Consider the following 57066-nt stretch of genomic DNA (forward strand, 5'->3'; position numbering starts at 1 on the left):
AATTCGGAAGGAGAAAAATCGCTTTTGGCCAGCCGGGCGAAGGCCGCCCGACCGGGCGCGCGGAGAATGAAGGGAAAAGTTGCTCTCCGCCCGTCGGGCAGACCTTCACCCGACGGGCGGCCGGATACGAGAGAGGATTCGTCAAATTTTCCGTAGGCCCGACGGGCGGGAGCTGCCCGACCGGGCGCGTGCGGAAAGAAGCAAAGACGTCGCTCTTCGCCCGACGGGCGGCCCTGTGCCCGTCGGGCGGCTCACGAGCCACAGGCCCGTCGGGCGGGCGTCGGCCCAGGCGGGAGAAGGGAGATTTGGCCGATTTTAACCACGTGATTCCTCCCTTTTCTCTTCACTTCATCCTCCACTCATCTTCTTCATTCTCTCACAAACCCCATTAACCTTCAAACCCTAACAACTTCAAAATTCCATATCTCCCTCATCTCTCACTCAAATTCATCAATCCACATATCAAAATCATCCTCATCACATCCTCTTCAACCTCCACCAAAAAAATTTCACCCTTTCTCACTCCCCACAAAAACCCCAATTCTCACCAAAATCTCAAAAACTCATAACTCTTCAACAATGGGTTCAAGGCTAAAAAGGACTTGCACGGGAGAAACAAGGAGACAAGAGGAGGCTTCCACAAGCCGTCCACAACCACCACCTTAGTTTGCACCGGATTCGGCTTTCCCGACCATGATTCTTACTAGTGAGGAGCAACAAACTCGCCTTGCACACCTCAAGCTACGGAAGGTAGTCCCTACTCGATTTATTTGTCAGAAAACTTTGCATGATATGGGTATCGAGAAGGATGTTAGGAGATTATTTCATGGGGTGGGCATGAAACATATGTTTTCCATGGTTAGGTTGACATTTAGGGATCTTACTCTTGAATTTCTTAGCTCGTTTAATGTTAGAAAGAATGGATACAAGGATGTCACTAGAGTTTCTTTTAGATTGTTGAATAATGATTATGATATGCCTATAAAGGATTTTGGTGCTATTTTTGGTTTGAATGTGGAGTATAATATGTTCCTCGGGGAGGGGCATAACAATAATGAGGTATGGGGGAAATTGACTGGAGATTTCAATCCTGGTAGCATGCAACATTTGCATGCCTCTAGAGTGCAACACCCCGTCCCTTTTGTTTGGTTCAGGTTTATGGCTTTTACGATTTTCGGGAGGGACCAAAAGGAGAATGTGAGGAGCACAGAGTTGGAGGTGCTCGGGGGGTATTTGCTGGATAATAATGAAGGTTACAGGATGAATTTGGCCCATCACTTGGCCATGCAATTGCTTACTACTGCCACCCACCGCTATTCGACCGATATTGCCTTAGGGGGTTTGGTCACCCACATTGCCATAGCGGTGGCAAACTTTGCTGAGAGGGACCATGCCGCGGTCCGGGGTAACAACCTGTTAGATTTAGAGTATTTTGGGAGCCTTTACAGGGTGCACTATGAGTACGGGGAACTTCTTCCCGGTCAGATGTCTTGGATGTTCCAGAGGAACGCTCTTTTTACTCTACCGGACACTGCCGGGCTCACCAGTTTTACGAGGGGTCAATCCCATTACATATATGTAGGTGAGCAGGCACCACTCTTAGCCCAGCCCCAGCCCCAGCCACAGCCCGAGGCCTCGCCTCGCACATATTTCCGGAGGGGAGGGCGTAGAGAGAGGGGGTCGAGACAGAGAGGTAGTCCGGCTCCACAGGAGGAGCAAGGGTCTTCAGAGGAGTTAGGGGCCATTCATGAGAGGCTGGGCAGACTTGAGCTCGGTTTCCATGAGTTCGCCGCGGATCACCAGAGGACTATGTTCCCTTTCTACGATCAGTACGCCAGGCAGGGCTACATTGCCCCAGATCATCAGCACCCTTCCTGGTTTACTTACCCTGCAGAGGGGTACGGAGCCCCCGGTTCCATGGGCACCTTCACGCCTACCCACTACGGGGGGTTTGGAGCGGGCAGTAGCGGCTATGGTGGCCAAGGTGGCGATGGTGATGATGGTGATGATGGCCAAGGCCATCAGTGATGCTGTTGATGATGATGATGGTTCGGTACCCCTTGAGCCAATGAGGACATTGTCTGATTTGGTTTGGGGGGGGGGGGGGTTTCACTTTACCTGTACATATCAGGTATGTTTTCCTTTTATTTCAGCATTTACTTATTGTTGTGTGATTATTTTGGTGTGTTTATTGCTTTCTAGGGTAGTTTATTGCTTTGAAAAAAATAAAAAATATACAAAAATACATTCCGATGAATACAATATCATGCTTCCCTGTGCCCCTTGAGCGGAAATTGTTTTGATTCTTGGTATTTGATGATGGGCAATGTAGATGTGTTAGCCATGATTTGATATTCGATTGCTTTGATGCCTTAACATGAGTCAACTCCGACTAACTACTTGTGGACTTGGTGCTTGACTAGTTGACTTGGTTAGGATGTGTGATAGCTTCCTGGTGTGACATTGATTTTGAGTATTGGTTTGCAACTATTAGTAGTGTTTTATGACTCATATACATGCACATTGTGGAGGACGAAGGCATTTTTCTATTTAGGTAGCCTTCAGATGAATTTAGATATATTTGTTCCCTCTTTTTCTACCCATGTTGTGCTTGTGCCCTTTATTCGGTGACTAACTATATTACAAGCCCATGAAAGCCCCATTGGTTACTAGTCCCAAGCCTAGCTTGGGGGAGCTAATAGTAGTGAGGTGAGGGAGTTGTAGTGTGGTACATTTTGAGCATATTGAGTATTGAAAAGGGAAGTTCTTCTTATCATGATTGTTGTTGAAAAAAAAATGAGTTGAAAAATGAATGAGATGAGGAGAATAAAAATAAAATGTGAAGGTTCCAAAAGAAAAAAAAAGGGAAAAAAAAGAGATTGAGCAAAAAAAAAAAGAAAAAAATCGTTATTCTCAAAATAATTCAAGCTTTTGTCACTCCGGTATTACAATTTCTTATCTTCATGAGTGATTGGTTATAATTGTGAAATCAAGGCAAGAAAGTATAGTGTGGTTTGTTTGTTGTTTTATTCATGTGTTGAGTGGGAGAGTTGTGGTCATCATTTGTGATTGATCATGGATTTGCTAGGATTTATGCTCCCCAAAGCCAAGGCTTTAAGCTCACATTTTACCCAAATTTACCACACCCTTACCTAAGCCTATCATTACAAGCTTGAAAGACCTTCCGACCTTTGTGCATAGAGTCGTATTAATGTGAAAGTAGTTGTTTATCAATGCAAGTTATGATATGACACATTCCGAGTCGACTACTAGGTTGAGTGTATGTTTTTCTAGACACACGAGTGCTGTGAGTTTGGGAGGGCATTGTTCGCTTATATGTTGGGAGGGGAGCGAACGGGTACATCTTTTATCCGCCACATAAATGAGTGACGAGTGTGTGAGCACTAGTCTTGAATTCCATTGTGCATTTGTGGTTCGCTTTGCGTGACGATTGTTAAGGTGGATTAGCGATTGAATGGATTTGATTGGTTGACATTGATGCATACTTATTAGACTTTACCTTGGATTATGTTTTCATTTTTGAAATATGTTGGGGGTGAAGTTGGTCTTGTGTTCATCGATGATTTCCTTGCTTAGGGACAAGCAAGGATCTAGCTTGGGGAGGTTTGATATGTGCGTTTTATATAATGTTTTCACCCCCGTCCCTTAGTACTTTTATGCGTCAAATGAGCTCTTAGGAGCCGTTTTTAGTACTAATCTGCGTATTTGAGTGTGCCTTGAGTTTCAGGACTACTTAGTGAGGAATTGGTCTTTTTAGACCCGTTTCATGATGATTTAGGCCACTACACGATCCCGAGGGGATTCGGGACGACTATTGTCGACTTACGGGAGCCCTAGATGTTCATGATCGAGCCCCGGAAGTTAGACTCGGTGTTGCGGACGAAGGGCAGATCACTTAGCCCTCCGCCCGGTGGATTGCCCCTCGCCCACCGGGCGAGCAAGCATAAAGGAGCAAGCAGCAGGCGCCCGACGGGCGGATCTTCGCCCGGTGCCCATCGGGCGCCCATCAAAGACAGCAGCAGCAAGTTCTCCCTCCGCCCGACGGGCGAGTGGCGCCCAACCGGGCGCGTGCAGATGTTTTCAGAAGTTTCTCCCTCCGCCCGTCTGGCAGCCTTGCGCCCGTCGGGCGGATTTCGAGCTGGTCGCCCGACGGGCGGTTGGCCGCCCGACGGGCGGTTGGCCGCCCGACGGGCGACGACAACCCTGGAGCCTTTAGCGCGCGGTTTACTTTAGTTTTATTCCGGTTTTCTCTTGTGTTTTTGGGCTAAACTATAAATATAGCCCTTAGTTAATTTAGTTGGATATCTTATTATCTCATATTCTAGTATTAAACACTTAGTTTTTCTCTCTAATTTGTTCTAAACACTTAGTTTATTTTCAATCCAAAATTCAAGCTTTCCTTTACCATTGTTCTTCAATTAGGTATTGCTCTTTATTTCAATCTTTTGTTTTGCCTTAATTATGTTTTCAATCATGCTAATTGTTTTGTTTATGGTTAATATGCTTGAGTAGTCTAATTTCTAGGGTTTGGGGATCCATGATTAATATGAAGGGATATTGAATAATTGTGATTGTTGGCATTGTAATTAATTCCTATTGATTGGTTTATTTCACTATACAATTAGATTTGCGCAGGTTTAATTGTGGTAGTTATGCAATATCAAATTAAGATTCGAGAGATGCAATTTGATCTTTAGGCTTGTGTCAATAGGTGGAATTAGAGTTAATACGTAGCGAGAGCCCGTTAATTCTAAGTCTATGATTAGTATCGATTCGAGAAAGCATGCTAGTCTAATTAATTACTTTGTTGATTATCGTGATTGTTCATTGTCCTGAATTGTTATTTGTTGGTGAACCTATGCCCTAGATTCCTTAATATATTGATTCATACTCGTTTAATTATCGTTCATAGTCTTAGTATACAAATCACCAACCAACTCTTGTTCCCAATAGTCTAGATTAATTAATTGATAGTAGAAAGAACGCCTGTTTCCCTGTGGATTCGATCCTGACTTCCCTTGCTACCTAGCTAGTGGACTTAGGTTATTTTTGATTAGGTGATACGACTTTAGCCTGTCACGGGCCTAGATTCATGCTGGGCCTTGCGTCTAGCAAGCTCGTCCGATGTTTATTTCGTACGACGCGCTACCGATTAATTTTCCGATTCCGGAATTCATTTCCGATTCGAACAATATTTAATATTTCCGATTCCAGAATTAATTTCCGTTTCGAATAAATATTTAATATTTCCGATTTCGGAAATATTTTCCGATTTCCGATAATATTTCCGATTCCAACAATATTTCCGTTTCCGGCAATATTTCCGATTCCGACAATATTTTCATTTCCGATAATATTTTCCGATACGTACCATGTTTCCATTTCCGGCAACATCTACGACTTGGATAATATTTATATTTCCGATACGATCCATATTTCCGTTTTCGGCAATATCATCGTTTGTGGAGTATTCATAATTTTCCTTTAGACGATTTCAGCTCCGACTGGAACCGAGATCCGTCGATTCCGAATATCCATAAATGGAGTATTTAATTCACTTAAATACTTGATCCGTTCACGTACTATTTGTGTGACCCTACGGGTTCAGTCAAGAGTAAGCTGTGGATTAATATTATTAATTCCACTTGAACTGAAGCGGCCTCTAGCTAGGCATACAATTCACTTGATCTCGCTGAATTATTAACTTGTATAATTAATACTGAACCGCATTTATTAGACTTATCATTGAATGCATACTTGGATCAAGGGCATTATTTCCTTCAGTCTCCCACTTGTCCTTAGGGACAAGTGTGCATTTCCTAATTCCTTTGTCGCTTGATGCTTTCTCATGCATCCTTATTATGTCCAAAGGTATTTCTCGGTTTCAGATTTCAACTGATCAAATAAACAGATAATCATAGCCTATGATTCATCTGAGCACGGCCATGCATTTTACAGTTTCTAGCTCTCCGAGTGGCCTTGTACAACTTTCAGCATCTCATCCCGATTTATGGGAGGACAATCCCAATCTTGCGATCTTGAGATTAGACTTCGTTTGATAGGTGATTACCCGAGCGTTGCCTTTATAGCCTCCTTTTACGGTGCGACGGTTGACAACGTCAAAGTAACCAGTTCTCAAACAAGTAATCTCAAATCCCTCAAGTATTGAGGATTAGTGTGTAATAATTTTAATGAAATTTACTTATGACAGATTTTCATCTCTTACAGTAAAGTTTCATAGGTCTGTCCGATACTAGTCTTCCCAAAGTAAGTATCTATGCAAATGATTGCGACATTGCCATGTCCACATAGTTCAAGAAACAGAACTACTAGTCATCTTGCATTCTAGTCGTCTAGCGTTTTCTATGCGTCCATCTTTATAGAAAACTCCGACCAGGGACCTTTTGTAACACCCCGACAATTCCCTTTTTCTAAAATAACCCTTTTTATAAACATAACTATAGAGAATTATCAAAGTATTATCGCCCGTGTGAAAACGTAACGGCTTATTTAGAATTTTGCAGCGGAAAACATAAAACTAACTTTTAGGTTTATAAATAATCGATTACATATTAAATCCAAAAACCAATCAACGAAAATAAGGAAATATAAATACTACGACACGTTTCAAGTCCAAATTAACAAACCAAGTCACTTAGCAAAACAAAAATAAATACAAGCTCTCTAATCCCGATCCCAATGATGCATCATTTTCAAACCTGTAGATGGGCAACGCTTATTGATCCTTAGAGACTGCTCACCAAAGATGGGTCATCACAGGATCAATAAGGCATATCCATGATCAACACACACAAACAAAGCACGTAATCAGCAAAGCTGAGTACTACATACTAAAACAATAATAATCCTAACATGATACTATTAAGAACACAATCCTAACATGATACTAATGAACATAAATAAGGGCAGACCAAACATGTTAGTTTGTCCGTCACTTCAGACATGCACAGTCTAAAGCTATTGCTACTCAGTTTCACTTTAAAGGATTTACACATTGAAATTATGTTATGACTCAACAATCACATAAGGCATACAATCCACATTTATTCACAGCTGTTTTTATCTTGGAATTAAGTAAGTGATCACAAAGGTATCAAACAAGACCCATTTCAATTAAATCCAACCTTTCCTTTAATACTGATCAACCCCTCTATATGGGTATAAGGTTTCAACTTACTAAACAAGGTCCTCGGCCCTCATAAAGTAGTGAAAAGCTAAAAGGGAACAACGATCAATCGATCTGAATCAATATATATAAAATAATCTAGTGTTCCCCATCAAACATGTCTGCATCAATCATCTACTAACATGTTATAATCCTCATAACGAAATATATATGTTCAACATGTCCATCCAACAATATTAAACATGAAATTCCAACATAATCAAGTTCATCAACAAATTTCAACTTGGTTTCAACAGATAATACACATTCCAAGCACACAAGTATGTACGTACCTTGTGTAAGCAAAATGCGAGACCACTTTAATAATTCAAAAGTCGCTTAAAGAGAATTCTCCGCCTAAAACAACCAACAAATAATCCCAATCAATTTCTAATCATTGGCAACCATAATAAAGCATTCTAAATGCATCCTAAACATATTTAGAACCTTCCCAATATCAAAACTTAAACCTTTGATTTCCTAGCATCATAATTATTGAATTAGTGATTGAAATTCGTTGAAAACTTTTTGCAAACATCGTACTTTAAATTTTCAGCAATATAAATTCATTTAAAAACTTCACTATGGCCAATCTATGTCCCTAGTACATCGAAACAATAAATTTAATAATCCATACTCGTCCTACCATGATTTACAATCATAAAAACCTTGAATTTCATACTTTAAACAATCAAAAATCAATATTTCAATGTAATTAGATAATCTGAAAATTAATAACTTTATTATATAATTCGTATAATCTGGAATCTATAATTTAAATCATAGAAACTATAATTTTCATTCAAGAAAACATAATTCCAATTAATAAAACATGATTAAACCCTAACTTATATTTTAATCAACCAAAACTGAAAATAATTCGTTTATAATACCAACATCAAATCTGAAAATCATATTCAAACCATAAAGATTATAAATTTAATTCAAGAACATGATTTAAATTAACAAACTATAATTAAAATAATTAGTTACTTAGAATTTAAGAAATAACCAATGAAAGTAAGGGATGAGTGCAAGCCGGCGGACAAGGGCGGCGGCAGCAGACACGGAGGCGCGACCACGGAGGATGGACACCGCAGATGGTGGTACAGGTGGGTCGCGGCAGCGTTGGTTTCTTGCGAAAGAAGGGCACCCAGCAGCGAGCAAAAGGCGAAAAGAGGAGATACAAACGAGAGGGAGACGGAAGGGCGAGGCTCGCCTGTAGACACCTACTTTTGTCCCCATTCCCGAAAGGGAAAGGTTCGATGATGAAAGCATAAATCTCCACTTGACAACGCATCTCCTATAAAATAAACGAATCTCAATTCCCCTTTTCATTTCGCCCGAAACCTGATATTTATAGAAAACTGCTATTTATGGAAACCTGCTAAAAATAGTAACTGTCGTAAAAGGTAGCTTCTAAAAGTGGCAAATTATAAAGGATAGAAACCTGTCAGAATTAGGTGTTGCATTCCAACATAAATCCTAAATGAGATAGAAAACTGCGAGAATCCTATTCCTAATATGATTCGGAAATAAGAGTTACGTATTAATTAAAATCCTAACGAGCCTAGAGTTCGTAACGGGCCCAGACGCATCCCGTCGCAAGGTTAATACGCACTAAAAGACTCGATTAAGTCTCAAACTCTACGGATTTCAGGAATCCGAATCTGACTAAAGAAAACAGCCCAGACCCTATTTTCAACGCCTGGCTCTGGGCGCCGAAATCTTCGGCGCCCAGGCCTGGGCGCTGAAAATACCTGGGTACGTGTTTTTTCCTAATTCTTTATGGATTAGAACTCTGCAATTCTATCTTTCCACGAACTCTTCCCTATAAATACAGCCCTAAATTCGACGTAACACAACACACAATTATATTTTGAGTATTAACTCCAACCCTTAGCCTAAGCCTTACGCTGCGAAACTGTTCACGAGTTCTGTCGCAATCGATCCATAAATCGAACAGAACGTATCCTGTCCCATAATTCAGATTCGTTAAATAAAAAGAAGAAATAGCAAAGTCAAAGTGGTTAGTTTTCTGAGAACCGTGACGCACCTCTCAAGGGTGCGTCGTAATGTGTCCCTTTTCGATGATTTAACTGCTTTCCTCGCCCTTTTTATGAACAGTTAAACTAACTAAATCTGATTGTTCTATCACGCCTAACAAATATAATATTTTCGGGAAATTGGATTATCATGCTAGGTCCCTTAATACTATTTAAATAAGATAATCACGATTGATCTAGTATTATATGTTGCATATTGCTAAAATCAACTCAGATTAGTTTAATAGTTAACACATGTCCCTTCAATTATTTATGCTGAGCTAGTAAGGATATCCTGCCTCTGGAGTTATCGACGAGCGAAGTACTCCTCTCGGTAGTTACAGTCCCCCGAACCCTCAATCTCTACCTTGCGGGTGTATGTTGAGAGATCCCCACACCAGGGATAACAAGGGAACCTACGGCCGTCGTGGTCAAACATAATTGCACTCCCTTTATGTCACGATAACCGGGTTTCGTCAGTTTTTCTCATTTTCGTTAAAAAATGAATGGCGACTCCTATATTACTAGTCAATTGGGTGTAAACTCACAGGAAATCCAATTACACTTGATTGAATAAAAAAGAATCGTCACACCCTCGAGGGACGAGGTCACGCATTAGCCTCGTGCTTTTTCGACCCCCTCACAGTGGCGACTCCACTGGGGATAGTGAAGGAAATACTCGTGCTTGTAGGTAATCAAAATAGCCGAAGGGTGAAACGATCCTACCCCGCGTTTAGTTCCCCATCAAGTTGGGACGACCTGAAAAGCAGCATATTAATGTGAACGGGCAGAACCGCATAACGAATCTCGGCTCCCGCGGGAGTTGGGACTAAAGACACCTTTTTCCGCCAATAGGGGGGTGCATACGTCGCGCATCTTGCCCCCTCGGTACTTGTGCAGGTAGTACACCTATCCCGAACCCAATCGCTCGCTCATTAGGTCCCTCTCGCCTGCATGCCCCCTTGGCTTGCACTTGCGGGTTGGCGTCTTGGGCGAAATTCGTCTGTTGAAGACACTACCTCGACCGGGGCATGTGTTGGATCTACGATAGAAGCGTACCAAGCCAGGCGCAAATAAACTACCCATAGAAGCCTATCATAAACTACGTGGCATATTTAATTTTCAAATCCATGTTTGTAATGTAGTTATGTGCAGCGAAATATGTGATTGTGTGTGACAAACTATCCCGGAAAACCAACGACCTTAAAAATTGCCCAAATATTCATAGACTAATTTGCCAAAGAGTTATACCGAAACACGTGTTCTGCAAACCCGAATGATCGCCACAAAAATAAGCGACGCTCGGGATGGCCTGTAACGAATCCCACAAACGCTGCTACGCGTAAAGGACGTTATTAGGCAAGCACGCAAATCGAAGTCGCATAAACAGAAGACAGAAAACGAGAACCAGCCAGGGACGCATTTTCAACGCCCCTGGCTGGGCGCCAGAATTTCTCACGCCCCTCGCTGGGCGCTGAAGTTGCTGCTTGGCCTTCTGGTCAAGCGCAGCAGCCTCGGTACCCGCGCGAAAGGAAAATGCATAGCACAAAAAATGTTTGTAAAAAGAATTGCTACGAGGGCGTAAGAAAAGCACTCGATTTTAAAAGCGACTCGTGAAAAAAATTAATAACTCTTTGTGTCGTTGTTAGGCCTCCTACGACGACAATGCTCGGCACCAAAACTGAACGTGCTAATAACTATGAATGTCACACGGGCAAGTGTTTCGAAAATCCAAAGAATGACCAAAATAAATATATAAAAAAAAAAAAACCAAAAAGTGTACCGACAAAAGAAAGAGTGAAAAACCAATTTAGAGAGTCGAAGTCTAGACTAAGTAATGCTTGAAACTTTGGGAACCTAAACTTTAGCTTATCTTATGCCTAGGACTGGTCCTGCCACTTGGTGCCGATCAGGGAATCAACGGTTAGTGCGTCTCGAAGATACATCGCCAACATCAGGTTTAGTGACTCCAAGCTCCGTCCGTCATCCCTCATTTCAAGGATCTCTGCTTCCCCAACCTCGATTCGCACCTTCAAACATGTCCGTCGAAGATTTGCAAGAGCAGATGGCTCAAATGACCCGACTCATGGGCCAACTAAAAATGGAAAATGAAGCTTTAGCGGTTGCGCAAGCCAAAAATGACCTCGATAACGAGAAGAGGATTGAAAAAATGGTCCTACAGCAAACCATGGGGAGCAAATACTTCTCCCTCGATCCTGAACCTTTTCCTGGCAAACTACCAGAAAAGTTCAGTTCATCTGACTTACCAAAGTTCAAGGCCACGGTCAACCCCCGTGATCATCTACTGAGCTTTGTGAATGCCATGAACTTGAAAGGCATGGACAAGTCCATGTACTTACCTGCCTTTCCTTTGTCCTTGGAACCTGTGCCGCTCAAATGGTACTATCACCAGGACCCTAAGCTCTTCCCCACTTGGGAAGACTTTGTCAATGTCTTCATCAAGCAATACTCGTCGAACATGGATTTCCAAGTCACCATGCGCGAGCTGGAAGTTCTCTTCCAAAAGAAAAATGAGGGTTTCACGACCTACTTTGCTAGATGGAGGGACCAGGCGGCCCAGCTAATCAATAGGCCTCCCGAAACAGAATTGGTCCAAAAATTCATTGACAACCTGGACCCGGCTTACAGACAACACCTTAGGTACCTGGGACTTGACACTTTCAAAAGAGTTTATGATGTGGGAATAAAGATCGAGGACGACCTCGCCAAAACCATACAAAGCAAACCCACATATAAGAACAACACCCATAATCGGGGTAACACATCCCAAGCCCAAGAAGTCCATGTTGTAGAAGAGACTCCCGCCCGAAGAAGCCCTGGAAGATGGGTCCGAGACCGAAAGTTTGCCCCACTCGGGTCGACTTTGGTACAAGCCTTTGAAAGACTAACCAATCAAGGAAAGTTGAGACCTATAGGCCCCACCCGTGACCCTCCTGTCAAAAGAAAATATTGGGTCGAATGTACTTACTGCAAATTCCATCAAGGAAATGGGCATGACACTGAAAACTGCTGGAATCTAAAACATACGATCCAGGACATGATAGAGGATGAAGTGATACCTCTCCCTAACGTTGGCAAACCCAACAATAACAAGAGCCCACTCGGCTCCTGTCACATCTCTCTCGACCAACCAGAGAATTTCGGCCCCACGGTGTATATTACACCTCAAGGTGCACCACTCGCTGTGGTCCCTATGGATCGAATCGAGAGGGAAGTGTGCGGTGTGTGGAATGATGATGCTGAAGATATTTACCTATCTCAAGTGTCGGGCCAGGACCTCTTCACTGAAACTTGGCCCGGGTATGCTCTCATTGACACCACCCCTCAGGAGCCCGAGGTCGACAACCTCACCCGATCCGGAAGAATATACCAACCGGATATTCACCCACCTCCTATGGACGACATCCCGGTTAGGCAAACTCCTGAGAATGGACGGCACGCCACCGTCGCAGAAGTCATTGAAAATCCTCTCCTGAAACAACTAAAAAGAACCAAGGCCGAGATTACCATCTGGGATCTTATGTGTACTTCAAAGGAACATCGCGAAAAGCTTATTCGCTCACTTGACCTCATCTCAGTACCTACAGATATCACACCTGACTCATTGGTTAGCCATGTCACGAGAGATGCCGGAGGAAAGGCCATAGTTTTCACTGATAAAGACTTACCCAAAGATGGGGGTGCTCACAATAAAGTCCTTTACCTAGTGGTTGGATGCAAAGGACAAAACATCCCCCTAGCGCTCGTAGATAATGGTTCGGCGGTTAATGTCTGCCCATTGCGAACCGCCCATTGCTTGGGGCTAGGAAACTATGACTTCCAAACCTCCACGCAAGGGGTACGAGCTTATGATAACTCCCGAAGGCCTGTATTGGGAAAAATCAACCTTACCATACAAACCGGGCCTGTTGCACGCACCACGGAGTTTCAAATAATCGACATCAAGCCCACTTTCAACCTCCTCTTGGGGCGACCTTGGCTCCATGACTTAGGAGGTGTGGCTTCTACCTTGCACCAAATGGTTAAACTTAACCATAACGGGGTAATACTAGAAATCTGTGCCCCTCCTCTCGACGTCAGTTGCACTATGGTTGGAACGGCCGAAACTACAGACGACCTTTACGGGTTTCAAATGGAAGAAACAATCCAGTTCATCGAAGATTATGACCCAGCATTCCTAGACCCGCATGCATCCCGAGTCATCCCTAGAATGCTGTTAGCTCAAGGTTATTTCCCAGGAACCCCATTGGGCATAAGGAAGAAGGAATACACATTCCATCATTTTCCTGACAAATCTACTCCCTTTGGCTTAGGTTATGAACCAACGAAGGAAGATATTGCTGACCGCCTGTCTAGGCTACGCCTTAACAAAGCCAAACAAACCACCCTCCTTCCCCCATATCAAAGGACCCTTAACGGGATGTTCGTTCGGGAAGGAGAAGAACACCCATGCTGTGATTTCCCTGAACCCTTCGTTCAGGATGGCTTGCTAAAACCCGGATTTGAAACTTTCCATGACTGCCACACCTTGGATGAGGCACCCCACCTCACCAAGACTAAAGCAGCTGAAATATTAGACAACCAGGCTCTATGGACATTGTTTAACGAATCGAGGCCTATGGAGAACGAGACTGTGATGACTACCCTAGCTTTACAAGATGAAGGTTTCGATCCAACCCGGTTAATATCTCCTGCATCAACACTAGAAGAGGTCGAGAACGGATGGGTGAAGACATATCAGTGGGTCAATGTAAAAGGAATGGAATTCAAGATGAGTACCGGTGAAGGACCGAAGTTTTATGAGACTAAACCCCAGGTTTGAGCTACATAGAGCACCATTAGTAAAAAGCGCCTAGTAGTTCTTTAGATTGATAGAAAAAAAAAATTTAATAGAGACTTTAGATGTTCCTAAGGCCCCTTAGAATATGGGTCAGTTTTATTTCAGTGTGTTTTCCTTACTTTCCGAATCAATAAAGTCGTAATATTTCTCCTAAAAATTTTATTCTAACACTAAATAAACACCAAATGTACTTGCAAAATACAAAAATAAAGAGGCGGCCCACTCCAGGCCCAACAAACAAAGCCCACTCGGTTTTGAAATAGTGCCATGGGAACCAATTCCCGAAACCCACAAAATAAACCACACTATCCCATTCATACCCCCAAAACCTAAAAAGCCAAACCAGTGTCATCATAAGAGTCAATCCATGCAACCCAGAATCAAAGGAAATCAAAATCCAAAACAATGCAAATGTTACCAAAAAAACAGATTCATAAAACATAGATTCCATCATACCCTTCACTAACAACACCTCAAAAACCTACACAAAGATCTTCATAACTTCCGCACCCTAACCCCATTTTCAAAACTGTTTCGAGTCACGAATAGAAAAAATTGATTCGGACAAAAACGCATTTCACGCTAACAGTCAAAAAAGCCTCCAAAGTAGCCTCAAAATTGGCCTTTAAATACGAGCAAAATATCAAGGCACAAAAGAAGGAAATGCAAGAACATGTGAAGCAAAGCGTCAAAAATCGACCGCCCAAGTCATTTTCAGCGCCCAGGGCTGGGCGCCGAAATTTCTGACACCCCAGCCTGGGCGTTGAAACTCTCTGCCTGACAAAAATTTTCTTTTCAGAAAGTGCTCGTCATTTTATCCGCACACAACGGAAAAATAATGAACACTTGGGGGGTACAGTACGTATCCAAGTATCCAAATAGGCTTACCAACCAAGAATATAGCCGTACAAATTAGTCGGATTTCGAGTTTCATATTTTACGCGACTTATGGCAAAAAAAAACGGCAGATGAAAATAATGATAATACTTCACTCATTTGACCGATTAAGTAATATGTTTCCACCTCAGGGCATATCTACCGAAATCCGGCATACTAGAACTTATTCTAAAGCGAGAACTACGCGCGACCTGATTCTGACAAGATACGTAGGCAATCCTTACCAAGGATTCGGTCCAATAAAAAAATGAATATTCTTTACAAAAAGTGTTAGACATATAAAATACATTAAAAAAGGAGAAACAAAAATAAATGAAAAATAAAAATACGCCTTTATTAAAAAATAATAAGAAGGAAAACAAAGTGCTAAGAATAAAAACAAACACAACTGAAATAAATAGAGGGCACCTACACCCTAGCAAGAACTACACTACTCTAGTTCTTCCGGATCATCAAATAAAGTCTTGTAGAGGGCAATGTTCGCAGGATCCACCCCCACAGTCTTCTGCGCTGCCCCAATATCAATCTCCATAAGAACCGGCTCCTGGACACTAACTTCCAAAGATGCCAAGACTTCAGAAACATTCTCAGTTATAGCCCGCTCAGCCTCAAGGGCACAGACAATGGTGGGAGAAGGATTATTATCATCAACTAGACTAGCCACTGTTTCTACAGGCGGCTGAGCCTTCCTAACCCATACATTGTTCCGGCGACGATCTCCGCGAGAGCTTGCATTTCTTTTAACAACAGCAGGCCCCTTCATGTTAGGCATCTTTTTAGGCCTGAAACTGGAACGGGGAGGAACTTCCTTTCGCTTTCGATCAGGACGAGCTTTCACAGTCTTAATACTATAGGTACGAGGTCTGGCAGAATCAGGACCCTCATACTTAACACGAATACGAGGTATCAAAAGCTCAGCCGGCTCCCCATTACGAGCCTCGGCCCTCACATCTTTATCATCGGAGCTCATCCACAACTTGTAGTTTTCAGAAAGACCCACAAAGCCATTTGTAGCTACGGTCCAACGCGGGAGACCATCATAATACTTAGCCCACGCTAGGACCCGTGTTTGTGAAAAGGCCGCTACCTTAGGTGGTACCGTATCAGAAAAGGGGATAGTCTGCCTTAAACCATATTGACGCATGACTCGGTAAGGGAAAATATAAATGGGACGAGATAGCCCCAACAAAGAAACATAAACCGATACATCAGAACCCCCTGTCATAGTAGTCAAACCCCACCATGGTACCACCCACTTAATAGAACAAACGCCATAAGTAAAAAAGGAGGTCCATTCGGCCTCGTCCTGGCCTTGGTGCAAGTATTTTCGGTTACCCAAGGCTATAGGGCGATAATGTTTAGGATCGGCAGGAGCTTCCAAAAGTCTAAGCCGTTCCGCAAGCCAAATCTGCAAAAACAGGTACGATCGAATCAAAAGAATGAAAAGAAAGAGAAAAAAAAAAACGGCTCCTGGGGCGCAGTTTCAATGCCCAGGACCAGGCGCCGAAAATTCCAGCGCCCAGCCCTGGGCGCTGAAACTCAGCCCCAGGCAAAAAGAAATATATGCAAAAGGGACGTATACGTGCGCAACGAAAAATCGATTACCTGCAGTAATAGGGGGCTTCCCTTAAAATGTTCAGATTTGGCATCCTTCTTCAGCTCATCCGCACTCAGCAAAGTCTCGGCAACAACCAACGGCATAATAGAATAGCAATTCCATCTGGCTAATCAAGGGGATCAACCTTATGTCACCGAACTCACCATTGTTATTCGATAGCAAATAGTGATTCAACAAGCAAAATATAAGGGCTCGAATATTCAATTTCTGTTCGGTCATATTCTTACTAGGCCTAAAGTGATGTTTTACAAGTTTTGCCAAGTTAACCTTATCATCTACGATAATTTCAGCAAACATGTTATCATCTAGTCCTAGGAAAGCCCTTATGGTTGTTTTACCCTCTTCAATAGTGCCAGGGGTAACAGGAGTAGCATTAGTAGGATAACCAAGGATCGCAGCAAATTCATCGGGCAAAGGACATATTTCGTTGCCCCGAAAGGCAAAAACATGATGATCGGAGTCCCAAAAGCTTAGGGCAGCATGCAGAAAGTTATAATCAATATTAATTTGTTGTAAGCCTAAAAGTGCCTCTAAGTGGTATTCTTTTAACAAAGCTTTTTCTGTGGGAGTAAGGGCCCGTAGCCAACGCCTAACAGTCCGTTGGAGTGAGAAAGTAGGGATCGACATGGTAAAAGCAATGAGTAATTAAAGCACAGCAAAAAGGAGAGAAAGAATAGGGACGTATCTAGCCCCTATATATAGCTGAACGCACCCAATGACATCCTGATCCCATTCGGAAACGTGTTAGGAAATCCGAAAGTCAAATATCACCAGGAAAAGACTTTCAGCGCCCACGGCTGGGCGCCGAAATGTTTAACGCCTGGCCTTGGGCGCTGAAAATGCAGCCCAAGGCCCAGATTTCACAAAACACGGAACAGGAAAGGACTTAAGATCGTGTTGCTAAACACGAGGCCCTATTGCAAGTAGGATCAAGCCCAAAGAACCTTTAGCTCCCAAATAAGCAAAAAAAAATAAACATTAAAAACTTGGTCGAAACCTAGACTCGTCTCAGAAAATGCTTATGTACACTTTTCAAAAAACAAGTTAAATATCATGGTCATTCTTCGAAACACCAAAAATGTGTATCGTTAAGTCGTTGGTTTTCCAAATAAAAAATGTTTGTCAGTCAAAGGATTAATCCGGGCCAAGCTAAAACCGGATGTCGCCTGAAAACTAAAGTCGCACTCCACGGCTTCGCTAAAGTAGCACACTACTATAAAAGGTCGCTCGCACATACGAGCATGACCCCAAACATGATTACAAGATGCGAAAAACGACCGACGAGCCGCAGTGCTTGGGGGCTCGCGGAAAATAGACTCCAACAAGGAGCGCACAATCGAAATCACATTCTCGGACTACGCCATACACCATATCATGTTTGGATATCTCAAAAAAAAACAACAGGTTCGACCTCATCGAAAGGTCGTCATTGACACTTGTGCACGGTCCTCTGATCGAAGACCAAGTCGAGCCGTAAAGACTAGCTCAAAAACACGAAAGCAGACGGTCGCAAGACAAAGGTCCGTCTGAACACGTTGTCAGCCCACGTTCAGGTTACAACTAAATTCGAGCATCCCTCGAAAGAATTCGCTCTTGCAAGAATGAATAAAAAGAAGTTCTCAAAAGAAATCACAAAGAACCAAAGAAATAGGAACTTGCCCATCTTCAGTCGGCAAGATCGCGTCACAAACCGCGCGAGTTCCCAAATCGAAAAAAAAACGAATTCAGGGACGTCCACCCTCAGCGGACAGGGCTCGCCCACCCTCAGCGGGCGGGGTCTGCGTCACTAGCCGCGCAGGTCCTCAGTTTTCGAAAAAATAAAGTCTTCAAATTTAAAATAGGCTCGCCATCTTCAGCCGGCGGGGTCTACGTCACAAACCACGTAGGTCCTTATTTTCAAAAAAAAAGCAAACAAACTTCAAAACAGATTAGTCCACTTCTATCGGACGGGGTGTCCACCCTTAGCGGACAGGTTCGCCATCTTTAGCCAGCGGGGTCTACGTCACAAACCGCGTAGGTCCTTATTTTCAAATTTCAAAAACAGATTCGTCCACTTCTATCGGACGGGGTGTCCACCCTTAGCGGACAGGCTCGCCATCTTTAGCCGGCGGGGTCTGCATCACTAACCGTGCAGGTCCTTAGTCGCTACAGCGATAACTTTTTCTGGTTTTCCCTTTTCCAAAAATTAAAAGGATTGGTTTTCCGTTTTTTCCAAAAAAGAGCGATGTGCTGGATTTTCCTTCGTTTTACGTCCGATAAAAACAAGGGGATTTTCTCGTTTAGCTAGCCCTGAAAATGAGAATCTTTAAAAACATTTTTACCTCGTGGTTGGGCTTGGCCAGGCCCAATTACACTTTATAGCTTTGATTTCGAAAATATCTATAGCTACTCCCAATGACAAAGTGAGGGAGTTTCTACGCCTCTATAGATACTTCCAATGACAAAGTGAGGGAGTATTTTATACTATCCGTTGACTAATCCCAATGACACGTGAGGGATATGTCGACATTTCAAGTGATGACCCTTAAGTCAAATGTTATCACTCGGGGGCTCGTGAGACCCTCGCAAAATAGGTCACATACACCATGGCTTGTGTGACGCACTCCGTCTAGTACTTTGACCATCGTCTTACTCCAAGACTCAGTCAAAGTGGGGGCTAACTGTAGACACCTACTTTTGTCCCCATTCCCGAAAGGGAAAGGTTCGTTGATGAAAGCATAAATCTCCACTTGACAACGCATCTCCTATAAAATAAACGAATCTCAATTCCCCTTTTCATTTCGCCCGAAACCTGATATTTATAGAAAACTGCTATTTATGGAAACCTGCTAAAAATAGTAACTGTCGTAAAAGGTAGCTTCTAAAAGTGGCAAATCATAAAGGATAGAAACCTGTCAGAATTAGGTGTTGCATTCCAACATAAATCCTAAATGAGATAGAAAACTGCGAGAATCCTATTTCTAATATGATTCGGAAATAAGAGTTACGTATTAATTAAAATCCTAACGAGCCTAGAGTTCGTAACGGGCCCAGACGCATCCCGTCGCAAGGTTAATACGCATAAAAGACTCGATTAAGTCTCAAACTCTACGGATTTCAGGAATCCGAATCTGACTAAAGAAAACAGCCCAGACCCTATTTTCAACGCCTGGCTCTGGGCGCCGAAATCTTCGGCGCCCAGGCCTGGGCGCTGAAAATACCTGGGTACGTGTTTTTTCCTAATTCTTTATGGATTAGAACTCTCCAATTCTATCTTTCCACGAACTCTTCCCTATAAATACAGCCCTAAATTCGACGTAACACAACACACAATTATATTCTGAGTATTGACTCCAACCCTTAGCCTAAGCCTCACGCTGCGAAACTGTTCACGCGTTCTGTCGCAATCGATCCATAAATCGAACAGAACGTATCTTGTCCCATAATTGAGATTCGTTAAATAAAAAGGAGAAATAGAAAAGTCAAAGTGGTTAGTTTTTTGAGAACCGTGACGCACCTCTCAAGGGTGCGTCGTAATGTGTCCCTTTTCGATGATTTAACTGCTTTCCTCGCCCTTTTTATGAACTGTTAAACTAACTAAATCTGATTGTTCTATCACGCCTAACAAATATAATATTTTCGGGAAATTGGATTATGACGCTAGGTCCCTTAATACTATTTAAATCACATAATCACGATCGATCTAGTATTATATGTTGCATATTGCTAAAATCAACTCAGATTAGTTTAATAGTTAACGCATGTCCCTTCAATTATTTATGCTGAGCTAGTAAGGATATCCTGCCTCTAGAGTTATCGACGAGCGAAGTACTCCTCTCGGTAGTTACAGTCCCCTGAACCCTCAATCTCTACCTTGCGGGTGTATGTTGAGAGATCCCCACACCAGGGATCACAAGGGAACCTACGGCCGTCGTGGTCAAACATAATTGCACTCCCTTTATGTCACGATAACCGGGTTTCGTCAGTTTTTCTCATTGTCGTTAAAAACTGAATGGCGACTCCTATATTACTAGTCAATTGGGTGTAAACTCACAGGAAATCCAATTACACTTGATTGAATAAAAAAGAATCGTCACACCCACGAGGGACAAGATCACGCATTAGCCTCGTGCTTTTTCGACCCCCTCACATCGCCGGCGGCAGTGCAGCGCGACGGGGGAGCTGGGTGGTGGTGCCGCGGCTTTGGTGGCTGTGCAAGAAAACATGACATTAAGGAGGAGAGAAATACGCAAGGAAGAAGTAAGAAACAGAGAAGGAAGAGGACGACGATGAAGACGGTCGAGGGAGAGGGGTAACTTACCGGCGGCGGCAGAGATGGAGGTCCGGTGGCTAACAGAAGTAGCGAACGTGAAGGAAGGAGAGAGAAACGGCAGTGTGAGGGAGGAGGAAAATTTTGAGGGTTCTTGTTTCTTTACGTGAATAGTGAAGGGGTTTGATTTTTATGATTCGAATCCAAAACTGAATAGGATCGTTTTCTTAATTAAATCGGTTTTCGTAATTCGATTTATTTTCAACTTAAAATTTTAAAATTATTTTGATTTCGTAACTCATTGAAAATATTAAAAGAAAGTAATAAAATAAATATACGTTAATAATATATATATTTCTAAAATTCGTAAATTCTTATTTAAATATAATTATTTATACGTTAAAATATATAAATAATGTTTCTAAATTTACGGGGGATTACAATCTATCCCTCTTAAAAGAATTTTCGTCCCGAAACTTGACACGAAAATTCACACATTTTCCAACAGTTTTCAACTTATTCTTACTGGAGAAGTACTTGTGCCACTCATGTGCACTCTTTTGCCACTTAAAGTTGCTTGTAATTTTCATGAACACCTTTTCCTTTTGCGGAGAATCTATTTATTTTGCATCAACATGTATAATTTGCTAAAATAAGCATAAAAATGCATAAAAACACCATAAAATTAGGTAAAAAGCGCGAATTTATATCGCATTCTACCCATCTTAAAGAAAACGAGTTACGCCCTCGTAACTCATCTCAGGGAATAACTTTGGGTATTTCTTCCTCAACGAATTATGTCCTCAATACAATATTCTCACTAAACTCATTCCAACCAGTAAGACTTCTACAATTATTTCTATACAATGCCTCAACATGTGACATCGTAATGCTTGCATGGTAACTATTGATGCACGAAAATTCAACCGAACCTAGGTGGCCTTCCCAATTACCCTTAAAATCCATAACACAGGTTCTCAACATATATTCCGTTAGTAATCTTAGTCTATTTATCGTTTCCAGGGTGGAAAGAAATACTCATTTTCAATGTTGTCCCCAAGATTCAACTAGACCTTATTGCCAAAATTTCAGACTTTTGTTCTCGGTAAGGATCTTACATGTTGCCCTATAAAGGTAATGTCTCCAAATATTCGTAGATAACACCATAACATCTAACTAGGTCATGGGTTTGGTAATTAGCCTTATAAGGTTTCAATTGACGCGACAACAGCTAAATCTAGAAAGCTTCCTCACATTTCTCACTTCCCTTGAATTTCGATTCCTTTTTCAACAAGTTGGTCATTGGTTTTTCTTTCTTCCAAAAGTCTTTCACAACCTCCTATCATGGTCATCTAGGCCTAGAAAACTTTAGATATCAGACACGTTCTTGGAATAGGTCACTCACTCACAGCTTGAATCTTAGCAGGATCTACAGAGACTCTTTCTCGTCAACTTTTCCTTTTTACCAAACCTCCTTATGTCTTTCATAGATGTATAACTTTTGGGAACAACTCCTAGCTCTTTCACCAATTCATATATTTCCTTTCATCTTTTCAAGACGCCAAATTAATTCTAACGATCCTGGACCACTCGAATCTTCTCTTAAATTTATTCCCTCACGTAACATAGTTTTCAATCAATTTAGTCATTCACTTTTCCGTTGGTGTCACCTATACACACATGACTTCAAAATTTGTATACTTCATTTAATAAAACTAGATTCTTTCTAAGCGTCTCCAAAATAATCCTCAAGTGTTTTTCATGCTCTTTCTCATTCCTTGAATAAATCAGGATATCATCAATAACATAATAAAGAACTTAATTCGGAATTCGTGGAAAATCTTATTCATCAAATCCATAATTATGGAAGGTGCATTGGTTAACCCAAAAGACATTACTCTAAACCCATAATGACAATAACGAGTCCTAATGAGGTCTTAGGCTCTTATCAGTTATTCTCAATTGGTGGTACTTCAAACCCAAATCAGTCTTCGAGAACACACTAGCCCAATTCAATTGATCCAATATGTCATCTATCCTAGGCAAATGATAGTTGTTCTTGATGGTGTTTAGTTCCCTAAAATCGATGCATAATTCCATACTCTTATCTTTCTCTTACCAAACAACACAGAAGCTCCCCACGGTGATGTACTAGGCCTAATATACCCCTTAACGAAAAACTCTTGCAATTGCGTCTTAATTTGCTCATTTCAGGAGGTGTCATTCAATATGGTGCTTTAGATATAGGTGTCGTTCCAAGAATTAAGTGTATAGTGAACTCAAAGGCTCCAACAGGTAACATACTTGCAATTTCACTCGGAAACACATCAATGAATCCACTCACAATGGCAACATCCTTTAATTTCACTCCAACTTCTTTACTCACCTCTAACACACTACAGAAAAAATAGTTCACGCTCCCTATTCATCAATTTCCTCACTTGCATTATAGAAATAACTAAAGGTTCTTGGACTTCTCAAAACGTCTGCATGAGGTCAACCTTCCAAAATGGTTCCTTAAACTTACTCTCTGAATTTCACAGTCTATCTTAGCCTTGTACAAACTTAGCCAATCCATCCCCAGACTTACATCTAGGTCCCTCAGATTAAACTTTTATCAAATCAGAATGAAAACGCAATATTTTATCTTCAAAGGCAAGTTCTTAAATAATCTTATACACCTTCTGGTTACACCGGTAGGTATACTAACAGGTAAATCAATCATTCAAAATATACTAACTTCAGACTCTTAATAACAGATGACAAAACGGAAGAATAAGTTGCTACCGAATCAAATAATGTTTTAACTAGCACCAATTAAATAGAAAAAGTACCATGAACTACGTCTGCAGAATGTTCGATTTCATTTCTACTCATCACGAACGGTTTGCCCAGAGACTTATTCTGGTTGTTGTTCTCATTGGCAGACTTATTGTGGTTTCCCTGGGTATTTTGCGACCCTATAGGCTTCGATCTCTGATTTCCGGATTGGTTAAACCCTGGTTTCCCTTGGTTACCACTCTCACTACCATTCTGCTCCCTCCTCTGCTTAGTGAAGCACTCAAACTCTCTATGCCCTCTTTTCTGGCAGTAGTGGCAATTCACCAATTCTCCCTTACAGTCCTTCCCACGGTGGTTATTGTTGCACCTCTTGCAGTGGTACACTCTCTTAGATTGGTATCTACTGTTGTAGCTATTCCCCTGGTTATTTCTCCCCTGAAAATTCCCATGTCCATTCTTATTTCCATTCCTATTCCTTTTGAAGTTCCCTTGGCTTCCCCCAGCATTAAACTCTTTTCTTTTCTCCCACTAGGGGGAAAAAACATCAAAAGTGGCTAGTTAAAAGTTGCATGGCCTTATTTAACAAGGGCATCCTTTGAGTGACAAAAATTAAAACAAAAATAAATAAATAAAACTCTCCCCTCCTAATTCCTGGGAAGCGCATGTTTTGTGTTTTCTCGCTGCTTCCCCTTTAATTTGTTGCTGGTGCTCGTGGTCCCCTTTGTTCTTGCTGCTCCAGCGCAGTCGCGTACTACTCTTCTTCTGCACCGTTTTTCTTCAAATCAGTGATGAATTCGGCGAGTACTTTGTCGCCGACTCCGATTATGCGTTTCAAGTTCGGAGCATACCTTTGAAACGAGGGAGATATATTCCAATTTCTTCAGTCTGTCGCCTTTGCTTTCCTCAACTGCCGCCATTGCTGCTGCTGCTTCAAGAATCTATTTTCATCGACGGTCTCACACTTTGTTTGTGGGATTTCGAAAGTGAAAATTGAAAACCCTTGTCAATTTTTAAGGTTTATGTAACTCGTAGAATACCTAAGAAGATTCGCTCATTTAATTGCTAAATTTTTGGTGATTTATTGTTCTTCGTTTTAGTTGTTAATTTGATGAAAATTTAGTCGGTTCTGTTAATTTACAAAATGCAATTTAAAATAAAAATCTACAACTGAGGAAATCCTTCTTCATGAAATGGGGAAAAACCTATGTTAAACTAATTCGGGTCATTTTACGGTTTGAATTTTTGTTTTGGATGTTATTTAGATAGATTTTTTTGAGTTTTGCTTAATTTGCTGATGTTATTCAGTTTTGTTACAATGTGGTGCTTGTATGAGTTTTCCCCATATGAATCATTTACCCAAGAAATACCATAGTCTGAAACGTTTTTTTATTTGCGTTGATGCAGCTCTTGTGGCTCTGTCATATTTGAACCTTAGCAGATGTGGCCTGTCTGATCATGGTTTTGATAAGCTCTTCGGTTAGTGCTATTGAGCTCTCTGAATTGAAAATGAAACTGCTCTCTAATTTTCTCTATATGTTGTTGCATTTTTATGTTACCCCTTAAGCTTGAAATCTTGATTACTACTTTACAGGACTTAAGAATTTGAAGGTGTTCAATCTGGCCTTTAACAACATAACAAATACATATATGTTTGGTTTATCTCAAAGGTTCTGTTGCTTTTTCACCCCCCCCCCCCCCACCCTTTTCTTTCGTGCCATTCTTTATGTGTGTATTCTTTCTGTGCCACTCTTTATGTGTATTCTTCATGGGTTTTTTGTTAATTTTTGCTATATACATTGTTTGACCTTGTTCTTTAATTAATAAAAGACATTACTGATGTGGAGTAGCATTTTTGACATTAATGCGTTTATGGTGAAGGGTAAGGCGGTAGTATTTTTGACGGGTCCGTCACCGGGACTAATGTGGAGTAGCAGGAAGGGAAGTTGATTGTCCAGAAATGGAGGTTTTGGGAATTGGCCTGATGGCGTTTTCTCTACGGTAATTCAATCTTAATCTGCAACTTTTCCAGGATAATTTATTAATGCTTAAATTTGAATTGTTTGATTTATTGTGGTTGCTACTTGATGTTTGATTTTCACGGCATTTGGAACTGATGGGTTTTATGAAATTTCGTAAATTTCAAGATGCATTGGCTACCCTTGGCCGTATTTTGAATAGTCGAATGCCACGAAGAAATTACAGGTGAAGGATAGCATGAGGTAACCTGTTTCTTAAGCTGAATAGCTGTTAGTCTTATATCCTTAAGTTGAAATAAGTTTTGTAGCAAATTCTTTATTGCTTAAGTGATCTTTTTGTTACTGAGGTTAATCCTTAGCGTTGCCATTTGGTTCATTTGTTAGATTAGATTTAGCTCATGAAAAATGACATGCAGCTGGAATGAAGGAAATCCTGAGGCTTTGCTGGTGAAATGTAAATTTATTGTTCAAGAGTCAACCTTTATTCATTTTAGTTCTTTGAAAATGGTTTGTTTCTCACACATGATGTTGGAATATGGACATTTTCTGCATTTTTTCTTCTGTTTGCAATGCCGGCATTGAACTCCTGGAAATTATCTTTGATTATACTCCAGATGATCTTTGTGTTCATTATACACAGGGAAACACATGGTTTACAGTAATAGAAAAACAAGTGTTTAATGCACATCTTCTCCTGCCAATTATGCATATGTTGCTCTTCATGGCTCCCCTTTGATATTGAGCGTACGGTAAGTGAAGAGACCGAATACCTAGCCTGAACTTCTGTCAGAGGTGTGTTCTGTTCTTCTGAATCTGTTAAACTTGATGCTTTTGTGAAGTCATATTCTGATTGCGGCAGTTGAAGCATTTATGTCTTCATCCCTTAAGAAAACTTGATCTGTTTTAGTCATCTATACTATGTTTTCGTTCAGTTTCTGGCTGCGAATAATGAAAGTTATAATAATCAAACTTTGAAAAATCACAAAATCCTCTCTTTCCAATCATAGTATTACTGCAGTCGTTTGGTTGCAACTGCTGCAAACCTTTGCATCGCCCTCGGAAGTGGTTTCACTGCTGTTATCGTGATCACGGTCTGTTCACATTGGTGTGACACCAACATATGACGCATAATTGAAATGCATTTGTTTTTTTTTTTGGTGCGAATGAGACACAATTATTAAATCGCGTACGTGATGCCAAACGTAAAGAATAAAAGTTACGGGCACAAAGGAAATAATCAAATAACCTATTCAATTCGATTGAGATGTGAAATGCTGCCAAAGAATGAGATAGAGTACAGTTCGATTGAATCCATAGAAAAACTTGTCTCCTTGTGCATCTATACCTTTGGAGATCTTGGGTGATGGTTCCTGGGACGCAATTTTCATAATATCTTTGATATAAATTCCTTAAGGACATGTTACTTTTTGGAAAATTTCTCATCTACAGAGCCACCTAGTCGTTGCATGGCTGTGACTGGTTGGCTGCACCTTGCACATCTGAAAGATGGAGCTGCAACACACCGTGTTCTAAGGCAGTAATAACTAATAACAGTATCTGCAAAACAAATGAGGGAACTAACATCAGATAGTGTGGCTAATAAATAAGCTCATTGGAATAAGAGGTAGTTCCTAAAGCAATTTTAATATTCGTGCTAAATGCTGGCTGAATCATGAGGGTATGTCAGTTAAAAAATCAGGTGACATTTTCCAAAGTATCTCCTCTATATTTCCTATCTCAGAAGAACCTTTTCTTTCTAATACTTAGAAACCTTTTCTTTCTAAAACTTAGAAACTTGTACTGGTTGTAGCTCCTACATGACTGTTTTCAGTTTTCACTACTACCTAGTGATCCTTACACAACCTCAAGTCATGATATTTTACAAGTATTTGGAATTACTTACATTTGACCTCAAAGTGTGAAGTGTGTGTTTAGCAACCAGTGTAAAACAACCATTTTCAGTTGGCTTGGCTCTCCAACAGTAGGACCACTATAGCTCCTCTGATACAGCAGTGGGTCAATAGGCATTGTATAAGCTAGTTCAAGAAGACAACTGCTGCTTGATTATTGTTGTTGTTGCTGCTGTATTTTTTGTTGTTGGTTGCTGCACTTGTGTGAATGTTCTAACCGCCACATTTTGTATCTTTTACTTGATGCAGGAACACCCTAGGTACCGTGAATAATAATCAAATTATGAAACGTGGATACTAGTTATGGGAGGAAAGATAGGAAAAGAGAGCATGGGACAAACATGAGTTTTTGTCTTGTGGTTCGCAGCAAGGAAATGAACGCTTTAAATCTAAAGGTGTGTATTATGTATGTCTATGTGGGTTTGTCATTGATTTTCTATGATTTATATTTGCCCATAGACTTTCAAACCCTTTTTTTGGCTACTTTGAGCTAGCTGCTAAGAATATGTGAAGATTAAAGTTGGTGGACAATTTATTTAACTTTCAAAAACACATTTTAGCTACAATTTCTTATTTATTTATTTTAATTTCATCATTAGCCATACACAAAATCAGTCAAATATTTGAAATAAAATCTCAATACTTCTAAAACTGACTTTCTATAGGTTACAGAAAACCGAGATCATATTTTCACATACACGATATGTCATATTTTGACTAAAATAGTGGTTTTCGCTCCCAAGTCTCAATTGATGAACCAAAATAGGAATTCTAAACGCTTTTCATGTTTAATTCACTTAGTATTAGGTTGCCAATCTTCATTCTCATCTACTTTGGTAAATTTATGCACATCTAAGGCTCGTTTTGGTCATTATAGGTCATATGTACCTATATCGAGCCAAATGAGCCTTAGATGAGCATAAAGAACTTGAAATGAATTTTAGTCACCTCTAACTAAGCATATCAAACATAAAAAAGGTTTAGAAATGTTCTTAAGTTTATTTGTTGATATTTGGGATCGAAAATGCCATTTTGGGTCAAATATGACCTATATCGTCCCAAATGAGCCTTAGATGTGCATAAATAACTTTAAATGAATCTAAGTAACTTCTAACTAAGCATATCAAACATAAAAAAGATTTAGAAAGTGTCCTTAGGTTCATTTGTTGATATTTGGGATCGAAAATGCCATTTTTGGCCAAATATGACCTATGTCGAGCCAAATGAGCCTTAGCTGTGCATAAAGAACTTGAAATGAGTTTCATAAACATATAACTAATCATATGAATCATGAAAAACGTTAAGAATATGGAAATAGGTTCGTTTGTTGGTAGTTGGGATCGAAAATGCCATTTTTGGCCATAAATGACCTATATCGACCCAAATCACCCTTAGGCATGCATAACGAACTTGAAATGAGTTTCATAAACATATAACTAATCATATGAATCATTAAAAAGGTTTAGAGTTTGAATAATAAGTTCGTTTGTTTATAGTTGGGATCGAAAATACCATTTTTGGCCATAAATGACCTATATCGACCCTAATGAACCATAGGCGCTCATAACGAACTTGAAATGAGTCTTATAATCATATAACTAATCATATGAATCATGAAAAACGTTTAGAATATGGAAATAGGTTCGTTTGTTGGTAGTTGGGATCGAAAATGCCATTTTTGGCCATAAATGACCTATATCGACCCAAATGATCCATAGGCGTGCATAACGAACTTGAAATGAGTCTTATAAACATATAACTAATCATATGAATCATGTAAAATGTTTGGAATATGGAAATAGGTTCGTTTGTTGGTAGTTGGGATCGAAAATGCCATTTTTGGCCAAAAATGACCTATATCAACCCAAATGACCTATACACGTTCATAAAGAACATGAAATGACTTTTATAATCATATAACTAATCATTTGAATCATGAAAAACGTTTAGAATATGGAAATAGGTTCGTTTGTTGGTAGTTGGGATCGAAAATGCCATTTTTGGCCATAAATGACCTATATCGACCCAAATGACCCTTAGGCGTGCATAACGAACTTGAAATGAGTTTCATAAACATATAACTAATCATATGAATCATTAAAAAGGTTTATAATTTGAATATAAGTTCGTTTGTTGGTAGTTGGGATCGAAAATGCCATTTTTGGCCATAAATGACCTATATCGACCCAAATGAACCATAGGCGTGCATAACGAACTTGAAATTAGTCTTAAATCATATAACTAATCATCTAAATCATGAAAAAGGTTTAGAATGTGGATGTAAGTTCGTTTGTTGGTAGTTGGGATCGAAAATGCTATTTTTGGCCATAAGTGACCTATATCGACACAAATGACCAATAGGCGTGCATAACTGACAGGCTAAAGTCGTATTACCTAATCAAAAATAACCTAAGGTCCACTAGCTAGGTAGCAAGGGAAGTCAGGATCGAATCCACAGGGAAACAGGCGTTCTTTCTACTATCAATTAATTAATCTAGACTATTGTGAACAAAGTTGGTTGATGATTTGTATACTAAGACTACGAACGAATATTAATTAAACAAGAATGAATCAATATATTAAGGAATCTAGGGTATAGGTTTGCCAACAAATAATAATCCAGGACATTGAACAATCACGATAATCAACAAAGTAATTAATTAGATTAGCATGCTCTCTCAAGTCGATACTAATCATAGACTTAGAATTAACGGGCTCTCGCTACGTATTAACTCTAATTCTACCTATTAACACAAGCCTAAACATCAAATTGCATCTCTCGAATATTAATTTGATATTGCATAACTACCACAATTAAACTTACGCAAATCTAATTGTATAGTGAAATAAACCAATCAATAGGAATTAATTACAATGCCAACAATCACAATTATTCAATATCCCTTCATGTTATTCAAGGATCCCCAAACCCTAGAAAATAAATTACTCAAGCATAATAACAAATAACAAAGTAATCAACATAATGGAAAACATGATCAAAAGTAATTAATAAAGCAAAATAGAAAGCAATACCTAAATGTAGAACAAAAGGATGAACTAAAAATTGGAGCTTTGATTGAAACTAAAAATAAGTGCTTGGAACAATTTGAGAGAAAACTAGATTAAGAGAAAATAAACTAAGGGTCTAATACTATAAAATAAGATGCCACTAAAAATAAAAGGGGCTAGTATTTATAGTTTGCCCAAAATATAGCCCAAAACCGGAAATAAAAACTCGCGAAAAAGCAGCAGGGGTTGGCGTCACCCGATCGGGCGAAAGCCCGCCCGATCGGGCACTCTGCTCGATAGTCGGCCCGATCGGGCGAAATTCCGCCCGATCGGGCGGTTGCGAAATACCCAGAACAGCGCCCAGAATGACCGCCCGATCCTGATCGGGCGAAGCCCGCCCGATCGGGCGCGTGTCGAAACTGCACGATCCTCGATCTTCAAAACGCCATATCTCCTTTGTTATTCGTCGGAATTAGGCGAGTGACCACTTGTTGGAAAGCTATTGAAGTCTAGAATCTAACCCAATTGGAATTACTTCATTTGGAGTTTTAGAACTTGAGTTATGATTAAAATAGTGGACTATAGTCATTTTTCTACTTCTTTCGTTATTCGCTTTGCTTCAAAACTCTTCCAACTTAATGTTTGTGCTCTCGAAAGTACATAATCTCTTGTATTGATTAAAATGAGTAGAAAATGCACAAAAATATGCTAATTCCTACAATGATGAACCTGAAACTACAAACACACTACAAGGAGCACATTAGTACTAAAAATCGCTCCGAAGAGCTCATTTGAGATCAAAAAGTACTAAGGGACAGGGGTATAAAATATGAACATATCAATAACGAACTTGGAATGAGTCTTATAATCATCTATCTAATCATATAAATCATGAAAAAGGGTTAGAATGTGGAAAGAGGTTCGTTTGTTGGTAGTTGGGTTCAAAAATGCCATTTTTTGCCATAAATGACCTATATCGACCCAAATGACTCATAGTTGTGAATAACGAACTTGAAATGAATCTTATAAACATATAACTAATCATATGAATCATGAAAAAGATTTAGAAAGTGTCCTTAGGTTCATTCGTTGATATTTGGGATCGAAAATGACATTTTTGGCCAAATATGATCTATATCGAGCCAAATGAGTCCAAGATGTGCATAAAGAACTTGAAATGAATCTTAGTACACTCAGAAAGTTTTTTTCGGGACCAATATAATTTTTGTTTTCGCATATGAAACTTAATTTAATTTATTGGTTTGCATGTACGGTGTTCTTTTAAAGGTTTTCAAAACTCCAATGGAGGGGCCCTTTACCGAAGAGGAGTTGGATGAAGTTCGAGACAAGTGGGCTATTTACTTCAACGATTGTGAACTACCCTCAGTGTATTAAATAGAGCAGGCTTATAGTTGTTCGTGACTCTTACATTATTTTGTTATTTATCGATTTAATTAATTACATTTGAATTAATTCGGTAATATTATTGGAAATTTGAAATTTATATCATTTTTGATAATGTCAAGCTAATGTTTGATGTAACAGTATTCTATAAATTATAATGAAGAATTTTATATTGGAAAATCAGAAATTATATTGCAGAATATTAGGAATTATATTGCAGATTTTTTTATTTTTTAAAAAAAAAAAAACTCAAAAGTTGCCCTTGTTTGCAACAAAAACAACTTATGTGCAGCTTATAAGGTGCCCTTGTTTGCAACTTATGTGAAGCTTATAAGTTTCACATAAGTTGCCCTTGTTGCAAACAAGGGGATTATAAGTTGCCCTTGTTAAAGGCAACTTTTGATAATTTTACAAAAGTGACCCCCCCATTGGTGGCACTTATGAAGGGCAACTTATAAGCCACTTTTAAGGGCAACTTATCAAGTTTTTTCCTCTAGTGTCCCCAACAACATTTTTCTTGTCCCTTCTAGACTGCAAACCATAAATATGAGCAGTTCTCTCATACCCATTATCTAAAGATATAAAGGTTTCTCTACCTAATCCCAACTGGATCCCATCGGTCAAACCTTGCTCAAACATCTGAGCCTTTATCTCCTCTGTGGCTACAACCTCAGGTGCAAACCTCGGCAGCGCTATAAATTTGTTATAATATTCGGCGATGGTCATACCCCCCCATTCCAAGGTTTATGAATTCTTGCGCTTTTCGTTTTGTTATAAAAGGAGGATAAAACTTTTCCCTCCATGCAACAACCAATGAGTCCCAATTAAATCCTTCAACAATACTTAGCCTAGTTCCATTCTCTTTCCACCACAGTTAGGCCTCATCTTTTAGGTAAGGGACAGCTTGACTTACTTTCATGTTTTCAGGACTGTTTACCGCCCCAAATAGTTTTTCGAACTCCCTAATCCAGTTTTCTATGAAGGTCGGATCTGCTTGCCCCTTGAAGTATGGTGGCTTAATTTTTGCAAGCCTTTCAAACATGTCCCCTGCGGAATCGGGACGCTCAGTTCTTTCCTGGGTTAGCCTTTCCGCCAAGAGGAGAATAGCAGCAGCTAGGTCATTATTGATGGTCATCCTAGAACGCGACCTAAAATTAATATATTCTACTTTAGGTTCGAAACTTCACTTAACATTATCCTAGCAATGTAATATCACACCAACATCCAGAATTCACATAACATAAACAATCATTTATGAATGATATTCGCATACAGGACATTCAACTGAGAAACAAGGAATAAATTCAATCATCACGAATAATAAGGCTGAATAAAAGAAGAAAACATTCCCTTTGCGTGCCCAAAATAAACTCTTGATCCTTTGGGTAATCAATGATCTAATTTTTATTCCTCAAAAGAATGTCAATAACCATCCTAAATATTAGCATACACCTGTCCTCAAAATAAAATAAAAAGGTTCTATGATATAAACATAAACTAAGGTTGGGCGAATTGTCCAACATTATTCTCAAACACAACTAAATATGTAAACAAAGCTAGAGGGAAACATCGTCATTTTTATCTTTTGACTCATCGTAGTTTTCTGAGATAAATAGATCATATTCAGTTTCATCTTCATCGTCGGCATTATAATAATAGACTAGTCTTATTCCTCTTGCGGATCTCCGAGGAACTTCAAGTTGAGGCTCGTCCTCATCCTCGTTTTCTTCAGTTTCAGAATAAGTTTCAACCCTCATAAAAGCATTGTAGATATCCCTTTTCGTTTGGCCTACAGCACGGTCATACTCACGAATTGACTCATCATCACTATCAAACACACATACTCTCATTGTCTCGCGGCAAGTGCGCTCTCGCTCAATTCTATCGTTGTCAGATTCCTGATTCATCACATTCTCATCATCGCTCAGAACGATAGGGTTGGAGTGGCTCCCTACTCTATTTTCTTCTATGTCAGACATGGTTAGTGATCTATAACAGTTAAACATAGTCCTTATGTTAGTAATTAGTACTCTTGGCTTACCGTACGATCCCATAATACGATAAGTAAGAACAATGGCAATCATGAAGCATAAGAAAAGACATAGACATTTAACAAGTAGAGAAAGTACAATCATGTTGAACTAACTATTTAATGCAGACATAATGTTTCTATTCTATATGCCCTTTCCTATATTACCCCTCTCTTCTCTCATAATAAATCATAATAGGTCAAACATTAAAGAATTTAAAGAATATCACAAGAACGATTAGTAAGAAATAATTTTATTAAACGAATAAATAATAAACAAATAAATAAAATAAAGAATTTTTTTTGTATATATATTTCGAATATATTTAATTAAATTCGAAAAGAAAAGAACGTACTTAATTCTAATAAACGAAAAGTTTCAAATAAATAACTTAATTTCGACCTTAAAGAAGAAATATTAATATGCTTTCAAACAAAAAAATGAATTTGGTCCCCAAAAAAAAGTACGCATTTTTTAATGATATAATAAGTAGGAGTTCAATTCTAGGAAATTTGTTTTAGAAAAATAGCTAGTTTAGGCGCCTAAAAATTTAAAAAGTAGACACGAAAAGTCAGTAAAACCTTTAGCTCAAAAATACCACTTTGTAACACCCCGACAATTCCCTTTTTCTAAAATAACCCTTTTTATAAACATAACTATAGAGAATTATCAAAGTATTATCGCCCGTGTGAAAACGTAACGGCTTATTCAGAATTTTGCAGCGGAAAACATAAAACTAACTTTTAGGTTTATAAAAAATCGATTACATATTAAATCCAAAAACCAATCAACGAAAATAAGGAAATATAAATAGTACGACAAGTTTCAAGTCCAAATCAACAAACCAAGTCACTTAGCAAACCAAAAATAAATACAAGCTCTCTAATCCCTATCCCAATGATGCATCATCTTCAAACCTGTAGATGGGCAACGCTTATTGATCCTTAGAGACTGCTCACTAAAGATGGGTCATCACAGGATCAATAAGGCATAGCCATGATCAACACACACAAACAAAGCACGTAATCAGCAAAGCTGAGTACTACATACTAAAACAATAATAATCCTAACATGATACTATTAAGCGAACAATCTTAACATGATACTAATGAACATAAATAAGGGCAGACCAAACATGTTAATTTGACGACCACACTTGACTAGACTAGGCTAGACTGGACTAGACTTTTATAATAATAATATTATTTTAATTGAGATAGTCAATGGACCGAGTTTTCTAGCTAGAAGTCTTCACTAAGGAAGACGAGGTACGGGCGCGACTCCGTAACCTCAGTGACCTGCGATATCGAGGAATTTTGAAAAAAAGTAGGACACGGTGATCAATCCGGTCCGAGAAAAGGCCATGGGCTACCACCATGAACCCCAACTCCTGTTTGTCCGTCACTTCAGACGTGCACAGTCTAAAGCTATTGCTACTCAGTTTCACTTTACATGATTTACAAATTGAAATTATGTTATGACTCAACAATCACATAAGGCATACAATCCACATTTATTCACAGCTGTTTTTATCTTGGAATTAAGTAAGTGATCACAAAGGTATCATACAAGACCCATTCCAATTAAATCCAACCTTTCCTTTAATACTGATCAACCCCTCTATATGGGTATAAGGTTTCAATTTACTAAACAAGGTCCTCGGCCCTCATAAAGTAGTGAAAAGCTAAAAGGGAACAACAATCAATCGATCTAAATCAATATATATAAAATAATCTAGTGTTCCCCATCAAACATGTTTGCATCAATCATCTACTAACATGTTATAATCCTCATAACGAAATATATATGTCCAACATGTCCATCCAACAATATTAAACATGAAATTCCAACATAATCAAGTTCATCAACAAATTTCAACTTGGTTTCAACAGATAATACACATTCCAAGCACACAAGTATGTACGTACCTTGTGTAAGCAAAATGCGAGACCACTTTAATAATTCAAAAGTCGTTTAAAGAGAATTCTCCGCCTAAAACAACCAACAAATAATCCCAATCAATTTCTAGTCATTGGCAACCATAATAAAGCATTCTAAATGCATCCTAAACATATTTAGAACCTTCTCCAATATCAAAACTTAAACCTTTGATTTCCTAGCATCATAATTATTGAATTAGTGATTGAAATTCGTTGAAAACGTTTTGCAAACATCGTACTTTAAATTTTCAGCAATATAAATTCATTTAAAAACTTCACTAAGGCTAATCTATGTTCCTAGTACATCGAAACAATAAATTTAATAATCCATACTCGTCCTACCATGATTTACAATCATAAAAACCTTGAATTTCATACTTTAAACAATCAAAAATCAATATTTCAATGTAATTAGATAATTTGAAAATTAATAACTTTATTATATAATTCGTATAATCTGGAATCTATAATTTAAATCATAGAAACTATAATTTTCATTCAAGAAAACATAATTCGAATTAATAAAACATGATTAAACCGTAACTTATATTTTAATCAACCAAAACTGAAAATAATTCGTTTATAATACCAACATCAAATCTGAAAATCATATTCAAACCATAAAGATTATAAATTTAATTCAAGAACATGATTTAAATTAAAAAACTATAATTAAAATAAATAGTTACTTAGGGTTTAAGAAATAACCAATGAAAGGAGGGGATGAGTGCTGGCCGGCGGACAAGGGCGGCGGCAGCAGACAGTGAGGCGCGGCCACGGAGGATGGACACCGCAGATGGTGGTACAGGTGGGTCGCGGCGGCGTTGGTTGCTTGAGAAAGAAGGGCACCCAGCAGCGAGCAAAGGTCGAAAAGAGGAGAGACAAACGAGAGGGAGACGGAAGGGCGAGGCTCGCCGGCGACAGTGCAGCGCGACGGGGGAGCTGGGCGGTGGTGCGGCGGCTTTGGTGGTCGTGCAAGAAAACAGGACATTAAGGAGGAGAGAAATACGCAAGGAAGAAGTAAGAAACAGAGAAGGAAGAGGACGACGAAGAAGACGGTCGAGGGTGAGGGGTAACTTACCGGCGGCGGCAGAGATGGAGGTCCGGCGGCTGACAGAAGCAGCGAACGTGAAGGAAGGAGAGAGAAACGGCAGTGTGAGGGAGGAGGAAAATTTTGAGGGTTCTTGTTTCTTTACGTGAATAGTGAAGGGATTTGATTTTTATGATTCGAATCCAAAATTGAATAGGATCGTTTTCTTAATTAAATCAGTTTTCGTAATTCGATTTCTTTTCAACTTAAAGTTCTAAAATTATTTTGATTTCGTAACTCATTGAAAATATTAAAAAAAAGTAATAAAATAAATATACGTTAATAATATATATATTTCTAAAATTCGTAAATTCTTATTTAAATATAATTAATTATACGTTAAAATATATAAATAATGTTTATAAATTTACCGGGGATTACAATCTACCCCTCTTAAAAGAAGTTTCGTCCCGAAATTTGACACGAAAATTCACACATTTTCCAACAGTTTTCAACTTATTCTTACTGGAGAAGTACTTGTGCCACTCATGTGCACTCTTTTGCCACTTAAAGTTGCTTGTAATTTTCATGAACACCTTTTCCTTATGCGGAGAATCTATTTATTTTTCATCAACATGTATAATTTGCTAAAATAAGCATAAAAATGCATAAAAACACCATAAAATTAGGAAAAAAGCGCGAATTTATATCGCATTATACCCCTCTAAAAGAAAACGAGTTACGCCCTCGTAACTCATCTCAGGGAATAACTTTGGGTATTTCTTCCTCAAAAAATTATGTCCTCAATACAATATTCTCACTAAACTCATTCCAACAAGTAAGACTTCTACAATTATTTCCATACAATGCCTCAACATGTGACATCGTAATGCTTGCATGGTAACTATTGATGCACGAAAATTCAATCGAACCTAGGTGGCCTTCCCAATTACCCTTAAAATCCATAACACAGGTTCTCAACATATATTCCGTTAGTAATCTTAGTCTGTATATTGTTTGCAGCTTGGAAAGAAATACTCATTTTCAATGTTGTCCCCAAGATTCAACTAGACCTTATTGCCAAAATTTCAGACTTTTGTTCTCGGTAAGGATCTTACATGTTGCCCTATAAAGGTAATGTCTCCAAATATTCGTAGATAACACCATAATAACTAACTCTAGGTCATGGGTTCGGTAATTAGCCTTATAAGGTTTCAATTGACGCGACAACAGCTAAATCTAGAAAGCTTCCTCACATTTCTCACTTCACTTGAATTTCGATTCCTTTTTCAACAAGTTGGTCATTGGTTTTGCTTTCTTCCAAAAGTCTTTCACAACCTCCTATAATGGTCATCTAGGCCTAGAAAACTTTAGATATCAGACACGTTCTTGGAATAGGTCACTCACTCACAGCTTGAATCTTAGCAGGATCTACAGAGACTCTTTCTCGTCAACTTTTCCTTTTTACCAAACCTCCTTATGTCTTTCATAGATGTATAACTTTTGGGCACAAATCCTAGCTCTTTCACCAATTCATATATTTCCTTTCATCTTTTCAAGACGCCAAATGATTTCTAACCATCCTGGACCACTCGAATCTTCTCTTAAATTTATTCCCTCACGTAACATAGTTTTCAATCAATTTAGTCATTCACTTTTCCGTCGATGTCACTTATACACACATGACTTCAAAATTTGTATACTTCATTTAATAAAACTAGATTCTTTCTAAGCGTCTCCAAAATAATCCTCAAGTGTTTTTCATGCTCTTTCTCATTCCTTGAATAAATCAGGATATCATCAATAACATAATAAAGAACTTAATTTGGAATTCGTGGAAAATCTTAATTCATCAAATCCATAAATATGGAAGGTGCATTGGTTAACCCAAAAGACATTACTCTAAACCCATAATGACAATAACGAGTCCTAATGATGTCTTAGGCTCTTATCAGTTATTCTCAATTGGTGGTACTTCAAACCCAAATCAGTCTTCGAGAACACACTCGCCCAATTCAATTGATCCAATATGTCATCTATCCTAGGCAAATGATAGTTGTTCTTGATGGTGTTTAGTTCCCTAAAATCGATGCATAATTCCATACTCTTATTTTTCTCTTACCAAACAACACAGAAGCTGCCCACGGTGATGTACTAGGCCTAATATACCCCTTAACGAAAAACTCTTGCAATTGCGTCTTAATTTGCTCATTTCAGGAGGTGTCATTCAATATGGTGCTTTAGATATAGGTGTCGTTCCAAGAATTAAGTGTATAGTGAACTCAAAGGCTCCAACAGGTAACATACTTGCAATTTCACTCGGAAACACATCAATGAATCCACTCACAATGGCAACATCCTTGATTTTCACTCCAACTTCATTACTCACCTCTAACACACTACAGAAAAAATAGTTCACACTCCCTATTCATCAATTTCCTCACTTGCATTATAGAAATAACTAAAGGTTTTTGGACTTCTCAAAACGTCTGCATGAGGTCAACCTTCCAAAACGGTTCCTTAAACTTACTCTCTGAATTTCACAGTCTATCTTATCCTTGTACAAACTTAGCCAATCCATCCCCAGACTTACATCTAGGTCCCTCAGATTAAACTTTTGTCAAATCAGAATGAAAACGCAATATTTTATCTTCAAAGGCAAGTTCTTAAATAATCTTATACACCTTCTGGTTACACCGGTAGGTATACTAACAGGTAAATCAATCATTCAAAATATACTAACTTCAGACTCTTAATAACAGATGACAAAACGGAAGAATAAGTTGCTACCGAATCAAATAATGTTTTAACTAGCACCAATTAAATAGAAAAAGTACCATGAACTACGTCTGCAGAATGTTCGATTTCATTTCTACTCATCACGAACGGTTTGCCCAGAGACTTATTCTGGTTGTTGTTCTCATTGGCAGACTTATTGTGGTTTCCCTGGGTTTTTTGCGACCCTATAGGCTTCGATCTCTGATTTCAGGATTGGTTAAACCCTGGTTTCCCTTGGTTACCACTCTCACTACCATTCTGCTCCCTCCTCCGCTTAGTGAAGCACTCAAACTCTCTATGCCCCCTTTTCTGACAGTAGTGGAAATTCACCAATTCTCCCTTACAGTCCTTCCCAGGGTGGTTATTGTTGCACCTCTTGCAGTGGTACACTCTCTCAGATTGGTTTCTACTGTTGTAGCTATTCCCCTGGTTATTTCTCCCCTGAAAATTCCCATGTCCATTCTCATTTCCATTCCTATTCCTTTTGAAGTTCCCTTGGCTTCCCCCAGCATTAAACTCTTTTCTTTTCTCCCCAACAACATTTTTCTTGTCCCTTCTAGACTGCAAACCATAAATATGAGCAGTTCTCTCATACCCATTATCTAAAGATGTAAAGGTTTCTCTACCTAATCTCAACTGGATCTCATCGGTCAAACCTTGCTCAAACATCTTGGCATTTATCTCCTCTGTGGCTACAACCTCAGGTGCAAACCTCGGCAGCGCTATAAATTTGTTATAATATTCGGCGATGGTCATACCCCCCATTCCAAGGCTTATGAATTCTTGCGCTTTTCGTTTTGTTATAAAAGGAGGATAAAACTTTTCCCTCCATGCAACAACCAATGAGTCCCAATTAAATCCTTCAACAATACTTAGCCTAGTTCCATTCTCTTTCCACCACAGTTCGGCCTCATCTTTTAGGTAAGGGACAGCTTGACTTACTTTCATGTTTTCAGGACAGTTTACAGCCCCAAATAGTTTTTCGAACTCCCTAATCCAGTTTTCTAGGAAGGTCAGATCTGCTTGCCCCTTGAATTATGGTGGCTTAATTTTCGCAAGCCTTTCAAACATATCCCCTTCAGAATCGGGACGCTCAGTTCTTTCCTAGGTTAGCCTTTCCGCCAAGAGGCGAATAGCAGCAGCTAGGTCATTATTGATGGTCATCCTAGAACGCGACCTAAAATTAATATATTCTACTTTAGGTTCGAAACTTCACTTAACATTATCCTAGCAATGTAATATCACACCAACATCCAGAATTCACATAACATAAACAATCATTTATGAATGATATTCGCATACAGGACATTCAACTGAGAAACAAGGAATAAATTCAATCATCACGAATAATAAGGCTGAATAAAAGAAGAAAACATTCCCTTTGCGTGCCCAAAATGAACTCTTGATCCTTTGGGTAATCAATGATCTAATTTTTATTCCTCAAAAGAATGTCAATAACCATCCTAAATATTAGCACACACCTGTCCTCAAAATAAAATAAAAAGGTTCTATGATATAAACATAAACTAAGGTTGGGCGAATTGTCCAACATTATTCTCAAACACAACTAAATATGTAAACAAAGCTAGAAGGAAACATCGTCATTTTTATCTTTTGACTCATCGTAGTTTTCTGAGATAAATAGATCATATTCAGTTTCATCTTCATCGTCAGCATTATAATAATAGACTCGTCTTATTCTTCTTGCGGATCTCCGCGGAACTTCAAGTTGAGGCTCGGCCTCGTCCTCGTTTTCTTCAGGTTCAGAATAAGTTTCAACCCTCCTAAAAGCATTATAGATATCCCTTTTCGTTTGGCCTACAGCACGGTCATACTCACGAATTGACTCATCATCACTATCAAACACACATACTCTCATTGTCTCGCGCCAAGTGCGCTCTCGCTGAATTCTATCGTTGTCAGATTCCTGATTCATCACATTCTCATCATCGCTCAGAACGATAGGGTTGGAGTGGCTCCCTACTCTATTTTCTTCTATGTCAGACATGGTTAGTGATCTAGAATAGTTAAACATAGTCCTTATGTTAGTAATTAGTACTCTTGGCTTACCGTACGATCCCATAATACAATAAGTAAGAACAATGGAAATCATGAAGCATAAGAAAAGACATAGACATTTAACAAGTAGAGAAAGTACAATCATGTTGAACTAACTATTTAATGCAGACATAATGTTTCTATTCTATATGCCCTTTCCTATATTACCCATCTCTTCTCTCATAATAAATCATAATAGGTCAAACATTAAAGAATTTAAAGAATATAACAAGAACGATTAGTAAGAAATAATTTTATTAAACGAATAAATAATAAATGAATAAATAAAATAAAGAATTTTTTTTGTATATATATTTCGAATATATTTAATTAAAATCGAAAAGAAAAGAACGTACTTAATTCTAATAAACGAAAAATTTCAAATAAATAACTTAATTTCGAACTTAAAGAAGAAATATTAATATGCTTTCAAACAAAATAAAATGAATTTGGTCCCCAAAAAAAAGTACGCATTTTTGAATGATATAATACGTAGGAGTTCAATTCTACGAAATTGGTTTTAGAAAAATAGCTAGTTTAGGCGCCTTAAAATTTAAAAAGTAGACACGAAAAGTCAGTAAAACCTTTAGCTCAAAAATACCACTTTGTAACACCCTGTCAATTCCCTTTTTCTAAAATAACCCTTTTTATAAACATAACTATAGAGAATTATCAAAGTATTATCGCCCGTGTGAAAACGTAACGGCTTATTCAGAATTTTGCAGCGGAAAACATAAAACTAACTTTTAGGTTTATAAAAAATCGATTACATATTAAATCCAAAAACCAATCAACGAAAATAAGGAAATATAAATAGTACGACAAGTTTCAAGTCCAAATTAACAAACCAAGTCACTTAGCAAAACAAAAATAAATACAAGCTCTCTAATCCCTATCCAAATGATGCATCATCTTCAAACCTGTAGATGGGCTACGCTTATTGATCCTTAGAGACTGCTCACCAAAGATGGGTCATCACAGGATCAATAAGGCATAGCCATGATCAACACACACAAACAAAGCACGTAATCAGCAAAGCTGAGTACTACATACTAAAACAATAATAATCCTAACATGATACTATTAAGCGAACAATCTTAACATGATACTAATGAACATAAATAAGGGCAGACCAAACATGTTAATTTGACGACCACACTTGACTAGACTAGGCTAGACTGGACTAGACTTTTATAATAATAATATTATTTTAATTGAGATAGTCAATGGACCGAGTTTTCTAGCTAGAAGTCTTCACTAAGGAAGACGAGGTACGGGCGCGACTCCGTAACCTCAGTGACCTGCGATATCGAGGAATTTTGAAAAAAAGTAGGACACGGTGATCAATCCGGTCCGAGAAAAGGCCATGGGCTACCACCATGAACCCCAACTCCTGTTTGTCCGTCACTTCAGACGTGCACAGTCTAAAGCTATTGCTACTCAGTTTGACTTTACATGATTTACAAATTGAAATTATGTTATGACTCAACAATCACATAAGGCATACAATCCACATTTATTCACAGTTGTTTTTATCTTGGAATTAAGTAAGTGATCACAAAGGTATCAAACAAGACCCATTCCAATTAAATCCAACCTTTCCTTTAATACTGATCAACCCCTCTATATGGGTATAAGGTTTCAACTTACTAAACAAGGTCCTCGGCCCTCATAAAGTAGTGAAAAGCTAAAAGGGAACAACGATCAATCGATCTGAATCAATAATATATAAAATAATCTAGTGTTCCCCATCAAACATGTTTGCATCAATCATCTACTAACATGTTATAATCCTCATAACGAAATATATATGTTCAACATGTCCATCCAACAATATTAAACATGAAATTCCAACATAATCAAGTTCATCAACAAATTTCAACTTGGTTTCAACAGATAATACACATTCCAAGCACACAAGTATGTACGTACCTTGTGTAAGCAAAATGAATTTAATAATTCAAAAGTCGCCTAAAGAGAATTCTCCGCCTAAAACAACCAACAAATAATCCCAATCAATTTCTAATCATTGGCAACCATAATAAAGCATTCTAAATGCATCCTAAACATATTTAGAACCTTCCCCAATATTAAAACTTAAACCTTTGATTTCCTAGCATCATAATTATTGAATTACTGATTGAAATTCGTTGAAAACTTTTTGCAAACATCGTACTTTAAACTTTCAGCAATATAAATTCATTTAAAAACTTCACTAAGGCCAATCTATGTTCCTAGTACATCGAAACAATAAATTTAATAATCCATACTCGTCCTACCATGATTTACAATCATAAAAACCTTGAATTTCATACTTTAAACAATCAAAAATCAATATTTCAATGTAATTAGATAATTTGAAAATTAATAACTTTATTATATAATTCGTATAATCTGGAATCTATAATTTAAATCATAGAAACTATAATTTTCATTCAAGAAAACATAATTCGAATTAATAAAACATGATTAAACCCTAACTTATATTTTAATCAACAAAAACTGAAAATAATTCGTTTATAATACCAATATCAAATCTGAAAATCATATTCAAACCATAAAGATTATAAATTTAATTCAAGAACATGATCTAAATTAAAAAACTATAATTAAAATAATTAGTTACTTAGGGTTTAAGAAATAACCAATGAAAGGAGGGGATGAGTGCTGGCCTGCGGACAAGGGCGGCGGCAGCAGACAGGGAGGCGCGGCCACAGAGGATGGACACCGCAGATGGTGGTACAGGTGGGTCGCGGCGGCGTTGGTTGCTTGCGAAAGAAGGGCACCCAGCAGCGAGCAAAAGGCGAAAAGAGGAGAGACAAACGAGAGGGAGACGGAAGGGCGAGGCTCGTCGGCGGCAGTGCAGCGCGACGGGGGAGTTGGGCGGTGGTGCGGCGGCTTTGGTGGCTGTGCAAGAAAACAGGACATTAAGGAGGAGAGAAATACGCAAGGAAAAAGTAAGAAACAGAGAAGGAAGAGGACGACGAAGAAGACGGTCGAGGGAGAGGGGTAACTTACCGGCAGCGGCAGAGATGAAGGTCCGGTGGCTGACAGAAGCAGTGAACGTGAAGGAAGGAGAGAGAAACGGCAGTGTGAGGGAGGAGGAAAATTTTGAGGGTTCTTGTTTCTTTACGTGAATAGTGAAGGGGTTTTGGTTCACGTGAATTAGAGGTAGGGAATGAGGATTTGTTTGGGCTAATGGTTTGGGCTTTGTAAAATGGGCTAGAAATAGGATTTGATTTTTATGATTCGAATCCAAAACTGAATAGGATCGTTTTCTTAATTAAATCATTTTTCGTAATTCAATTTCTTTTCAACTTAAAGTTCTAAAATTATTTTGATTTCGTAACTCATTGAAAATATTAAAAAAAGTAATAAAATAAATATACGTTAATAATATATATATTTTTAAAATTCGTAAATTCTTATTTAAATATAATTAAATATACGTTAAAATATATAAATAATGTTTCTAAATTTACGGGGGATTACACCTTTTTCAACTTTTGACATTCAAGTTCACTTGATAGACATTTCTTAGTCACAGGACTGGTCCTAACAGTCTATCTTGAATATATTGTCAAATTGAAAGGACTCATCATTTAATACTAAACCAAGATTAAATGGAGTATGAAAAATACATTTCATATATGATAAATGTTCAACCCCAATGTTTTACAACCATGGGCCTCAAACCCATCTTTAAAACAGTTCATGGAATTCAAAGCTATGCTTAATTTCCAGTGCTACAATGTGAGTGTTGCTTCTCACTTGTTGTATAGGTTTAGTTATCATGCTTTGCCAATCTTAATATCCTTTTAATCGAATGTTCTTCGAGATAGATGATAAGATCTTTTGAGTATGTTTATTTTGTGATCTAGTCTTTCTTGCTACAATAGTGGTTCTACGCATTTTGCAATGAAGAACCATCAAGTTAGAAGACATGTGATCCACCCAAGTTCTGTGAACTCTTTAACATAAATAACTCTGTTTCATTGCTTCTTAGGCAATAATTACTTTTACTTCAACTGTTTAGGTTGCTAGTGATGCTTTGTTTGGATTTACTTATCCAAGCAGTTCATAGATATGTGGAAGACTTTCCATCTGTATCTCAGAACATAGAAATTCATGTTTAATTTCCCACGCAACAACTCATGGTCTCTAATCCATGTTGCCATTTCAAAACACGATGCTCTATAGCTCATCCTTGCCAATGGTTAACTCCAAAAGGATCTTGCTTGATCCTTTGCCAGTGTTTATGCGTGTAGCATCAATATTTAGCATATCTTTATTTCCTTAAATCAAGAACTATTCTTATGTACCTCTTCAAGTACCATAAGTTTTTCTTGATATCAATCTAGTTGATCTTCACTTAGATCAATAGAGATTGATATATGTTCGTCATGCCTAAAGCCTTACGATATGTTTTTGGCGATCCTCATATTATATCATACATGATAAATTCTTTTGCAGAATAATTCCCAATTGAATTCTATTCATGTAACTTTTAGCTCATCTAGTTTCAGTAGATACTAAATCCAGCTAAATTGTTTTTGATATATAATATAGGTGAAGAATCTCATTAGATTATTTGATGTTTAACTTAGTAAATGCTTATACATAGTTCAAACATTCATTACTTAGATTTATTCATATGAGTTGAATATCTGCAATGGAGTCTTTCGTGTTTGATTTAGTAAATGTCATTACTTAATCCAAAACAATATTATAAGATCTTTGTGAATCGATCTTAATACCCAGTATGTACTAAGTTTCGCCTTGGTCCATTATTGATAAATAATTTCAAATCTAAGTCATTTAGCATTTGAATGTTATTTCGCAATAGAGAGATATGTGTGTGATACACATAGGACCAATTAAGTTTTATGTACTCCCACTAAACTTCTTATACATCTATAAGAATCATGTACATTTTATGAAACTAAAATACTTTATTAGCTTCACTAAAATATAGTTCCAATTCCCAATTGCTTGCTTAAGTCTGTACTTAGATTTCATAAGCTAGCTTTCCTTTTCAAGCATTTATTTGGATCCACAAATCCTATGACATACCATGTACATAGTTTCTTCCAACATTTGATTGAGGAAGATGTTTTGTCATCCAATTACCATATGTACCAATATGAAATCATTGCTTGAATGATAGACTTGAGCATTAAGATTATGCATGAGGTTTCAACACAATCCATGCCATGAATTTGCTTGTAACCTTTAGCAACTAAACTAGCTTTGTGTGTGAACACAATTCCATGTTTGATGGTTTTTATCCTTAAAACCGATTTGCAACCAATAGATGTAAATCATTCTTGCAAATCAACAAAATTTCAATTTTGTTATCAGAACATTGAGTATGTTTTTATGGCCTTTAACGAATCAAACATTAAGTCTATATATGGCCTCTAACCATTTTAGGGAATCTATATTTCGTCATAGCTTTCTTACAAGTCACATACTCATTATTATCTTGATAATAGTTTGACTGCAAGTTGTAGGTTTCTTCACTATCTAATAGAAGAATCTCATAGTTTCAGTGACCTGAACTCTATGTTTCTTCACTATCTAATAGAAGAATCTCATAGTTTCAGTGACTTGAACTCTATGTCTACTTGGGTATAGAACATCAAACAATAGAATATCAACAGGCACTTTGAGAGTCCTTTGAATATTCTGTTCTCCTTGAAGCACTTGTAAAGTCTTCTAAGAGATGTCTATTCTTAAAAGCCACTTCTAAAGTCCTTAAAGAATACGTGTTCGGATTTTCTAAAGAACTTTGAAAAGCCTCCGGAATGTCCGTTTATGTTTGTTGTTCGCCTCGAATACTTTCGAGGTCTATTTTCTCCCACTTGTCATTTTGGAAACGAATCTCCAAAAGGACATTATTTCGAGCAAACAAACATTATGTTCTCAAAAATTCGTGGTAGAAACAATACCCTTGTGTCTCATTTGAATAAATCACAATGAAACATATATCTATACTTGGGCCTTAGTTTGTTGAATAACAAACACTAAGCTCCCACTGAGTTTAGAAACTCTTTAGATATATATATATATATATATATATATATATATATATATATAGCATTGATTTTTATGATGATAAACTAGTTTTATTGGGATTTTCAAGTTAGGGTTTTAACCTAGACCTAATGAGTCAATTGATTTACATAATTAGATGATGATTTTAATTATGATAATCAATTATATTTTCAGATTTGAATAAAGGCTTAAAGTGTTGATTTTTATTGGTTTTAAAGGCGGAAATAGTATGTTTTTGTACTAGGGATTGATTTTGCAAATTGAGACGATTATATTATTGAAAAACGATTGAATTCTAAAGTTTAAAGGAGGTTTTAAATTTTATAAAGTTGCTGGAAATTTAATGAACATGGAAATAATTTAAGTTTCATTATTTTGATGATAGGAGGTGATTTCTAGTTGAGTGCTCGTTATTGCAAAGTGGCCCCTACGCTTAGGTATTCAAGGTACGTACAAGTCTAGGGCGACCACACCTTTTGTCAATGACATTACATGATTGTTGATGATGTGAATTATATTATGTGGAATCATGTTTATCTTGGTGAACGAGCATGTGATTTGTGATGTTGGATTTATTGGATTAATTGTTGAACAAGCATGTTGAAATTATTATAAGTATGGATTTCATTGTCAATCATGTTGTTCAATATTTATGCATGTATGGTTTGTTTCACATGCAAGGGATGGATTATTTATTTGTATGCTATTGTACGGGATGTCTAGCATACTTTGAGCCAATTATTTGTACCTCGTTGTACTATTTATTTTACCACATGTGAAGGGTTAGCTCATGTAAGCCACCACACATGTAGGGTTCAGTTGGGAATATTATGTATGAAATGAATTAGGATTTGTCGTGCAAGGGCACAACCCTCATGTTAATGTGCATGATGTGGAGTCTCACTTTGGTGAGGAGGAACATAGTAGTAATTTCACAAGTGTCTTGCCTTATTGATCACAAGTCCTAAAGAATTTAAAATAAGATTGTTTTGGTTGTTGTTTATTAATTGTATGTGTGCATGTTGGTGAGTCTTGAGTTCGCCTTTAATAAAATATTAATAAACGTAAAGTGCAACCGGAACAAGCTTCAAAACTTTTGGAACGTATATACCTTGAGTATGAACTATGGGGGGAGTCTTGCCGGAAAGCTCGTACTCCTACTAATGATACAAGACGTTGTTTTATTTATAATATGCGCAGGAATTCCGTCGGTATGGCCCGACACTCGGTATGGCCCGAATTTATTATTTATTGTTTGGTGTATGGTTGGCTCCCATCACCTTTTTCCTTTATGGAATATTCTTTTTGTAATCCCCCGTAATTTTATACATTTTGTTTATATATTTTAACGTATATTAATATATTTAAATATAATTTGCAGATTTTAGAAATGAATATGTAATTAAAATATAATTATTTTATTTCATTTGGAATACTTTTAATGATTTACGAAATCAAAATGTATTTTCGAATTGTACGTTAAAACGATTTCGAATTACGAAACCACGTTCTATTGAAATTAGAAAACAAGTACTAAATATTTGGATTCACCTAAATTCCTACTCCTAGCCCAATTGGGCATAGCCCAAACCAATAAACCCAACAAATACTCCTTTCTCTCCTCTACTCTTACGTGAAACCAAAAGAAGAAGAAAAAAAGAGAAGCCCTCATTCTTCAATTCACGCACAACTCAGCCATCTCTCCTTCCTCTCCTCCACGCCGTCGCCCTCGCTGTTGCCCAGCCACCGGACCACCACCGCTCCCGCCGGTAAGCCCTGTCCTCTCCTCATCCTCTTTCGATTCTCCCCTTCCCCTCTGTTTGTTTTCGAGCTTCCCTTAATCCTTGCGTTTTCGCAGCAACCCCGTTCGCGCAGCACCACGCACGCAACCCCGGTTCGCACAGCAGCCACCGCACGCAACCACCGTGCCCAGCCCTTGCCGCGAGCCACCACCGTCCGCCGGTCAACCCTCTATCCTCCTTATTGAATTGGTTACTTTCTTAAACCCTAAGTAACTAATTATTTTAAATTAAAATTTGTAATTTAGATTATGTTCTTAAATAAAATTTATAATTTTTATGGTGAATATGATTTTCAGATTTGATGTTGAGATTAAAAACGAATTAATTTTTAGTTTTGAGTAATTAAAATTAAGTTAGGGCTTTATCATGATTTATTAATTTGAATTATGTTTTCTTGAATTAAAGTTATGGGTTTTGTGATTTAAATTATAAATTTAAGATTATATGAATTTTATAATAAAGTTATTAATTTTCAGATTATCTAATTACATTGAAATATTGTTTTTTGATTGTTTAAAGTATGAAATTCAAGGTTTTTATAATTATTAATCATGGTAGGTTGAGTATGGATTATTGAATTGGTTGTTTTGGGATACTGGGAACGTAGATTGACCTTGGTGAAGCTTTTAAATGAATTTATATTGCTGAAAATTTAAAGTACGATGTTTGCAAAAAGTTTTCAACGAATTTCAATCACTAGTTCAATAACTATGATGCTAGGAAAGCAAATGTTTAAGTTTTGATATTGGGGAAAGTTCTAAATATGTTTATGATGCATTTAGAATGCTTTATTATGGTTGCCAATGATTAGAAATTGATTGAGATTACTTGTTGGTTGTTTAGGCGGAGAATTCTCTTTAGGCGACTTTTGTAAGTGTTAAAGTGGTCTATCAGTTTGTTTACACAAGGTACGTACATACCTGTGTGCTTGGAATGTGTGCTAATTGTTGAAACCATGTTGAATTGTTGATGAACTTGGTTATGTTAATGTTGTTGATGAACTTAGTCAGGTTGAAATGGCATGTTTGATACTGTTGGATGAACATATTAAACTTTTATTGCATTTGGAGGATTATAACATGTTAGTATGGAAGATTGATGCAAACATGTTTGATTGGGAACACTAGATTATTTAGTATATAATTCAGATCAGTTAATTGTTGTTCCCTTTTAGCTTTTCACTACTTTATGAGGGCGGAGGACCTTATTTAGTAAGTTGAAACCTTATACCCATATTCAGGGGTTGATCAGTATTAAAGAAAAGATTGGAGTTAATTGGAATGAGTCTTGTTTGATGCCTTGTGATCACTTACTCAATTCCAAGATAAAAACAGTTATAAATAAATGTGAGTTGCATGCCTTATGTGATTGTTGAGTCATAACAGGGTGTCAATTTGTAAATCATGTAAAGTGAAACTGAGTAGCAATAGCTTTAGACTGTGCACGTCTAAAGTGACGGACAAACAGGAGTTGGGGTTCATGGTGGTAGCCCATGGCCTTTCATTCGGACCGGATTGATCACCGCGTCCTATTTTCAGTCAAACGTTCCTCGATATCGCAGGTCACTGAGGTTACGGAGTCGCGCCCGTACCTCGTCTAGCTAGGAAACTCGGTCCATTGCCTATTTCAATTAAAATAATATTATTGTTATAAAAGTCTAGTCCAGTCTAGCCTAGTCTAGTTAAGTATGGTCGTCAGATTATCATGCTTTTTCTGCCCTTATTTATGTTCATTAGTGTCATGTTAGGATTGATCGTTTAATAGTATCATGTTAGGATTATTATTGTTTTAGTATGTAGTACTCAGCTTTGCTGATTACGTGCTTTGTTTGTGTGTGTTGATCATGGCTATGCCTTATTGATCCTGTGATGACCCATTTTTGGTGAGCAGTCTCTAAGGATCAATAAGCGTTGCCCATCTACAGGTTTGAAGATGATGCATCATTGGGATCGGGATTAGAGAGCTTGTAGTTATATTTGTTTAATTAAGTGATTTAATTTGTTAATTTGGACTTGAAATTTGTCGTACTATTCGTGATTCCTTATTTTCGTTAATTGGTTTTTGAACTTAATATGTAATCGATTATTTATAAACCTAAAAGTTAGTTTTATGTTTTCCGCTGCAAAATTCTGAATAAGCCATTACGTTTTCACACGGGCGATAATACTTCGATAATTCTCTATAGTTATATTTATAAAAGGGTTATTTTAGAAAACGGGAATTGTTGGGGTGTTACACTTTTGGCCCGTTCGAAGCTTATTCTAATTAAATTGTGAGTCAAGAGTCGAGTCTTGTATTCATGATTGATTGTTTAATATTATATGGCTTTTGCATGTTGGTTAGTACTTAGTGAGTGATGCATGTTTTAGTTTCATTTCACCCTATTCTTGTAAGTACTCAGCTTTTGCTGACTACGTGCTTTGTGTGTTTTGCTCATGGCCTTTGCCTTAATGACCCTATGATGATCTATCATTTGCACTTGCATTGATAGGGAGTAGAATAATATAGCAGGTTGGTAGATCGGAATCATGTGGCTTGGGATGATCGAGAGAGTTGCATGTTTTCATATTCTAAACTATTTAATAATACTTTAATTATGTTTGAAATGTTTGAACTATTTATGTTTTGTTTTTTGGGCCATTATGGTTCCAAATTGTAGGAGGCCTCGATATTTCATTAATTATGTTTTTAAAAGTTAGTTGACATTAAATTCCGCTGCGTAATTCTGGTAATAGCCTTAACCGTTATCACGATGGCGGTAATGCTTTAGTAATTCCTTTATTTTAAGTTGGAAAATGATTTTATAAAAGTAAGGAATTATTAGGGTGTTACAGAAGAGCAAACGCAATTAAGACTTACCAAAGTATATTTTGCCATTCGAAGTCAATATATTTTTTAAAATAAATTATTGGTAAAAAATCATGAGGTTCAACCACCAAAGACAATACGGTTCATTGGTTTACGACAAAGACTATACAACAACATTACTTGTATATGATCAACTTTAACAAGAAAAAAGGGTAACTTTTAAGCAAAGAATTACCTAGATACATTGATATCTGTTAGGTTATGATACATATGACATTACATAGATCATGCGGAAACAACCATTAACCCAGGACAACATATTATTTACACATAATCATATAGCATAATTTAGATGCATACTCTTTGTTGCGTGCCTTCCCTAGCTGCGCCCGAACCGAACAAGAACAAGTCTTTAGGACTCCAAGTGTCGTCCCTCCGTAGATAGTCCACAGCACGTCCGGATCCGCCTTAAGATTGACCAACTAGAATCGCCCTTAAGGTTCTAATATTTTCGGTTGGGTAGGCAAGAATATTGGCTGATTTTTCTGCTTAAAAATCTTAGTTTTGAATACTTAAAAACTTGTGTGTAAATAATGACCCCTAGGCCTTTATTTATAGAGTTATGGAAAAGGAATCGCAATCCTAGTAGGATACGAATTAATTGAAATTAGAATCCTACATGAATTCTATTTAATTAATTTATCTAATTAGGAATAGGAATTTAATCACACACTAACTCTTGCAGTTTTAGGAATCACGCATGAGCACAAACTCACACACACACACGGCAGCCACAAGGGCTGCCCATGCGCATGCGAGCAGCAGCCCATGCAGCGCGGCCCACGCATCCGTGGCCTTGGTGCGCGCTGGGCTTGTGGCGTGCGTGCTTGCTGGGCGATGGCCCGGCTTCGTGCTGGGCCTTCGTCCGGCAGGCCTCGTCCGATGCTAATTCGTACGATACGCTTCCGATTAAATTTCCATTTCCGGAATCTATTTCCGATATGAACAATATTTAATATTTCCGATTCCGGAATTAATTTCCGATTCGAACAAATATTTAATATTTCCGTTTCCGGAATTATTTTCCGATTCCGGTAATATTTCCGATTCTGACAATATTTCCGTTTCCGGCAATATTTCCGATTCTGGTAATATTTCCATTTCCAATAATATTTTCCGATACGTACCATGTTTCCGTTTCCGGCAACATCTACGACTTGGATAATATTCATATTTCCGATACGATCCATATTTCCGTTTCCGGCAATATCATCGTTTCCGGAGTATTCATTTCTTGCCTGTGACGATCTTAGCTCCCACTGAAACCAAGATCCGTCGGTTCCGAATATTCATAGATGGAGTATTTAATGCCATTAAATACTTGATCCGTTTACGTACTATTTGTGTGACCCTACGGGTTCAGTCAAGAGTAAGCTGTGGATTAATATCATTAATTCCACTTGAACTGAAGCGGCCTCTAGCTAGGCATTCAGCTCACTTGATCTCACTGAATTATTAACTTGTTAATTAATACTGAACCGCATTTATTAGACTTAACATAGAATGCATACTTGGACCAAGGGCATTATTTCCTTCAGTCTCCCACTTGTCCTTAGGGACAAGTGTGCATTTCCTAATTCCTTTGTCGCTCGATGCTTGCTCTTGAACATAAGGTAAGAGTTGTCATCCTTATTATGTCCAGAGGTGTTCCTCGGTTTCAGAGTTCAACTGATCAAATAAACAGATAATCATAGCCTATGATTCATCCGAGCACGGCCATGCATTTCACAGTTTCTAGCTCTCCGAGTGGCCTTGTACAACTTTTAAGCATCTCTTCCCGATTTATGGGAGGACAATCCCAATCTTGCGATCTTGAGATTTAGACTTCGTTTGATAGGTGATTACCTGAGCGTTGCCTTTATAGCCTCCTTTTACGGTGCGACGGTTGGTCAACGTCAAAGCAACCAGTTCTCAAACAAGTAATCTCAAATCACTCAGGTATTGAGGATTTAGTGTCTAATAATTTAATGAAATTTACTTATGACAGACTTTCATCTCTTACAGTAAAGTTTCATAGGTCTTGTCCGATACTAGTCTTCCCAAAGTAAGTATCTATGCAAATGATTATGACATTGCCATGTCCACATAGTTCAAGAAACAGAACTACTAGTCATCTTGCATTCTAATCGTCTAACGTTTTCTATGCGTCCAATTTTATAGAAAACTCCGATTAGGGACCATTTTCAACCTTTGACATTCAAGTTCACTTGATAGACATTTCTTAGTCACAGGACTGGTCCTGACAGTCTATCTTGAATATATCGTCAAATTGAAGGGACTCATCATTTAATACTAAACCAAGATTAAATGGAATATGAAAATACATTTCATATATGATAAATGTTCAACCCCAATGTTTTACAAGCATGGGCCTCAAACCCATCTTCTAAAACAGTTCATGGAATTCAAAGCTATGCTTGATTTCCAGTGCTACAATGTGAGTGTTGCTTCTCACTTGTTGCATAGGTTTAGTTATCATGCTTTGCCAATCTTAATATCCTTTTCATCGAATGTTCTTCGAGATATGATGATAAGATCTTTTCGAGTTTGTTTATTATGTGATCTAGTCTTTCTTACTTCGATGGTGGTTTTACTCATTTAGCAATGAAGAACCATCAAGTTAGCAGACGTTTTTCTTGCTTCAAGAGTGGTTCTACGCATTTTTCAATGAAGAATCATCAAGCCAGCAGATAGGTGATCTACCCAAGTTCAGTGAAGAACTTTAAACAACCCTGTTTTATTGCTTCTTAGGCAATAATTACTTTTACTTCAACTTTATAGGTTGCTAGTGATGCTTTGTTTGGAATTACTTATCCAAGCAGTTCACAGATATGTGGAATACTCTCAACTATATCTTAGAACATAGAAATCATTATTTTAATTTCCCACGCAACAACTCATGGTCTCCAACCCATGTTGCCATTTCAAAACACGATGCTCTATAGCTCGTCCTTGTCAATGGTTAACTCCAAAGGGGTCTTGCTTGATCCTTTCCCAGTGTTTCTGCGTGTAGCATCAATATTTAGCATATCTTTATTTCCTTGAATCAAGAACTATTCCTATGTACCTTTTCAAGTACCATAAGTATTCTTGATCTCAATCTAGTTGATCTTCACTTAGATCAATAGAGATTGGTATATGTTCGTCATGGCTAAAGTCATACGATATGTTTTTGGCGATCCTCATATTATATCATACATGATAAATTCTTTTGCAGAATAATTCCCAATTGAATTCTATTCATGTAACTTTAGCTTATTCAATTTCAGCAGATACTGAATCCAGCTAAATTCTTTGACATATAATATAGGTTAAGAATCTCATTTAGACTCTTTGATGTTTAACTTAGTAAATGCTTATACATAGTTCAAACATCCTTTACTTAGATTTATTCACATGGGTCGAATATCTCCAATGGAGACTTTCGTGTTTGATTTAGTAAATGTCATTACTTAATCCAAAACAATATCATAAGATTTTTGTAAATAGATCTTAATACCCAGTATGTACTAAGTTTCGCCATGGTCCATCATTGATGAATTATTTCAAATCTAAGTCATTAGCATTTGAATGTTATTTCACAATAGAGAGATATGTGTGTGATACACATAGGACCAAATAAGTTTTTATGTACTCCCACTAAACTTCTTATATATCTATAAGAATCATGTATATTTTATGAAACTAAAATGCTTATTAGCTTCACTTAAAATACAGTTCCATTTCCCAATTGCTTGCTTAAATCTGTACTTAGATTTTATAAGCTAGCTTTCCTTTTTAAGCATTTATTTGGATCCACAAATTCTATGACATACCATGTACATATTATATTCCAACATTTGATTGAGGAATACGTTTTGTCATCCAATTGCCATATGTACCAATATGCAATCATTGCTTGAATTATAGACTTAAGCATTACGATTTTGCATGAGGTTTTAACACAATCCATACCATGAATTTGCTTGTAACCTTAAGCAACTAATCTAGCTTTGTGTGTGAACACAATTCCATGTTTGATGGTTTTTATCCTTAAAACAAACTTGCAACCAATAGGTGTGAAACTATTCTTGCAAATCAACAAAATTTCAATTTTGTCATCAAAACATTGAGTATGTTTTATGGCCTCTAACCATTTAAAACATTTAGTCTATATATGGCCTCTAACCATTTTAGGGAATCTGGGTTTCGTCATAGCTTTCTTACAAGTCACAAACTCATTAATCTACATGATAATAGTTTGACTGCAAGTTGTAGGTTTCTTCACTATTTAATAGAAGAATCTCATAGTTTCATTGACCTGATCTCTATGTTTCTTCACTATCTAATAGAAGAATCTCATAGTTTCAGTGACTTGAAATCTATGCCTACTTGGGTATAGAACATCAAAAAATAGAATATCAATAGCCACTTGAAAGTCCTTTGAATATTCTGTTCTCCTTGAAGCACTTGTAAAGTCTTCTAAGAGATGTCTATTCTTTAAAGCCACTTCTAAAGTCTTTAAAGAATAAGTTCGGATTTTCTGAAGAACTTCGAAAAGCCTCCG

General features: G+C 37.9%; 2 long non-coding RNA genes across 6 annotated transcripts; both read left to right on the forward strand.

Moving 5' to 3' along the window:
- The first annotated feature begins 24281 nt into the window (after positions 1–24281).
- Positions 24282–32078, forward strand: LOC110804302 (uncharacterized). 5 transcript variants are annotated; one of them, XR_008932931.1, is made up of 7 exons: positions 24282–24673; positions 25063–25134; positions 25250–25325; positions 25537–25656; positions 25803–25877; positions 26275–27939; positions 31841–32078. It is a non-coding gene; the product is annotated as an uncharacterized lncRNA (long non-coding RNA). The 5 variants fall into 5 exon arrangements; XR_008932930.1 differs by having other exon boundaries at positions 24284–24673; positions 25803–26426; positions 27794–27939; XR_008932929.1 differs by having other exon boundaries at positions 25803–27939.
- A 17095-nt stretch (positions 32079–49173) lies between these two features.
- Positions 49174–51798, forward strand: LOC130459270 (uncharacterized). The gene is made up of 4 exons (XR_008918550.1): positions 49174–49619; positions 49709–49841; positions 50496–50560; positions 51543–51798. It is a non-coding gene; the product is annotated as an uncharacterized lncRNA (long non-coding RNA).
- The last annotated feature ends 5268 nt before the right edge of the window (positions 51799–57066 follow it).

The sequence above is a fragment of the Spinacia oleracea genome, chromosome 4 (genome assembly GCF_020520425.1).
Source record: "Spinacia oleracea cultivar Varoflay chromosome 4, BTI_SOV_V1, whole genome shotgun sequence".
In the NCBI taxonomy this organism is placed as follows: domain Eukaryota; kingdom Viridiplantae; phylum Streptophyta; class Magnoliopsida; order Caryophyllales; family Amaranthaceae; genus Spinacia; species Spinacia oleracea.